General features: G+C 42.1%; 1 protein-coding gene across 1 annotated transcript; it reads left to right on the top strand.

The window, feature by feature from the left end:
- The first annotated feature begins 496 nt into the window (after window positions 1-496).
- On the top strand, window positions 497-44878 carry ST14 (ST14 transmembrane serine protease matriptase). The gene is made up of 19 exons (XM_072156728.1): window positions 497-826; window positions 30493-30652; window positions 30769-30896; window positions 31837-31907; window positions 32269-32417; window positions 33939-33974; window positions 34131-34371; window positions 34477-34616; window positions 34709-34806; window positions 34911-35020; window positions 35393-35523; window positions 38106-38210; window positions 38396-38506; window positions 38591-38704; window positions 39106-39234; window positions 39543-39729; window positions 39812-40089; window positions 40392-40528; window positions 41135-44878. The coding sequence occupies exons 1-19, from the start codon at window positions 773-775 to the stop codon at window positions 41294-41296; spliced, it is 2541 nt and encodes an 846-aa protein (XP_072012829.1). The 5' UTR covers window positions 497-772; the 3' UTR covers window positions 41297-44878.
- Window positions 44879-72089: the final 27211 nt, after the last annotated feature.

A 72089-nucleotide genomic window follows, 5' to 3' on the forward strand; every position in this document is an offset into this window, starting at 1 on the left:
AAACGGACCTCTTGATATTGGTAATTTATTGTACTTTAGTCCTAGGCTACAATTAACAGCTATAACAGTTATCACAGGTGTCTGTAATGAATCTTTAGTGTTAATCCTGATTCTTATGACAACCCAAAATTTTTAAAATCCAATTGTCACAGAGACCAAAAAAGTTCCGGTTGGGATTACAATGATAAAATATACAGTTCCGACTTACATACAAATTCAACTTAAGAACAAACCTACAGACCCTATCTTGTATGTAACCCGGGGACTGTCTGTACTGTACATGCAGTCACCTGTAAATGGGAGTTGTATATACTGTATATACAATCACCTGTAATGGGATCTATATATCTATAATCATTGGTAAAGACGGCTTATGATATGTATCGTCCTTATATACGGGTAATGAGAGGTGTATGTATACAGGTGATATTAATGAAGGAAGTATACTGGGGGGCACATATTTTTAGTGGAGGCGGGCAGGCTTCCGGGTGGGGAGGAGGGGTGAGGACATTCTCAGTTTCGCTCGCCCTCCCCCTCTTTAGTTTCTGTCCCGCTCCTGTAGCAGCAGGGATCACTCACCTGGATCAGGAGGCGGGGCAGTCCTCATCACGTGACTCAGCCCGGCCGGTGACACACCTGAGCAGATCACGTGATTCCTCCCGGGGCCGAGGAGGACACACCTGGAAACTCGTACCTGAGAGGAGCCGCAGCCTTATCTCATAGTACACCGCACACTGCAGAACCGGGCAGCCGCACCACAGCCGCCGCGAAGATGAAGGACCAGAACCTCAAGGAGCCGGACATCAAGTACAACAATCGCCCACAAGTAAGAGCCAGTCCCATCCGCCTACCTAGTCATGTACGGGGGAAGTATAAGGTGTCGCTATATGATCGCTGTGTGTGACCTACACCTTCCGCCATGCTGCCACCGTGCGGGTATAGAGTGAGGCGTAGTCCACCCCACTATGTCTGTACTAACATCTCCTATCTGCCGTGCTGATACTCGGGAGTTCTCTCTCCTGTTACTGGCCATCAGGATCGTCATTGTATGAGACTCATATGAGATGTGACGTCACATAAGTTACTCTATCCCAACTCTTACTCACAGGAGGAAGGAGGTTATTGTCAGGGTAAAACTCCTAGAACTGATAGATGTGGAAATGTGATGTCAGAAGGAGAATTCCACCTAGAGAACGACTTCATTTTGTTAACTTTTTATCAGGGGGTATAGGGGGCATCTTAACCCCTTGCTGCCAATGGACTATTTGCATTTTACGAATATTTTTTTTTTTTGGTCCTCCAAAAATCCATTTTTTTTATTTTTCGGTGTACAGTGCTGTACAAGAGCTTATATAATGTGTAACAAATTGTACTTCCCAGTGATGGTATTTTATATTCCTCGTTGTGTGCTGGTTAGTGGTAAAAAATTCCAAATGCTGTAAAAAGTAAAAGTATTTGTGTGATATTCTTTTGGGTTTCATTTTTTTCATCTCTCCACTGTGCGCTCCAAATCACATATCTAACTTATTCTCTGGTTCGGTATGATCACAGGGATACCAAATTTATATAGATTTTGTTATGTTTTGATTCCTAATTTCACCATATTCTGACGCTAATAACTTTTTCATACTACAGAGTTCGGAGCTGTGTAAGGTGTCATTTTTTGTGATGACGTTTTCAATGCTACCATTGCCTTTTGTCGCTTTGTATTAAAAGATTTAGGTGTTGCAAAAAGTGGCGATTCTGACATTTTGTGTGTGTGTGTTTTTTTTTTTTTTTTGTAACCTTGGGGATTAATTGTATTTATATTTTAATGGAGTTGGTGTTTTTTTTTCATCAACTGTGTTGTATTATATTTGGGACCTGCCTCTTTATCCATCCTTTCCCAACTATGGTACCATGGACCCCACTGTCTATAAAGGCTGCTGTGCTTTCATCATGGAGGCCAACATTTTAGCAAAAAAAATATAATAGTATTTTGATATTATTTGCATAATTTGCTCCCAAGACCGACCCTATGTTGATATTAAATATGAAGTGGGTACATTGTAACAAACTATCGTTACAGAAGAGAGGCTTGTTCTGCTGATGTGTTTGGTTCACAGAAGATTGCTTAAATTGTATATACTATGAAACTGTCTCAGCAGTGAATGTCTGATGGCAAGCAGAGGTCTATTAGGAGGTTAAAAAAGTTTTCATTGAATGATTAAACTTTCTGCACATATGATTGCATTGAAACTTCAATTTGCATTCATTTTCTGTGATTTAGTCTTTCTTGAGGTGTATGTGGTTGTTTTGTTATCAGCCATTGAAGGTTGCGTTCGCTTCTTGTTTTGTTACTTCCTATCTTAAGGGTCACACAAGGCTTTGGTATTGTGTTAACAAGCGCACTGCAAACGCCCAGGGACTGGGGTTTTTTTTGGGCTTTGGGCCATGACATATGTGTTTCCTTTGAAATGCATGCAATCTGTAACCAGCATCCAGTGTCTTGCATTGAAACAATGAAAAACACCGGCTGGTGGTAACAGACTGCAAGTGTGGTTGCATTCTAAGGGTGATGGCACACGGGGTGTTTTGAACGCATTTTTGGCCCGTTTTTAAGCAGTCCGTCAAAAAATGCATGCGTTTTTGACCAGTTTGAATTAAGATAATTGATCAAACCTGCCAAAAACGCATTCAAAACGCCACGTGTGCCATCACCCTTAGGCTATGTATACTCACCAGGCCATAGTACAGCACCGCACAGCCGATCTTTTCCAGTGTACGATGCGTTGCCACCACTGCGGGGCCACCAAAATACGTCGAACAGACGGTCGTGTGAATGCAGCATAAGGCTGGATGGCACACGGCGGCGCTGCTCACCCCGTCCCTCTCCATAGGAAAATAATGGCACACAACACCATATGTCATGAAAAGAGAGGACATGTCCTATCTCTGCACGCAGTAAGGTGCCACATGTGTGCGGCACCGTGCCGCTCCTGTAGGGCGCCGTGCAGCACATACCCTATGGCTACATTCAGATGCCCGTGGTTTTTTTTTTTTCTTTTTTGCCATCTAACCTGTCCTTATACGAACAGTTACATCACCGGAGTACTAACCAGGCATACAGTTAGTGGAGGCTGGGCACGGATCCCATAATCTATTAAAGGGGCTTTCCCATTATATTAAAAACTATGGAGGTGGGTTGGTGAGGGCTTATCTAGCAATTCGGTCTCCTGCGCTGCTGTTCATCGGAGCTGTGCTTCTGTTTGTTTGCAGGAGCACGGCACCACCACTCCAAACAACTTCTGGCCCCCTGGCATGCCTTCCCATCACCTTTCCCAGCACTGTAAGGTGCTGGGAAAGGGGACAGGTGGGCGTTTCATATAGAGGCAGACCGCGAGTTGTGTACAAGATTTGTTCTTAATTTGAATATGTTTGTAAGTCAAAGCTGGTATATTTTATAATTGTAGCTCCATATTGTCCATCCGAACAATTAACAGAAATAATTATGCTGGGGTGGGCACACTGAACGGGATGATCTAGGTCAGTGGTGGCGAACCTATGGCACTGGTGCCAGAGATGGCACTCGAAGGCATCTCTGTGGGCACACGGCCGTCTCCCAGGCACAGAGTTTGCCAGACATGGCACCTTCCTGCAGTCTCAGACAGTCTGAGTAATGCCCTAATATTTTAAAGTGACCCATCCTGTGCTGCTTGGTCCTGTCCGAAGAGTGAGAAGGTGTGGACAAGGTTGGATTGGAGCTCAAAGATTCTGATAGCAATAAATTTGTTGCTGCCTAAATTGCCGTGTTGGCACTTTGGGAAAAGCTTGTGCATTTTGGTTCTCATTTTGGGCACTCGATCTCTAAAAGGTTCGCCATCACTGATCTAGGTCCTTCTTATAGTAGTTTTGAATGGTAAAGAAAAGGCCTGACAAGTCGGGACGGTTTCTAGGTATTGAGTAACAGAACGCCTCAGACATAATGTTGTAACTGCATTTTATGGCAATCGTTACCTACAGGAAATTGACTGTAGATGAAGTAGCAGCAGAGGATGTGTACTGCATCTCCTCTGCTCACAGATGCATCTCTGAGGTCCATTGAGTTTGGAGATTTGTACCTGAGATTAGATGCATCCTAATAAATGCTGAGTTCAAACTCTCAAAGACAAAAAGAATGATGCCATAATTGACCAATTGTACAAAGGTAGATATAAAGTTAATTGGATACAAATATTAAATAACGGACACAAAATATAAAGACCCCAAAGTGTACAAAAAGGTTGCACACAGTTCACGTAGGGATGCACTAATGCCCAACACATTGGCTACCCCCTGAACCAAGTCTAATGGCAAGATGCAATACAGGAGTAACAATACACCATCAACAAAGTATACAAACTAGGGCACACTATACTGGCACACAGTCTCCTACAATACCAATTACATAAGTCTGCAGTCGGTAAGAGTGTGGCAAGGCAGGATGGAGAGGCAAACCTGTTCCGTCACTAGATTGTGACTTCCTCAGGGGTGTGTCTATAAGGGCTCATTCACACATCTGTTTTTTTTCATGCCAGTATGCTGTCCATGAATACCATAGATGACACACTGAGTCTTTAGTGTCTTTTGATACACATGTCCATCGTTTTCAGTGACCTGTGGTACACTGGAAGAAAAAAAACTGGAGCATGTACAATTTTTTTTTTTTTTTTCAATAGATCCACAAAACTGACCGTTATGTTTAAGTAAACATACCATCAGAATCAAGCATGCTTAACAAGGGACACTTACTCATATACCCACGGCCTCCTTCCTTCAAAAATCCACTTATAAAATTATGCTAATGTCCGAGAAGTGCTACAGGGTGTAGCCCCTACTGTTTCTTTTTATGACTCATTCAAAATGCCTAAAAAAGGGTGAAGATTTATCATAAGTGTCTAAGAACAGAACTGTTCTAGTTGCCCATGGAAACCAATCAGAGCACAGCTTTCATTTTAAAACCGCTTGTGGAAAATGAAAGCTGAGATCTGTTTGGTTGCCATGGGCAACTAAAACAGTTCTGGTCTTAAACGCTTCTGATAAATCTCCCTCATGGTATTTTCCTTGCATTTTAAATGAAACAACATATGTAATGTAAATGTTTGGCGGGCGGGGCTAAGCCTGATTGCTTCTGCATTTCAGCAGGAAAAAAAATTGATTAGGACAAGCTATTATTGAACATCTGCTTTAACGCCTTATGGGATATAAAATTGTTCCGAACTCTCCTAGACATGAGAATGGGGAGTCTAACCCATGAATATATTGCACTGCTGGAGATAATTCCCTGTACTTCTAGTTGGATTTATTATGCTGAAAAATATGGTAGCTGAAAAATATGGTAGACAATCTGTGCGCAGTAGATTTCACAATGGTATTTATTAGCTTACGTAGAAATCATTACCTAAAAGTGACAACTCAGGTTTGTGGTTCACTAAAGGAAAACGCTTCCGGTGGTTTGAGAAATTGTGAACCTTCTGTCCATGACTCATTTATAAGAAGGATCTATTATTGGCAACAGCTCATGGCGAGGCTTCCTGGCACAGGTTCCGTGTCTCGGACCATGCTGTCGCTCTGACTGATGACGTCCAGATGTGCTGTTTACAGAACACTAATGATAGACACATGTACCACTACTTCTTCTTTTTTTTTTTTTTTTTTTTTTTTCAAGATGTTGTAATATTGAAATTTCCTTAGTGTATCTCAGCTGTGTGACTAATGATTCTATAACATTGATGGTTTCTGGACATTGTTAAAAATATTGCCTCTGATACGTGAGCGATACTAAAAGTATGTGTCTACTGGGTTCCCTTTATAAGGCCGCGTTCACACATGTATGTTTTAAAACACATTTGAAGCATATCAGGAGTAACTCCCCCACTAGGGCATAAGCTTTTAGCTTGCTTTTACAAAGGCAAAACATGTGTTGCTACTCTCCTGAACTCCCTGAACAGAAGTGTTTAGGTCTAAACAGATATACTTCAAGTGCTTGAATTGCTTTTTAAAACTATATTCAAGCACATGTGAATGCTGCTTAAAGGGCATCTATCACCGGGATGAAGGACTATATACAAAGGAGTCTGAGGGGCGCAATAGATTTCACAATGGAGGGACTCCCTCCGTCTCATTTGCATACAGTCTTTCATCCTGGTGGTTGTTGTCCTTTAAAGTTTTTTAATTCAAATTTAAAGAGGAGGGGGATTTATTGGGAAAGTTTTCAACAAGATTTGTAACAGTTTAACTAATCTTTTCATTCGATTTTTATAATTCATTTGTACCTTTTGCCTCTCACTTGCATTTTTTTGGTCACTTTTTGTGGTAAAAGTGAGTGCGGTTAGCTTGGGAAGTATGTGCGCTAAATTGAGGAGCTGTGGCTTTTAAAGAAAACCAACCATTAGAGTGTTTAGAGGCAAGCACGCTTGCATTTCATCACTATGATTCGGAAAATCATTTAATCTGGAGAAAATAGCTTAATACAAATGTGTTAATGAGGCTTGTGCCTAAACGCTCTGCCTCTGTGAGTTTACAGTGAGGATGGAAACCCCTTTAAAAAAAAAAAAAAACCATAAATGTAGATATTTTATAATATATAAAACAATAACTGAAATTTCACATGGTCATAAGTATTGAGACCCTTTGCTGTGACACTCATATTTAACTAGTAAAATATGGAATCCAGTCCCATTAATTGTTTTTGAAGTGAGTATTAGTTTATTTAGCAAAGAAAACAATGATGTCCTCCGCCATTTCCCTAAGCGCCACACGCCTGCACAGCAGCTATGTATGCCCTGCCATATTGCAAAATGTGTCTGATGAAGGTCAGAGATTGACCAAAACATCACACCATTGTTTTGTTTGTTTTTGAAGTGAGTATTAGTTTATTTAGCAAACAAAACAATGGTGTGATGTTTTGGTCAATCTCTGACCTTCATCAGACACATTTTGCAATATGGCAGGGCCAGGGCCGGATTAAGGTTGGTGGGGGCCCCTGGGCGCAAAATCTGGTGGAGGCCCCCACTGAGTGCAGCATGCATACACGTCCTCCTGCTCACTATCCACTATCCCCGCAGTAACACCGCTACATACAGCCGCCTCGTCCGCAGTAACACCGCTACATACAGCCGCCTGGCCCCCAGTAACACAGCTACATACAGCCGCCTCACCCCCAGTAACACAGCTACATACAGCCGCCTCATCCCCAGTAAAACAGCTACATACAGCTGCCTCATCCCCAGTAACACAGCTACATACAGCCACCTAACCCCCAGTAACACAGCTACATACAGCCGCCTCACCCCCAGTAACACAGCTACTTACATCCGCCTCACCCCCAGTTACACAGCTACGTACAGCCGCCTTATCCCCAGTAACACAGCTACATACAGCCGCCTCATCCCCAGTAACACAGCTACATACAGCCGCCTCACCCCCAGTAACACAGCTACATACAGCCGCCTCACCCCCAGTAACACAGCTACATACAGCCGCCTCATCCCCAGTAACACAGCTACATACAGCCGCCTCATCCCCAGTAACACAGCTACATACAGCCGCCTCATCCCCAGTAACACAGCTACATACAGCCGCCTCATCCCCAGTAACACAGCTACATACAGCCGCCTAATCCCCAGTAACACAGCTACTTACAGCCTCCTCATCCCCAGTAACACAGCTACATACAGCCACCTCACCCCCAGTAACACAGCTACATACAGCCACCTCACCCCCAGTAACACAGCTACATACAGCCGCCTCATCCCCCAGTAACACAGCTACATACAGCCGCCTCATCCCCCAGTAACACAGCTACATACAGCCGCCTCGCTCCCAGTAACACAGCTACATACAGCCGCCTCGCTCCCAGTAACACAGCTACATACAGCCACCTCGCTCCCAGTAACACATCTATAGACAGCCGCCTCACCCCCAGTAACACATCGTATCTACCTTCACCCCTACCAGATATGCAGTCCCATTTAACATACACCTGAGCCCATACCAGACATGGAGCCCGCAGTTTATACAATTACACACATTTATACACTGATATATTCACACCTTTATATACACACATAGGGGCACATTTACTTACCTGGTCCAGTCGCGATCCAGTGGCGGGTTCTCCGACGCTGATTCGGGTTCTGCCGTGATTCACTAAGGTCCGTGCGCCGATATTCACCAGGTGTCGCTGCTGCGCCGAGGTCCGCTGGAGTTCACCTGCTTTTTTCTGGTGTATGTGAGTGCTTGATCTTGCGACACAAATGGCTTTTTAAATTCTGCGGTTTTTCCGAATCCTTCGGGTTGTCCGGTGGCCACGCCCCCCGATTTCTGTCGCGCGAAAGTCGGAATATACAGCGCAAAGAGGAAATATTCGGGAAAAACCCGACACATTTATGTATCCATATACATTTATACAATAATACAGAGTATACACAAACTCATAAAGTATATACACACATACAGTATATATACACATCACACACACATATATATATACGCATACAGTATACACTGACCATATACACATATACATGCAGTATAAAAACACCATATACACACATGCTGCATATACATACAGCAAATACAGACACATTCAGTATATACAGCACTTTCACACACATATGGGAAATACACACACACATTCAGTATACAGAACATATACATACATACCATATACACAGCATATAAACATACATCATATATACATATATATATATGCATATATTTAAATGTGCACATATATATGCTTATACAAATATAGGCGTGTATAAATACAGTATATTCATCTATACACAGTATTTACATATATACACAGTAGAGGCATATATACACATATATACACTAGCTGCATATATACATAGTATATACACATATACACAGTATATACATATATACACAGTATATACATATATACACAGTATATACACATATACACAGTATATACACATATACACAGTATATACACATATACACAGTATATACATATATACACAGTATATACACATATAGATAGTAGATGCATATATACACAATATATACACAGTATATACAAATATACACTATATATACACAGTATATACATATATACACTTTATATACACAGTAGATGCATATATACACAATATATACACAGTATATACAAATATACACTATATATACACAGTATATACATATATACACTTTATATACACAGTAGATGCATATATACACAGTATATACACAGATACAAAGTATATACATATATACACATATACACCATATATATACATATATACACAGATACACAGTATATACATATATACACAGATACACAGTATATACATATATACACAGATACACAGTATATACATATATACACAGATACACAGTATATACATATATACACAGATACACAGTATATACATATATACACAGATACACAGTATATACATATATACACAGTATATACATATATACACAGTATATACATATATACACAGATACACAGTATATGCATATATACACTTTAGATACACAGTATATGCATATATACACTTTAGATACACAGTATATGCATATATACACTTTAGATACACAGTAGATGCATATATACACTTTAGATACACAGTAGATGCATATATACACTTTAGATACACAGTAGATGCATATATACACTTTAGATACACAGTATATGCATATATACACTTTAGATACACAGTAGATGCATATATACACTTTAGATACACAGTAGATGCATATATACACTTTAGATACACAGTAGATGCATATATACACTTTAGATACACAGTAGATGCATATATACACTTTAGATACACAGTAGATGCATATATACACTTTAGATACACAGTAGATGCATATATACACTTTAGATACACAGTAGATGCATATATACACTTTAGATACACAGTAGATGCATATATACACTTTAGATACACAGTAGATGCATATATACACTTTATATACACAGTAGATGCATATATACACAGTATATACACAGATACAAAGTATATACATATATACACATATACACCATATATATACATATATACACAGATACACAGTATATACATATATACACAGATACACAGTATATACATATATACACAGATACACAGTATATACATATATACACAGATACACAGTATATACATATATACACAGATACACAGTATATACATATATACACAGATACACAGTATATACATATATACACAGTATATACATATATACACAGTATATACATATATACACAGATACACAGTATATGCATATATACACTTTAGATACACAGTAGATGCATATATACACTTTAGATACACAGTAGATGCATATATACACTTTAGATACACAGTAGATGCATATATACACTTTAGATACACAGTAGATGCATATATACACTTTAGATACACAGTAGATGCATATATACACTTTAGATACACAGTAGATGCATATATACACTTTAGATACACAGTAGATGCATATATACACTTTAGATACACAGTAGATGCATATATACACTTTAGATACACAGTAGATGCATATATACACTTTAGATACACAGTAGATGCATATATACACTTTAGATACACAGTAGATGCATATATACACTTTAGATACACAGTAGATGCACATATACACTTTAGATACACAGTAGATGCACATATACACTTTAGATACACAGTAGATGCACATATACACTTTAGATACACAGTAGATGCACATATACACTTTAGATACACAGTAGATGCACATATACACTTTAGATACACAGTAGATGCACATATACACTTTAGATACACAGTAGATGCACATATACACTTTAGATACACAGTAGATGCACATATACACTTTAGATACACAGTAGATGCACATATACACTTTAGATACACAGTAGATGCACATATACACTTTAGATACACAGTAGATGCACATATACACTTTAGATACACAGTAGATGCACATATACACTTTAGATACACAGTAGATGCACATATACACTTTAGATACACAGTAGATGCACACATACACTTTAGATACACAGTAGATGCACATATACACTTTAGATACACAGTAGATGCACATATACACTTTAGATACACAGTAGATGCACACATACACTTTAGATACACAGTAGATGCACACATACACTTTAGATACACAGTAGATGCACACATACACTTTAGATACACAGTAGATGCACACATACACTTTAGATACACAGTAGATGCACACATACACTTTAGATACACAGTAGATGCACACATACACTTTAGATACACAGTAGATGCACACATACACTTTAGATACACAGTAGATGCACACATACACTTTAGATACACAGTAGATGCACACATACACTTTAGATACACAGTAGATGCACACATACACTTTAGATACACAGTAGATGCACACATACACTTTAGATACACAGTAGATGCACACATACACTTTAGATACACAGTAGATGCACACATACACTTTAGATACACAGTAGATGCACACATACACTTTAGATACACAGTAGATGCACACATACACTTTAGATACACAGTAGATGCACACATACACTTTAGATACACAGTAGATGCACACATACACTTTAGATACACAGTAGATGCACACATACACTTTAGATACACAGTAGATGCACACATACACTTTAGATACACAGTAGATGCACACATACACTTTAGATACACAGTAGATGCACACATACACTTTAGATACACAGTAGATGCACACATACACTTTAGATACACAGTAGATGCACACATACACTTTAGATACACAGTAGATGCACACATACACTTTAGATACACAGTAGATGCACACATACACTTTAGATACACAGTAGATGCACACATACACTTTAGATACACAGTAGATGCACACATACACTTTAGATACACAGTAGATGCACACATACACTTTAGATACACAGTAGATGCACACATACACTTTAGATACACAGTAGATGCACACATACACTTTAGATACACAGTAGATGCACACATACACTTTAGATACACAGTAGATGCACACATACACTTTAGATACACAGTAGATGCACACATACACTTTAGATACACAGTAGATGCACACATACACTTTAGATACACAGTAGATGCACACATACACTTTAGATACACAGTAGATGCACACATACACTTTAGATACACAGTAGATGCACACATACACTTTAGATACACAGTAGATGCACACATACACTTTAGATACACAGTAGATGCACACATACACTTTAGATACACAGTAGATGCACACATACACTTTAGATACACAGTAGATGCACACATACACTTTAGATACACAGTAGATGCACACATACACTTTAGATACACAGTAGATGCACACATACACTTTAGATACACAGTAGATGCACACATACACTTTAGATACACAGTAGATGCACACATACACTTTAGATACACAGTAGATGCACACATACACTTTAGATACACAGTAGATGCACACATACACTTTAGATACACAGTAGATGCACACATACACTTTAGATACACAGTAGATGCACACATACACTTTAGATACACAGTAGATGCACACATACACTTTAGATACACAGTAGATGCACACATACACTTTAGATACACAGTAGATGCACACATACACTTTAGATACACAGTAGATGCACACATACACTTTAGATACACAGTAGATGCACACATACACTTTAGATACACAGTAGATGCACACATACACTTTAGATACACAGTAGATGCACACATACACTTTAGATACACAGTAGATGCACACATACACTTTAGATACACAGTAGATGCACACATACACTTTAGATACACAGTAGATGCACACATACACTTTAGATACACAGTAGATGCACACATACACTTTAGATACACAGTAGATGCACACATACACTTTAGATACACAGTAGATGCACACATACACTTTAGATACACAGTAGATGCACACATACACTTTAGATACACAGTAGATGCACACATACACTTTAGATACACAGTAGATGCACACATACACTTTAGATACACAGTAGATGCACACATACACTTTAGATACACAGTAGATGCACACATACACTTTAGATACACAGTAGATGCACACATACACTTTAGATACACAGTAGATGCACACATACACTTTAGATACACAGTAGATGCACACATACACTTTAGATACACAGTAGATGCACACATACACTTTAGATACACAGTAGATGCACACATACACTTTAGATACACAGTAGATGCACACATACACTTTAGATACACAGTAGATGCACACATACACTTTAGATACACAGTAGATGCACACATACACTTTAGATACACAGTAGATGCACACATACACTTTAGATACACAGTAGATGCACACATACACTTTAGATACACAGTAGATGCACACATACACTTTAGATACACAGTAGATGCACACATACACTTTAGATACACAGTAGATGCACACATACACTTTAGATACACAGTAGATGCACACATACACTTTAGATACACAGTAGATGCACACATACACTTTAGATACACAGTAGATGCACACATACACTTTAGATACACAGTAGATGCACACATACACTTTAGATACACAGTAGATGCACACATACACTTTAGATACACAGTAGATGCACACATACACTTTAGATACACAGTAGATGCACACATACACTTTAGATACACAGTAGATGCACACATACACTTTAGATACACAGTAGATGCACACATACACTTTAGATACACAGTAGATGCACACATACACTTTAGATACACAGTAGATGCACACATACACTTTAGATACACAGTAGATGCACACATACACTTTAGATACACAGTAGATGCACACATACACTTTAGATACACAGTAGATGCACACATACACTTTAGATACACAGTAGATGCACACATACACATAGAGTAGATGCACAGTAGATGCACACATACACATAGAGTAGATGCACAGTAGATGCACACATACACATAGAGTAGATGCACAGTAGATGCACACATACACTTTAGATACACAGTAGATGCACACATACACATAGAGTAGATGCACACATACACATAGAGTAGATGCACACATACACATATACAGAGTAGATGCACACATACACATAGAGTAGATGCACACATACACATATACACAGTAGATGCACACATACACATAGAGTAGATGCACACATACACATATACACAGTAGATGCACACATACACATATACACAGTAGATGCACACATACACATATACACAGTAGATGCACACATACACATAGAGTAGATGCACACATACACATACACATAGAGTAGATGCACACATACACATACACATAGAGTAGATGCACACATACACATACACATAGAGTAGATGCACACATACACATATACACAGTAGATGCACACATACACATATACACAGTAGATGCACACATACACATATACACAGTAGATGCACACATACACATAGAGTAGATGCACACATACACATATACACAGTAGATGCACACATACACATATACACAGTAGATGCACACATACACATATACACAGTAGATGCACACATACACATATACACAGTAGATGCACACATACACATATACACAGTAGATGCACACATACACATATACACAGTAGATGCACACATACACATATACACAGTAGATGCACACATACACATATACACAGTAGATGCACACATACACATATACACAGTAGATGCACACATACACATATACACAGTAGATGCACACATACACATATACACAGTAGATGCACACATACACATATACACAGTAGATGCACACATACACATATACACAGTAGATGCACACATACACATATACACAGTAGATGCACACATACACATATACACAGTAGATGCACACATACACATATACACAGTAGATGCACACATACACATATACACAGTAGATGCACACATACACATATACACAGTAGATGCACACATACACATATACACAGTAGATGCACACATACACATATACACAGTAGATGCACACATACACATATACACAGTAGATGCACACATACACATATACACAGTAGATGCACACATACACACAGATAAATAAATATGTAATGTATACTTACCCTTTTAGGGTGTTCGGCTGTCCCATCAGGAGGGTGTTCGGGCGGGGAGAGCTGAGGACAGCTGCTTGTTCCAGCTGGCATCGGGGGCCTTGCGCAGGATGACTGCCTCTGCCTGTTCGGGGAAGGGGGGAAGGGCAGCGGAGAACGTCTTCTTGCCCCGGCGGCGGCGGGGGGGGGCGGCGCGGCGGGGGTTGTCTTCAGGGCCCTGGACCGTTGTCTGCTGCATGTTCCACGGGAGAATGTTCCGGCGGGGGGGGGGTTGGGGGCTGGGGTGGGCGCGGAGAGCGGAGAACGTCTGAATGCTCCGGCGGGGGGGGGGGGGGGTGGTTGGTACTGGAGGACTGCTGAATGTCCCGGCGGGAGGGCGGAGGGGGCGGCGAGCGGAGAACGCCTGAATGTTGCAGGGGGGGGGGCACGGTGAGCGGAGGACGGCTGAATGTTCCGGCGGGGGGTAGGGAGCGGAGGACGGCTGAATGTTCTGGCGGGGGGGGGGGGGGGGGGAGCGGAGGACGCCCAAATGTTGGAGGCGGGGGGGCACGGTGAGCGGAGGACGGCTGAATGTTCCGGCGGGGGGTGGGGAGCGGAGGACGGCTGAATGTTCCGGCGGGGGGGCACGGTGAGCGGAGGACGGCTGAATGTTCCGGCGGGAGGGGGGGGGGCGCGGGGAGCAGAGGACGGCTGAATGTTCCGGCGGGGAGGAATGGGAGATGCGGAGGATGACTGCCTGTTCGGGCAGGTGGGGGGTGGCGGCGGGGGGATGCAGGGTAAGGCTGCGGGATTGGCGGGCAGGGGGTGGACGGCTGGGCCATGCAGCTGAAGGCCGGGGAGGCGGTAACTTGTGCCGGGGGGCGGACAGGTGGGCGGGCAAGCCATGAAGGGGATATCCGTGGAGGTGGTGACGTGTGCCGAGGGCGGACGACTAAGGGAGGCAGTGGCTGAGGAGTCCGGGACCGGGGGACGCGACCTGGTGGGGGCCCCTTGGGGGGGCAAGATGGTGGGGGCCCCGGGGCTCGAGCCCCGGGAGCCCCGCCTATAATCCGGCCCTGGGCAGGGCATACATAGCTGCTGTGCAGGCGTGTGGCGCTTAGGGAAATGGCGGAGGACATCATTGTTTTCTTTGCTAAATAAACTAATACTCACTTCAAAAACAATTAATCAGTGTGACTGGATTCCATATTTTACTTGCTATATGGATTGGAACCCTATCCAGAGCACCTGAAAAGCCAATTCATGTGTGTGCGATACGACTCCTAGACATAAACTCATATTTAACTCACATGCTGTTGGAGTCCAGCTGTGTTTAATTAAACTGATTGTACTTGATTAGAAAAGGCACACGCCTCACAGTTCTTGTCAGTGCAGATGAGAATCATGACATCTAAAGAACTGCCCAAGGAGCTCAGACAGAATTGTAATAGTTATTGTAATTGTATCTGGACAAGGTTACAAAAGAATTTCTGTAACGCTCAAGGTTTCCAAGTGCACAGTGACGTTGAAGTTTTGGAAGACCACAACTCTTTCTTGACCTGGCCAAACTAAGCAATTGTGGCAGAAGAGCCTTGGTGACAGAGGTAAAGAAGAACCCCAAGATCACTGTGGCTGAGCTCCAGAAATGTAATGGGGAGATGGGAGAAAGTTCCACAAAGTCAGATTGGGTCTTATGACAGATTGTGCCGATGGAAGTCTCTCCCCAGTGCAAGACATATGAAGGCTGCATATAGTTTGCAAAAAAAATAAATAAAATCGCATGAAGACCTCCCAGACTGAGAAATAATTCTCTGGTCTGGTGAGATCATTATTGTGGTATGTGTGGAGAAACCAGGCACTGCTCATCACTTGACAAATACAGTCCCAACAGTGTTGAATGGTGGTGGCAGCATGATGTTATGGGGTTGTTTTTCAGCTGCAGGGACAGGATGATTTGTTGCAATTGAAGGAAATATGAATGCGACCAAGTACAATGAGATCCTTGATGAAAACCTCACCCACAGTGCTTGGGACCTCAGACTGTTCTGAAGGTTCCCTTTCCAACAAGGCAATGACCCTAAGCACACATGTAAAATAACAAAGCAGTGGGTTCAGAACAACTCTGTGACCATTCTTGACTGGCCCAGCCTACTTCCTCACCTAATTAAGCAACACCAATTGAGCAACTCTGGAGAGACTTGAACATGGCTGTTCACCATCCAACCTGAGGGAACTGGAGAGGATCTGCAAATCCAGGTGTGAAAAACTTGTCTTCCCAAGAAGACTCGCAGCTGTCCTAGTTCAAAAGATGCTTCTACTCCATACTGAGCAAAGGGAATGAATACTTATGACCATGTGATATTTCAGTTTTTCTTGTTTAATAACTTTTTGACTTTTTACCAATTGGCTTCAATGAAACAAACTTAAAGGGGTCTGAAAACTTTCTATATCCCACTATATAGAATTCACATCTCACTTCAAAGGTGATATTCTGGATGATGGCACTATGCTGGGCCATGAAAGAAACGTTATCTAGAAGGTGTTTAACTCCTGCACAACATTCTGGTAATTGTTTTAAAGATTATTTATGGTGTAAGTGTCTTTGACTTCAGTCACACTGATATCATTGCTTTCAATAAACCTATCCTGAAGTATGCCCCCTCTAAGCACCAAGGAGGATCAGAAGATACTGGATAGACAATTGGGGCTCCATTCACCACATAGTGGTTGCAGTGCTGTTTCAAGTATTTATTAGTTTTGTGATCCAGCTACGTAGTAGTAGTAGAAGTATGCCCGCTGCACTTGCCAAGGATCATAATACTTATCAAAAGATTCATCTGCTTTCAGCAATAAAAGGAATTGGTGACACAAGTGTATCTCTCATGTGTATTTTTTTTCAAAGCCTGTGATCTGTATGTAAAAAGAAAATGTGTACGTCACTTGTCAGGAATGTGGAGATCCTGGTTTCTGTTCGTGTTCTGGCTATGAGGCATTGGAAGCGACAATATGAAGGTGACACTGGGATAACACTTAATATCCTGCTGGCTATACTTGTTACATCTGTGGTGTCAGCACTGTTGTTAGCAGCTGTAGGACTATTGTGTTTTCTGTTATAAAACTGCCCTTGTGGCATTTGTATATAGCAATACTTTATTTCAGTGAAATTTTTGCAGTTTTGTCCTTACAAAAATTGACTTGAGAATGTGGATTTTTGATTCTGCTGCATATCCAGTTTCTGCTTTAGTTCCACAGAAGGTTTCTCCCCTTTTGGTTTGAATCGGCAGCCACAATAAAATGGACGGGACAAGGAATACATTAGCTCTTGGCTTCCCTCTAAGCATTCTTAACGAATTCTCTTATTCAATATTAACGAAAATACAGAATTTCACAGATCTAATTCCAACCTGTTTCTATCATTCCTGGTGTACACAATTTCGGTTGCCCTGGATCCGATCGTTAATCGTCTGACTTTAGGGTTGGGAAGACATATAGTTCTCCTCTCTGACACTGCACTGAGCTCAGCCGCTCTCAGCCCCCAGTCTTGCATTTCAGGATGAGCTTATGCAAACTTCCTGCCTAGGGAGTGATATGAGTTAAAACAGGAACAAAACTAAGTAAAATTGTAAAGTAGGAGGTTAAAAAGGATCTTTATTGTGTAAACCTCACTAGGGGATTGAAATTTCAGAATTTTCTTTCATGGACAAACACCTTTAACATCAAGCATGACTTTCAAGAAGCCTAAGGACGTGATACGGGATTAAAGCCAAACCAGTATATTCCAGAGGGAACAGATTCCCAACTGTAGGCAGCGCTCTTTCATTGTGATCTCTTCAGTACAGTGTAGGGAACTGGTTTATCTAAGTGAAAGGCTTTTGTTTAGGGTCAGTAAGAGTTTCCCTTACAGAGACCTTGCCAATAAAGGCTGCCTCACAGACATTAAGGGGGCTGCCCTCAAGGTAACTGAGACAATGTTTTCTTGTCCCATCCTAAAATAAGTTTTTTTTTATTTATTTTTTTTTAATTTTCTGTGGTAAGTAAATCTTGAGCAGAGTATCCAATTGTGACTGTGGTTTCTGGTTCTGTGTGTGTGTTATCTGTGTCGCCCATGGGTGCAGGGGCCGGGGTTGAAGACTGGTCCTGTAGCTGCAGACTATTCAGGCTGGTGTAGAGGGGTTGCTATTACTATGGCAGGGGACTGACTTTGTGCTCTGTTCAGGGCTGGGGTGAGAAGGTGTGTACGTGTGTGTCTCTTGGCACAGCTATTGCTACACTATGACTAAGGGCTTTTAGGAACTGCATTTGGCCCAGTCTGAGCAAAGGCAATACATTATCCACCAAAGAGCAGGGAGTCAGCAAATGTCCCCATCCACAAAAAGAAATGAAGCTGGGACCTACCATCACATATTCTAATAATTCTGTGATCCTCTTGAGGCTGTGACTGCAGGGCCCCTACTATCATGGAGTCCTTAAAACACTAGATAGGTATACAATGAAAATCCTGGCAGCTTTATAATATCTGTATTATTTCTGCCTATGAGATCTCTGCTTGCTGTTGGCAACATTTATTACTTGCATCCTGAAGCTTCCTCAATATTTCGTAGTCTAGTACTTGTCACAGTTGAATGTTTTATTACAAGTGCAATGTATAAATTATACATGTTCTAATGCACAGAATTAAAATGTAATAGTACACTGTTCAAAACTAGTCCTTTCACTGAATTAGCAAAAACGGTGTGCTGTTCTAAAGTGATTGTAGTTGTCCAGAAGGTTGCCTAGATGAATTTGGTTAGTGATAGGAAGTGGGCTTTATACTACTACCTCCACATACACACGATGACTGGTCCTTGTAACACCAACAATTTGTTGGAAAAGTGAGAAGAGCTTCACGTAAACCGCTTTATGCTTGTCTGCTGTAGCATCGAGTCGCTTGATTTACTAAATGTTAAAGGGACTCCATAACATACTGGTAGGTTGATTTATATTGTGAGCCCCATTGGGGACAGGGGCCGGTTTGGCAAACTCTGTGCAGCGCTGTGTAATCTGTGAGTGCTATATAAAGAATTACCGTATTGTATATAAATATACAGTGTTTAAAATTTGTCTGTCTGACCGGAGCTCACAGTTAATCCCTCGACCTTCTGTTTCCGATATACAAGACTTCTTTTGGCTGATAAAGACCTCCTTGGGAATAAGACACCATTCAGACACGAAACTGCTGCAATTTCTTTCTCCTCAAATCTCCTCCGTAGCTCAGCTTGCTAAACAGAAAAGATATGTACGTATATGGCGTAGAGTAGACGGTTTCAACTGATATAAACCTTTTATAAAAATGCGCAAGTAATCAATCCACAAGGACGCCCGACCCAGGGTTTTGCCTCTCAGCTTCTGCCCCGGATGCCACATGAGGTTAGTTCAGGAGGTGTTTGGTTGTTTAACCTCGCCTAGAATATGGATATGTTTATGAACTATTTCATCTTTGGTGACACCATGTTTGCTATATTTGGTGTGTGTGTATATAGTTATTAAGGTTGTGGGGATTACATAATGAGTGCTGATTTATCAACTCTGAGGAACGTATACCGTAAAGTCATCAGAGGTGAGCAGCAGCACATGCAATCATGAAGAATCCTCTAAATGAATCATAGTAACTTGCGTATTCCTCGTATGTATGGACCGTGCACAGGGAATGATGATGGTGATGGATCTTTTATCTACAGCTCGCCATCATGACTAGGAATGCATTTGTGTAGATTATAGAACAAGCCTGATGCAGTTTAAAAGAGAAAAATCTCTATCTTAGCAGCATACAAGTGGATGAAGAAAATTCGTAGAATCCAGCACTTTCTATAATGATGATCAAATAAAGAAGAAGCTTCATTTTAAAGTGCTACAAATTTTCTTCATTGCATGTATAACCCGCAACCAGAGGGTGTATCCGGTGCACTAGACGCTTACTATTTGGAATACACTGCATACAAATGGGTGCTTTTTACTGGCTGCAAATAGTCCTGTGGGCCATTGTTTGCTGTCCATATGTCATCGTTGGGTGTGCTCTGCTCACATGTCAGTGACTGTAAAAAAAAAAAATAAGACTGTCCAAGCAGCAAAGATGTGCAGGTATAGTAGCTGCTCCACAATCTGCAACCTGGGCAGTTGACTAACACACAAGGTCCTGGGTGTAAGCCCATAGAAAATATAGGGATGTGTGGTAGCTGTATTTAGCACGGCGGACGCTTGGCTAGGGCGCTATCCGGTAAGACACAGGGCACAAGTTCTGGCCTTCTTACAAGTCCCAGGAACACAGAGCAGCAATGCTCTGCCCTGCTGGGGCTCTTCTATGCTGGGTCTGACCTAGTGTAGACCAGCCGCCTTTCCCAGCCCAACAAATGAATTGGGTGTAGAAGTTGCAATACCCAGCACTGTGCCAGGAATTGAGACCAAATTCCAGCTTGTATACCAATTGTACAAGCCGTGATAAATGTGGCCCACGTTCACCATTGTGCTCACTGCACCATGAGCGGGCGACCTAGACCTTGAAGGGGTTCAGAGGATGCAACTGGGCCCACAAGTTTTCATTTTCCCATATTAGAAGACTCCTACTATAAATTGTACATAATAGTCAGAGGGATCCTGGCACAGACTGTGTGCAGGGGCCTATCGGCTTCAAGTAACCCCACTTGGGGGCCATGGTCCAGCGGGAAATTGTGCAGCCATATAACTGGCCCCCAAGACCTTTTTGCATGTCTTTGGAGGTGATTTATTTATAGGTAAATCGGTGAAATTTTACATTAAGGGAATTCTAGAAAGGGTTGTGAGTTAAGTGGGGTGAAACTAGGTGACCTGTTCCTTTAATCTGCCACAGTACCAAAATTCTGAATGGGTTACCCTATTTATTGATGTCCTTGATACATTTAGTATTTTTAAAAGCATAAGGCATGTCATTCAGCATTCTGTACAAATGTACTGTAAACTCAACAGTCATTACATTCCTAAGATTTGTCAGTGGCTGAAGCTACACATAGAGCTGGTTTAGTCTAAGCTTACTTGTTTAGTTTACAAATGCATTCTGGCATAGTTCTGGCCCACATTGTCCATAACTCTGGGAACTGCTACATCTTGGGTTCTATAGCATCTACAATACGCGTTTTGGTATCAGAATAAAAATTATTATACCTTGGCAGACTCCCCACCACTGTGTTCATAAAATGCTATAAGGCCATGTGTTACCAACTGAAACAGGCTAGAACACAGCAAAAAACGGTTGTGTACATGAGGGTGATAGAAGAGAATCTCCTATTTCAAATAGTAATAGGCCCGTGGCTCTATATACAAAAGTACCTGTGATATAGGCAGTTAGACGTAGTATGGAATTGGATCGGCATCTAGGATTGTCCTACCCTATATCTCCAGTTCTGTTGTGCACAGAGCCATAATCCTGATGTGGTTTGATAGATAAAATTGTCTTTTGTAGGTCAGCTGCACATAAATGTACCCTGAAACGGGTTTATTTGCCCCATCCCACAGACTGCATACTTTGTACAGGACAGTATTTCTTGCATCATTCAGCATGATGCAAGGACTCTGTCCTGTGTGGTCCATGGGATGAATGCATCTAAATTAATGTTTCCCCCCCCCCCCCCTCTAGCCTCTGAGATGGACATATCTTGGGCAAACAGTTATGCTTTTTGCTAATTTTCACTTTACTTTGGAGATTTTCTTTCTTAGATAACAGAGGGAAACCTAGAAATCTGTCACATTTATCTTAGTAAATGTACCCTTTTTGTGTGCGCACACATATGCATGTGAGGGAGATTAAATTGTGTGCTCCTGGGATACTAGGAAACATTGTCAGCCACGAAATACTGCAGCACTCTGTGTGAGGGGAGTGTAAGGCATTATGTTAGTTGGGATCTATGCAACTGATCAAATGCTTTGTGTAAAGGTTTACCCGACCAATGTGACCAAGGAATAAAGCAGTTGCACATCGGTGGATTTGATGCTTGAAACTCGTAGCTTGTGCTGGCTGGAACGTCTTGCCAGAAGGCTGAGCAACTGTAGGACTGTACTTAGCATGTCAGCCTATGTTATATAATACAAGTTATGAAATGGAAGCCCGATTGTGAGAACTAGTGATTCAGCATATCAATCCTGTAACATTCTGCTTCGGGTAAACTACCCCACGAGACCTTTATGCATCAGTCTTTACATCCTGAGGGTGCGTCCACATTTTCAGTTTTTTTCAGATTCAGTTTTTGAAGCCAAAATCAGGTGTGCGTTATATTGGGTTGTGACAAAATAATTGAAAGGTGCTGCTCCTCCATTCCAGATTTGGGCATCAAAAACTGCATCCGAAAAACTCAACATGTGGATGCACCCTTAGAGTGACCAGCAGCTCTGTCCAACATGAGCCACCTGCTTTATAAAATGAAGGCTGGCAGGTACAGAGCAAGGAATGGATGTTGACCTGAGATCCAGCAGGCTGCTGTAAACTGCTGGAGGCCATGACACCAAATACGTATGAAAAATGTTTAGGTTCAGGTGTTTTTGCCGTTGTGGGCGCAGTTGCTGTGTAGGAGGGAGCTCAAACCAGAAGCAACCAGAGTCAGTGCTGCAAAACAAGTATGCAGTGACTATTAACACATTTCCGCATTCCTAAAGCCATCTTTTCTTTTACTTTTTACTGGACAAGTTTTGTTTTCAAAGGTGCCATTTTATGGCAGTATTAATATTTTACTATTGACTATGACAGTGATGGCGAACCTTTTAGAGACCGAGTGCCCAAACTTCAACAAAGACCCGCTTATTTATCGCAAAGTGCCAACACAGAAATTTAATTTGTGATTTATACTCCCTTCTGTGTCACAGTTTTCATTGATACCAGCACCTGAGGACACCAATAAAGCAGAAAATAGTCCCAGGTAGAGTTGTCACTTTAAAATAACTCTTTGCACAGCAAGTCCTGGGCTGTCTGGGACTGCAGGAGGATACCTGGAGTCATCTCTGGTGATGGCCTGAGTGCCCACAGAAAGGGCTCTGAGTGCCACCTCTGGCACCAGTGCCATAGGTTCGCCACCACTGGACTATGAAAACCCTTTTTTTGCTGTTGACTACAGTACCTAAGAGATTATCTGTCAGGGTAATACAATACACACCTATAACTAATGGCATGTGTGTGTGGTTTTTCTGTGCATGCTCCATAGATATGGTGGTGCCCAGTAATGACCCTGGCACCAGATTATTAACCTTGGCACAAGGGTACAGGGCACTGTTCTGTAATGTGTCCCCAGCCTATGGATGTCAACATAATTGTTTCCATTCACTGACTGCAATCTTATAAATTTAAAAGATTGAAAAATCAATGGGGAAGTTAACTGGGTTTCGGATAACCTAATGTTTTTATAAATTAATGTTATTGTGATGTTAAAAGGGGAAATGTGATACTCTACATGGGGGACCATAACTAAATATCATAGGGCAGTGGCACTCGGAGCATTTGTTTAACCTGGTCCTATTAACATAACGGAGGTTTCCTTAAGAATATGAGATCCTATTATTACAGCTGATCAGTTTCCAGCCCCACTGATCTGGGTTTGTGAGATGTTCCTCCCCTGTACATGCATTCCAGGTAGAGAGGGCTGGGCTGTGCCCTCTATGTGAAGCTGCTCTTCCAGTTCCCGTAGGCGAATATAACATTGTTGTGTAAATGCTGAGCAAGACAAAGAGCAGGAACTTAAACCTTACTATGCCAAACACTGATGGAAAGTCCCCCAGCAGCCACCTTGTGGTGCCACAGAATGAGCAGTCTCTATGGATTTGTACTATGCTCACAGCTTGCTACAATCCAAGGCTGTTATCTGCACTGATACTCCCTTCTCTTGATGGATTGTTAGGCCCCTTCTACACTTGAGTTTTTCACGCGCATGCTTTTGACGTGCAGGACTTGCATTGCACTCTGATCCATTCAATGGGTCTTTTCAGACTTGCATTTTTTTTTTTTTTTTTTAACGCGCATTTAAATCTCAGCATGCTCTACTTTTGCAAGTCTATGGAGATGCATCAAAAATGCATTGCACTGTGAGAAAAATGCAAGTGCAATGCGTTTTTCACGCATCAATTGCCATTGAAAAGATATAGTTCAGTCCTGAGTCCTTTTCACGCGCATTATCTGCACGTGAAAAACGCTTTGAAATTGCATTGAAAATGCACTTGAAAAACAGACACTGATTGAACTCTGATGCAAAATGTCAGTTTTTCACTGACCAAACCCTGATCAAACTCTGACGTGATCTGCAACGCAACTGTGGAAGGGGCCTTATAGTGTATGACAGAGGTTACATCCAAATTTTCAGCCAGTTGTCTAAAATGAAATATTCTCCTTTTTAAGGTCTCTGCTCACTTTGCATATACAATTGCATAGCATTACATAACAATATGTCTCCTTTATAGTTACAGATTACAATTAAACCTTGCTCCATCCTATTGATATACCTGGCACCATTTATTATTCCTAGGTTAGGAAGAAACTATAACTGATGGTCAGCATGTTTGCAGTTTTTAGACACATATTCCACATAGGCTCCATTATACATTAAACTTGATAACAGACTGTGCAGTGAGCTCCCCCTGTTGCTGACTGTAGGTGGTAGAATAGTATCAAGTCTATGCAGGGAATTGTGAGATGTGCATGATAACTATAACCCTACCTGCTCATAAATATGTGCTTTTTTTGGGCCACAAACAAAGTATCAGTGATCCATTGTTTATCGGCCTTGCGTCAGCAGCATGTCTGCTCACACCCAGATGACAACTAAAGGAGACTGTAGCAAACAGCCAGGAATAGGACCTGCTCCGATTCTTGTGGCCTAGGCTTTCGGCTCACACACGGGGTTGTGGAAACCACGCTCCTGTGTGCATGAGCCCTTAGAAATGAATGTGCCCCTGTGTAATCTGCTAGATCAGTGGACAAAACATTTCAATTATGAAATGCTGAATGTTTGATCTTTAAAAAGTTTTGGTGGTAAAATGTGAAACTATACAAAAGTATGTTCAGACGTGGCATGTAAGGTTTTTATTTTACAGAGAAAAAAAATCTGAGGAAAAACATTTTTGGAATTATTATGTGAATTCTCATATCTCCTTAAATAGGATGTCCAGTTTCTGTGCAACATTACACAATTCTCCCTTATACTTTCTGTATCAGTTTCTTCAAGTTTTCTTGTTTCTGTCATTCTATAAGAGGTTTCATTGCTTATTTCTGATGGCAAATAATAAATCCATGGTCATGCACTCGACCATTCATACAAACTTCCCCATAGCATTCTATTACACAGGTTCACAGTCACGTAGGTAATTGTTTGTCAAGCACATGTACACAGCCACTTGCAAGGAGCCTCGCAGAGTATTAGGAGCCATGCGCCTGTGTGACATCATATGACCATGGTAAGAAAGTGAACAATGAAGCTTGTTATAGTAGAAAAACAAGAAGACATCTAATCGACTGTAAGGAATTGAGACCAAATTACTTTTGATGTCACAAATAACAATAACATTTTATTTGTTTAAACTGGGCAAACCCTTTAACTTCTCAGAATAAAAAGAACAGAGATTCTAGTTAATAAAATTTGGAGCAGTAAATCTGCTGTGTTTAGATTTTATTGAATTTTCTTGGTCACAAGTTTTCTTTAAAGGAAATCTGCCATCAAAATCAAACATGGCTAAACCAGGGAAACTTATTCATAGTTCCAGGCACTGTGACTGACATGCACAAGCTCTGCACCGTGAACTTGTGTAATAGAATGCTACTGGGCAGCTCCTGTGCATGATGCCTGATACTCGTGAGACGTGCACCTGTGTGACAGCACATGACCATGGACTTATTATTATTAGCTATCGGAAATAAACACTGAAACCTCTGACAGCAAGAAGAGAACTAGAAGGGATTGGTACATAAAGTATAGGAGAATTGTATAATGTTTCAAAGAAACTAGACCTCCCCTTTAAGGAGATAATGGTCTTATCTGTTAGTCTCACCTCTGACTGTGTATACACAGAAAACTGCCCAATATTGTTAGTAATTTGGAGAATTAATTGTATAAAAAATGATATTCTATCTCTTTTCCCACAAGAAGTGTGCTCCAGCCTTATTACATGCTTTCTGCAATCTGCACTGCGTTTTCATTTCCATTTAATGTTGATTACCTAAATAGGTTGTGAGGCTGCAGTACTATTCATGTCCACTACATTACACAGAACTTTGGGCTTGCTTCTGGGGAACTGTGTGCCCTTTAAACAGCTGTTCAGTGGAGGTGTAGGGAGTCAGACCCTCAATTATAAAATTATTTGACTCCTCTGATTTCTGGGATGATGGTTTCCTGTAGTTATCTTGTAACCTGTAAGAAACCATCAGCTCTGATGTATTGGGCCTGAATACAAAAAATCTTGAAAATGGTGTTAAAGAGTACCTGTCACCCTGGAAAACCCACCACCAAATGTGCCCCCCATAATCCTCCCCAGCCCCTTTCTCCCTAGCCATTTTTATTTGAAATTTATGTGCAGTAAATTTTATTTCTTCAATTTTCTCTATAAGGAGTAATGTCTATAAATCTGCGTTGTGGTAGTATTATATCAGTCACTGAGCTGTCTGTAGTATCTTTTAGATACCAGTTCTGCCTCCTTCTTTTGCTTTTATCCCGCAGTCTCTGTAGAAACAATAACTTGTAAGTTTCCACATTTGTGAGTCTTGTCCTGAGGTTATTTCATCCTCTGACTTTCCTTAGTGACGCCTCTGCATGTATCAGGAGATGTTTATAACTTGCATTTTTGGTATTTCAAAGGGGATCTCATACAATAGTCACTTCGGTTAAAGAAAAAAAGTTAAAAAAAAAAAAATGGAAAACTCTGCTGCTGTTCTGATTTGCTATGAGCTGTGCCGTGCAGTTATTATCTCCTTGTATTTGGAGGTCTTCTACCAAGCGAGGCCCCTGTCTTATGGAACTTATTGTTACCTTATGTTGGTGGCTTATCACATTTAAGAAGAGAAAATTAATAATGTTGAAATTCGGAATACCGATCAGTGAAGAAAATGCCTGTATCATGGATTGAAGATCAGAAATTCAGTTATTACTGTTAAGATTGACTCCATTTTGGCTAAAAGTAGTTTAGTATGATGATGATGTCCTTTTTGTTTCCTGACATCTGCCACCATGGTTAAGTCGGGTAACCCCATTAACCGTTAGAGGGTCAGTATTTTCAGGGGTTTTACTCTCTTTGATTTCTTTTGTGTTTGTGTAAAATGGACAACGGCACCATCAATTTCTGCTAAGTAGACCGTTGTTCTCAGCCTCCAAACTCATATAGTTGGGTACATTTAACTTTAAATTGCTTTGGTTTTTGTAAGTTTCTATTAAATAAAAAAGTCTCATAAATCCACTCCAGCTCCCCTAGATTGTGTGAAGCAAATGCATTTTTTCCACAATGATGACTGCCAGCAGAGCAGAGACAATGGTCACAAGGAAACCTACCTAATGTTTAATGTGTATATACTCATGCTTGTATGGGTTCATATGGACATTGTTGCAGAGCCTCATGTCCTGTTATTTTTGTGTTTTCTGGTGAGACGTCTATAAACCTGCTTGTTGATGAAGTGCTGATGAATAGCAGGTAAGGGCGTGACTGAATGTAAGCCTGTCCTCCCCCCAGAAACTGCTTCTTCTGTGTCACTTCCAGGTGAAATGTTCAGTTTCTACGAGAGTCTGACTCGTGCTGTGTCACTGCTCCCTGTGGAAAATCTTAGGGCAGCTCAGTGAAGGGCTGTGAAGTTCCTTCAAAAAATCTGTTAAATCATTTCGGAGAAGAGAATAACAACTTGCTATTCATACTCTTTCTTGAGTTTATTGTTTATACAGAATAGTCTTTGTTATCCGGCTCTGTTGAATCTCTGTATATGTATGTGTGTGCACAGTTGGTCCACCAGGATATTCAGGAGAGCTGCTCTAGTTACATACACAATGCCACCTACCAGGTGGACTTGCTTTTCTTCATATACTTCCCTGGGAGTCATAAAAATGTCTATTTTACTTGCTTAACTGGTTAATAGTGAAAGGGGAATACTGGGCACAAGCATGGTCAGATGGCATTGGATGAACCTCCATTAGAGATGGAAGGTCCCAAAGGTGGAACCCACATCTGTCAAAAATTCATGTAATGTTTGTGCATTTTTGTGGGGGACAAAAATGATCAAAAATGACAAATTAAAAAAATGCTGGTGCAAAGTTAAATGGACTGTCTTGGGGCTCTTTCACATTGTTGTAAGCACTTCTGTTGCGCATCGGTGAAAAAACTGACAGTTCATCAGTTTCTTCTGCGGACTGATAGATTTCTATGGGCTTCTATGATACGTATTTGTGGAAAAAAAGGACATGTTTCATAATTTCATGATCAGTGAAAATACAAGCCAATGTGAAAACACCCTTTGAAATAAATTGCTTTGAGGTATCCATGGAAATCGCTGAACCACGGACGTGAATAACAAAGCCAATTTGAAAAAGCCCTCATACTGTGCCTGATTTATTAATGTGGCTAATGCAGAATGATAAGTCTGGTGTAGTATGACTGTCTAGTCACACTTTGCACCTCCTATTACTTGGCTTGGCTAAAGCCAGAAAAATGTACCAAAAGTCTGTACACCAACATTTTTGAGGCTGCAACCCTCTTATTGAGTGTCTAAAAACCTGTTAGAAAGTAAGAGTTCTTCTTACGAAGACTTTGCCAATTAAGGCTGTCTTGAAGGCATGTGCAGACTTTCAATCCTGCATCATCTCATTAGGCTTCCTGAAAGTCCTGCTTGATGTTAAGGGAGTTGCCTTACAAGGTATCTAAAAGATAAGTGGTTTTCCTTATCCCATGCTGGAAAAATTATTTGTTAGTGTATTTTGTCTTGCACTCCAGAAGATGGGCATCTTGGAATAGGTCCTATTCCTTAACATTTATGTAATAAATCCAAGAACTTATTTTGTCACAGTGAAGTTTGAAGTTCATGGATTCATTATGTATTGGAAAACGTATTTGCATATTTTTCTTAAAAACCTGTTGTGCGGTTTCTTGCTGCAAATTATGCCAGAATTCATAAACGGACTGACAAATCTGCTTGACCGGAGTATACTGCAGCATGTAATTATAGATCATTCCTGGATAAGTAATGTAAGGGCAAGGTGACTATTTCTGGGGGAGTTTTTTTCTGTATAACAATAAGTGGTGAAGGTAACCTCTTGGGCTGAGCCTTGGAAGCCTCATTACAGATGAATCAATCCATTTTATGCAGATATTTATTTGTAGATTCTCTCTATGAATTAATCCTTAATATTTTTTTCCTCCAGAGCTTCAATGGAATGGAGGAAATGGTGGAGTTTCTTCCTGCCTCCGACTCAAAAAAGATGGATAAAATGACGCTAAAGAAAAAACTTTTGATAGCCGCTCTACTTGTCACTGCAGCTCTTGTTTCAGTGGCTGTTGGCCTTTTAGTTTGGCACTTTGCATGTAAGTGAACCCATTTGCTATTTTATGGTTTCTACTATGTGTTGGTTTGCAATGGGCAAGAGGGCCAATTGGTGTAGGAAGCAGTTCCTTAATTTATTGTAATTATTTCTTTCCAGACCGGAATGCACCAGTACACAAAATCTATACAGGTTATTTGACACTTACAAATATCCCTTTTATGGACGCATATGAAAACCCATCTTCTCCAGAGTTTGCGGATATGTCTTCAAAAGTGACTGAAGTGGTGAGTGAGTTTATTGCAACATTGTGTTTCTACAGAATAAAGGAATACAATTATACAACAGTACATAGCACAAGCATACAGAATTACAAACAAGAAACAAATTAATATAAAACCTGTATACAATAGGCTCCAGGTCAGGCTTTCCCTATGGATTGAGCTTCTGGAAACAACCTGACCATAGGGAAAAAGGCATACAGGCAAACGCAATTCTAATCTTTAAACTACCATATATACTCGAGTATAAGCCAAGTTTTTCAGTACAAAAATTGTGTTGAAAAACCGTAACTCGGCTTATACTTGAGTCAATGAGAAAACCTCTGTACTCCCCTTTCTGACAACCCTCACAGGTCCTCTTCTGTCTTCAGCTCTGTCTTTGGCTCCCCATGTGGTCCCATCACACACACATGACGACATCTTAGTGCCATCTGCACACACTATGATGTCAGCAAGTGGCTGTCGTCATGATGTATGCAACAGGGCCGCGTGAGGAGACCGGATACGGAGCTGGGGATGAAGACAGAAGAGGACCTGCAGGGGCATCGGAAAGGTGAGTATATAGTTTTTTTGGATTTTTTTAGGCAGGGCATGGGGCTGCTGGCTAAAAAAAAAAAGAAAAAGGATCTTTAAAACGTTCCTCCCGTGTTTTAGAACTGCCTCGTCACAGATGTCTAGCCCACAGGTCCCAGCATTTTAATGGCATCTTTTTAAAGTGGGCGGTAGCCCCCTTTTATATAGGGGGCTACCTGCTGTCTTTATACTGGGTGTAGGCTGTGACCAATGCATTTCCCACCCTCGGCTTACTCGGGTCAATAGGTTTTCCCAGTTTTTTGTGTTTAAAATTAGGTGCCTCGGCTTCTACTCAAGCATATACGGTAATTTATTTCTATAAAAGTGTGAGGCTGATTTCCATCTAATATACAGTCTTTTGTCTCCTGTGTAGCTGCTGAATGCTTATAAAAGTGATCCTGCCATAGGACCTTTTGTTGTCAACTGTAACGTCACCGCATTCAGGTATGTGCTAGCAAACTAATAACTAAAAGAAGTTTAGAAAAAAATCCACAGCACCATGTTTATAGGAATGTCACACATGATCAGAACTGCAATAATGTGTCACTACTAGATGTGTATCACTCAGTATCTGAAAAAATGTAGACCTATTTTACACCATAATCCAAAAGGTAAAGTGTGATGTGAATTATAACACTTACTATGTTCAGAGTTCTAACCATGTTCCAGGCTCCTCAGTTATTGATCATTTCTGACTGAGAATGATGCCTTTTAATTTAACATAAGGCCTTTTGTTACCGGTGATTGGGACTTGTTATTTGTAAACACCAGTAATATCCTAAAACTTCATCTTCTCATCTCATAGTGAGGGCAGCGTCATCGCCTATTACACATCGGAGTTCAAAGTACCAAAATATCTGGAGGCCAAACTGGATAAAGGCATGTCTGACCTGAAGATAAAAACTGCAAATGTGCGCAGAATGACTCTGGCAGTGGATACTTTTGTGGCTTATCGTAAGTTGTTACCTCAAGTTTCTCTGGTAATATTTAGTATTAGTTATCATAAGTTACTTGAAAACCATTTTATCCAAATGAGAATGACTTCCACAAGTTAATAAAAGTCTTTTTTTATTGATTTTTTTTTTTTTTTATTTTTATTTTATTTTATAGTGCAGACAACAAACTTCAGTATAGCATACCTATGACCACGGTGTTTACATACAACTGCATACAGACATAATCTGTACATAAATGTGTATATAAATCCTTTTACCATATCATATTGCCTAAGGGTGAAAACTAAAATGCTGCCCCCCCCCCCTCCAAAAAAAGAAATACTAGCCCTGATCTCCTCCAATATTCAGCCCACTGAATTTACAAACACAACTTTAAAAAGCATCTAAAACCTGCTTAAAGTATGCTTACTGCACCATCAGTAAGAGAACTTCATTACGATTTCTCCCGTCCATGACAATCACTGTTGAATTCACCGCCAGATGTCTTCACCTCCATGCAGAATCTCTACACTGCACCCATAAAAATACAACAATCACTTACAATATGTCACCTGGATAACAACACTCTTTTCCGAAGTACTATATCCCAAACAACCCAATTTAATATACAGCCCCTAATAATTTAATAACTAATCACCCTAACTAATATATAAAACACCACCCAATATACAGAACCCTCCCCCTGTAATTAAAATCTGCACCCCTATAGTTGGAACCTCCCACTTTAATTATATAAAGTATCCTACAAGGCCATTGACACAAGTGGAGTTTTTGTTGCATTCCTGCTGTGATTTTAAATGCATTGAAAATGCATGCTTTTTTACACACACGTTTTACAAATGTTTACTTGCGTTTTTAAAAACGCAATGTTTGATGTCGGTTAATTGCATGCAGCTGTGTCTTTTGGAATTTGTAAAAATGCTGTGATCATTTCCCTTCTGTTTGTGCATGTAATCACGTGCGTATCAAAATACAGACCACAAACGGATCTGCTTTGAAAAATGCAATGAAAACACACCTCAAAAAACGCAGACAAAACAAATGCAGGGAAAAGCCACGAAGTTAAGACAGTTTAAACTAGAAGCCATTGAAAAATCCAAGGAAGCAAAAACGCAACAAAAAAGCCATGTGTCAGCGACCTAACAGCCCTCCCCATAAATGCACCCCTTTTATTTTAGATCTGACCCCCATATACAATCCACCCCAGTAAAGCTATAGACAGCAACCCATCAGCCCACCCCCTAGTTACATTTATATTCCTCCCCTCCACCCCCAGTTTAATTATATATGGTACTCATTTAAATACTTGGTACCCCAATTTTATCCCTAGTGAGTGATCCACTGTTTCGCGCCTCTTTCAGGGCTCCACAATTGCCGTATGAGGAGGAATTTTCATGCCGCCTTATGGCAGATGCGGCACTGACTACACTTGTATTTATCTAAATGATCTACAAACATGAAACTTTATGGGCATATTTCTTATAAATGCAGCTCATCTTTAGTTTTTCTCTTCTTCCAGCAACCGACCCACTGACGGCAAGAACACTTCGTGATGGTAAGTTATGCATTTTTGTTTTTTATAACTGTAATGTATCAATTTCATTTAATATATTTCATTTAAGAAGAGTTGTGACCGTTTAAAAAAATATTTGTTCAGTTTTACACTGCAAATTGTATTGTGACAATTTATTTTGTGTCCTATCCCCCGCAGACCGCTGCATGTCTTTTCTTCACGCCAGCCCGGGTGTTACCACTCAGTTCTTCACTCCTGGATTTCCCAATTTTCCCTATCCCCGTAATGCCAGGTGTCAATGGGCACTGCGGGCAGATGCTGGCCACATGATATTGCTTCATTTTAAAACTTTCAAGTTGGAGACCTGCAAGGCAAACCAAGGGGATTATGTGACAGTGTATGACACTTTGACTGCCATGGAGCCACGTGTTATGGTTAAGTGAGTATATGGGGAGAAGGGTGCCTGAGAGGATTGTCTATTATGCAGATTGTAGGGCTCACTGTTTGGGTGTTGTGATTTATGATTTTTTTTTTTTTTTTGCAGGTTATGTGGCAGTTACCCCCCATCCTACAACTTGACCTTTGTCTCGTCACAGAATGTCATGCTGGTCACTATGGTTTCAGACAATGTAGGAAGGCACCCTGGCTTCTTGGCGGAATTTACTCAGATACCAAAGACCACATGTAATTTATTCTGTCATAATTTTGTCATCAAGTGCAATCTGTATATTACATCTTGAAGGAGATAATTTATTAGTTTTTTGCTGTCATTCCAGTGTGTGGAGGAAACTTAAGAGATTCCAGTGGTTCGTTCAGTACACCTTTCTACCCAGCTCATTACCCACCCAACAGGCTGTGTATATGGGACATCCAGGTATATGCCAGATAATGCATTATAAACTCTCCCCCTATTCAGATTCCATTCACATAATTGGTGTCATGTTTTGTGGTGTTTTTATTGGTTTTTTTTTATTATAGGTTCCTGAAAATAAGCATGTGAAGGTTCGATTTCATATGTTCTACCTCTTGGAACCCTCAGTCCCCATCACAACCTGTCCCAATGACTATGTGGAAATTAATAAACAAAGGTAGGTTCTGTATTCTGAGACTTTGTACATTACATGGACCCAGCGCATGAAGCTTTGCAGAGGTGTCTGCAGTATGTTTCTCCTTATAGCAAATGCTCATTGTAAAGATAACTTTAGTTTAGTAAACTCCCAGTAGCTGCACTGAAATTTATATTCTAGTAAAGAGAAACATATTAAAATATTGTATAATATTGTTTCATATTATAACATCAGATACTGGGGTAAGGTGGGGGCAGGTTATCTATGTTGGCAAGATGTTGTGGCACACATATGTAGGTGTCGATTTATATGTAGGTTTTCCTGTGACCTGTACAGATTTGTTAAGTCAGTAATTCAATTAATTACCATTTTCCTGCATTCCACTTCCCACAGATACTGCGGGGAACGAGCTCCGTTTGTGGTGTCCAACAACAGCAGCAGAATGGTTGTGAAGTTCCGTTCTGACCCATCATACACAGACACTGGCTTCATGGCAGAATACTTATCCTATGAACCACAGAATCGTAAGTGCATGTATTTCTCTGGATTGTATCTTCTGGTAGGTAGATGTAGACTTTGTATGTGGTGTACAGTGGACATACATGGTATGTTTTTCATGATTGTCATTGCCTCCACTACTGTAACCCACACATATAAATTGTTTTTAGTCTTCCTTTGAATGTGTGCATTCATTGTCAAAAAATATATAGGAATGTCTGATTAACCCCTTGACGCTAACTCCACGTTAATTAACATGCTTTAGAGCTTGTCCTTGTGCCTGTAGCACGTCAATTAACGTAGAGGTCTTCCTGCACTAACAGCGCTTCCTTGCACTGATTCAGCCCTCCGTAGCAGAAGTTCTGAGAGAAGTCATCAGATGCGCTCTGAATAATGTGAATACCTTGATTAAGATTAAGCGGCTTTGCTTGACAGAGTGGTTTCAGGGCTTATGTATATGCTCTTGAAGGAGTTCCCAGCGATGCTTGGCACTTGTTGGGACTTTTGCCTTCACTCTGCAGTCCAGCTCACCCCAAACCATCTCAATTGGGTTCAGGTCTGGTGTCTGTTGAGGTCAGGTCATCTGGCGTAGCACCCCATCACTCTCCTTCTTGGTCAAATAGCCCTTGCACAGCCTGGAGGTGTATTTGGGGGTCATTGTCCTGTTGAAAAATAAATGATGGTCCAACTAGATGCAAACCGGATGGAATAGCATGCCGCTGCTAAATGCTCTGGTAACCATGCTGATTCAGTATACCTTTAATTTAGAATAAATCCCCAACAGTGTCACAAGCAAAGCACTCACACACCATTATACCTCATCTTCCATGCTTAACGGGGGGAACCAGGCATGTAGAGTCCATTCATTCACCTAAGCGTTGCACATGGACACGGGGGTTGGAACCAAAGATCTTAAATTTGACCAAAGCACAGATTTCCACTGTTCTTATGTCTATGTCTGCTTGTTGCCAGTCCTTAGCAGTGGTTTCCTAACAGCTATTTTACCATGAAGGCTGCTGCACACAGTCTCCTCTTAACAGTTGCTGTAGAGATGTGTCTGCTGCTAGAACTCTGTGTGGCATTGACCTGGTCTCTAATCTGAGCTGCTGTTAACCTGAGATTTCTGAGGCTGGTGACTCGGATGAACTTATCTTCCTCAGCAGAGGTGACTCTTGGTCTTCCTTTCTTGGGGCGGTCCTCATGTGAGCTAGTTTCTTTGAAGCGCTTGATGGTTTTTGCAACTGCACTTGGGGACACTTTCAAAGTTTTCTCAATTTTTTTGGACTGCTTGACCTTCATTTCTTAAAGTATTGATATGCAAGGGGTAGGAAGAAAAAAGGAAAACAGAGGACGGCGCCTCAGGTGATATCGTCAGATAACCGGCAGATGTAGTGAATTGATCAGGGGTGCTCACCTTGGCCGTTCTTGGTACCAAAGCATATAGGTAGAGAGTAGGTCCACATCCAAAGTGCGATGGTCCCAAAGTCCAGACTAGTAGTGTCTTTCAGAGGTAGGTATAGTGGTAGGGTAAGCAACTGGGCTGAGCAGCTCTCACAACTCCAAAAACCAGACTCCCAGGGGGCTGATAGTATCAAAGTATACAATGGCACAAGAAAAACCGGAGTGCACGTGGAGCGCTTACAGTGCCAATGCTCAAAAATCTATCCAAAATCCAAATTAATCTATAATCCTTTAGCAACAACGTTTTAATTTAAAACTTAAAAATACAAACTTGATTAAAAATTATGTATATAGACTATATACATAAATAGGTTTATATACATAATTTTTAATCATGTTTGTACTTTTAAGCTTTAAATTAAAACGTTGTTGCTAAAGGATTATAGCTTCATTGGTATTTTGGATCGATTTTTGGGTATTGGAACTGTAAGCGCTCCACGTGCACTCCGGTTTTTATTGTGCTATTGTATACTTTTAAAGCAATGATGGCCACTCATTTTTCTTAGCTGTTTTTTTTTTTCTAGCCATAATACAAATTCTAACAGTCTATTCAGTAGGAATATCACCTTTGTATCTATCTGACTTCTGTACCACACCACATGGTACCAACCCCATTTATAAGGCAAGAAATCCCACTTATTAAACCTGACAGGGCACCTGTGATGTGAAAACCTTTTTTGATGACTACCTCTTGAAGCTCATCAAGAGAATGCCAAGAGTGTACAAAGCAGTAATCAAAGCAATAAGTGGCTACTTTGAAGAACCTAGAATATCAGACTTATTTTCAGTAATTTCACACTTTTTAAGTATATAATTCCACATGTGTTAGTTCATAGTTTTGATGCCTTCAGTAAGAATCTACAATTTTTATAGTCATGAAAATACAGAAACTCTTTGAATGAGGTGTGTCCAAACTTTTGATTTGTACTGTATACATACATAAATGGAGTATTACGATAAATAAATATTGCAATAAGATATAGATACTCAAAATTAAGTATATGAAAAATGGATCTCATCCTTCATTTTTTTTCAATGTCTGTATGTAATGTTTTTCACATGGAAATCCTGAGTTACAGATGACTGGGGTGAGGTTTTGTCTTTCCTATTATACTCCATGTTTGACAGAATTTTCGTTGTTCTGCAGCTTGTCCTGACCAGTTCACCTGCAAGAGCGGCCGCTGCATAGACCTGACCCGAAAGTGCGATGGGTGGAATGACTGTGGTGATTCTAGTGATGAAGCATTGTGCAGTGAGTAATAGAAACCTATACTACTATTCAGTTGTAGCCAAACTTCATGTACAGTTGGGGTTGGGTAGTAGTGGTCTTTGCCTGTAGATAACCCGGGAAGCAGTATGCTATTTAGTTCAGTATCAGGGGCCTATCTAGCCGTATTTTGACACAATGTCCATTAATGTCTTCCTTGTCCTCTGCAGCATGCTCAGATCAGCAATTTCGTTGCAAGACCAGCCAGGTGTGCAAACCCAGGTTTTTCCTGTGTGACGGCGTGAATGACTGCGGAGATGGCACCGATGAACTGGACTGCAGTAAGTTTCCACACTTCTATAGTGGCGACATTTGCTGCTTATACGTGATCATCTGGATTCTAACACCTTTTTTATGTCTTTTAGAATGTCCAGACAAGTATCTTAAATGTAGAAATGGGAAATGTATACCACAAGAGCAGAAATGTGACAGAACTGATAACTGCGGTGATGGTACAGATGAGTCAGAATGTAATGATGGTAGGTGATCCCCCCAAACAATTTGTAAGTCTGAAACTCCAGGGAGAACTTTTTCAGGACATGGGGTAAAGAAGGCTCACTGGAAAAACGTATTGATGAATCTATCTAGTAGACTGGATGGAGAGGTGGTTTAACCGTGCACTGTACACTTTGTTTTCTGTTATTTTGGAGCCATGGCTAGTAGCTAGGGGCATCAACTTGCCAAACTGATTGTTCTAACGGCAATATATCCGGTCGCGCAGCCGAACTCGAACATAAGAGCCGGGACTGCTCATCTCTGTGCCTAATCAGTGTCTTCAGCTATCACTACACAGAAATGTCATTTCTTAGACCACCGATTGACTGCTGCACATCTGTGATTTATATGTTGTGTGCCACTATATGTTGATTTTTCTTTGCAGCTTTGGCAACGGCCTGCACAGAGAATACATTCAAATGTGATAGTGGGATATGCATCACCAAGCTGAACCCTGAGTGTGATGGTGTGAAGGACTGTGCTGATGGCTCAGATGAGAAAGAAATATCCTGCAGTAAGTCTACTCGCTCCCATGAATTAGAATTTTTAATGGGCTTGTCCTGGGTTCCATTACTATTTTTTGATGGCCTTGAGCGCTTTAAATCCAGTAAGGAATCAGTTGTTTTTTCTTGAAGCTGGTGGCATGTGACTTCTGTAGACACAATGTAAAATGCCTTTTGAAACCATTGTGCCATTTGAGTTACAATTGTTGCCACCTAGCTGCTGACTTTCAACACACAGACCTGTGCTTAGTGTCACATATCTGGGACTGCACTTGATGCAGTATAAAATAGCCTCACCCTCATTCATTCTCTCCCTCAGGTTGTGGGAAGCGTCCTTACAGCAGGAAAACCCGTATTGTGGGTGGTGTGAATGCCGACATTGGCGAGTTCCCCTGGCAGGTCAGTCTTCACACAAAGAAGGATGGGCATACCTGCGGAGCATCTCTGGTCTCTCCCACCATGCTGATCTCTGCTGCGCACTGCTTTCAGGATGCCCCTGGAATGAGGTACAGGACCCCTTTCTTTAGATTTGTAACATTCGTAGGAGATTTTTAACACCATCTCATCTGTGATAACCTGGTCTTCTAGGTATTCTGATGCCAGCCTATGGACAGCATATCTTGGACTGCATGACCAAGTAACACGTACCTCCAGCAAAGATGTTGTAGAACGCAAAATAAAGAAACTTGTGGCCCACCGAGGTTTTAACGGTTACACGTACGACAACGACATTGCCTACCTGGAACTAGAGAGTCCTGTCACTTTCACTGACTTTATCCAGCCCATATGTATCCCTGACAGCAGCCGTGTCTTTTCAGTCGGCAAATCTATATGGGTGACTGGCTGGGGGGCTCTAAGTGAAGGAGGTGAGAATTAATGGAATATGTAGTTTTGGTGGAGGTGTAGATCTATACATGTGTGGAAGTAATGCTAGCTTATACATATGACCCTACTTAATTAGTGGTATAGCCAGATGCATTTATATCCTGTCCATGCCCAGGTGTTTGCTGAAACACAATCCTTTTGCTTGGGAATAATTGATGGCACAGTAAAATGACAAATAATGTTGTCACAATAGTAAATGGGCAGCTATACGCCTCCCCCACCGATCCTATACATCTGAAGACTTTGAGGGTTAAAGTATTTATCTGCTGTATTTATCCTGCAGGTTCTGCAGCTCAAGTCCTGCAAAAGGCAGAAATCCGAATAATCAATCAAACTGAATGCAACAAGCTCCTTGATGACCAGCTCACTGCCCGCATGCTTTGTGCTGGATATGTTAGTGGTGGCATTGATGCCTGTCAGGTGAGCACAGATTCTGTTGAAAGTGTTTACTTAATGTTGTGGTTTTCTTTAATAGTCTGTCAGCCTGTCCCAGTTCTGATTGCTTGGGATATTGTATTTGTAATCTGTCGTTGGAGTCTAGTCCACCCATTCCCTTGGTTGCTCTCCTCTGCACCTGTTCCAGTTCTACTACGCTCAATACAGGGATCTCATCAAAGATCATTTTATACCCAGGCCTGTGACCAGGACAAGGTGCATCCTCTACGCCTAGAGGAGAGGCGATTCTCCCATCAACATAGACATAGGTTCTTCACTGTAAGAGCAGAGAGACTATGGAACTCTCTGCCGCAGGAGGTTGTTTAATTCATTGTTTAATTTTTATAGGTTGAACTTAATGGACCTGCGTCTTTTTCTAAACTTATATAATAAACGAAGGCCATAAATAGTTATTGCTGGCAAACCCATTTAACTGAACAATGTGGACAGGAAAGAGTAGCTTTATCTTGAGACTATTACTAAGCTTCAGATACTGGCTGAAAAGGCTGTACCATTATCTTGAATTCCATGAAATGGTGTGTGACTCCTATAGACACTGTCTGTTAAACGGGTATCTTCTCTTTCTTCTAGGGTGATTCTGGGGGTCCTCTGTCCAGTGTAGAGACTAATGGAAAGGTCTACCTGGCTGGTGTGGTCAGCTGGGGAGAAGGATGTGCTCGAAGGAACAAGCCAGGAGTCTATACAAAAGTGACGGCCATGAGAGACTGGATCAAACAGAACACAGGATTGTAAAGGCAACACTGGACCACAAACTTTTTTTTTTAAAGATATTAAATATATTTTTGGATTATTCTTAAATGGTTTTGAAGAGAATTTGACTTTGGATGCCTTTTGTAACTATGAACAATTCTCTAAAGGGGGGAAGGGGCTAGAAGCCCAGAGCCATTTGTTACTCTGCTCCCTTTTCTGCAACACCGGGCCGAGGTCAGACTCTTGTGTCGAACATTAATAATAAAGAATCTTGACAAGTCGGTGTCGCCCTGCTGGTGATGAGGGGGATATCGTGCCGCAAACACTCCAAAATGGCAGGTTATCCTGTTGGTTATGAAACATGCTGGATATTGGAGATGAGTTGTCTGTCCTGGAGCCTATGGACTGCGATGGGTGAAACATCCATCTATATATAAATATGGGTTTATATTTTGGAGAATGAATTCCTTTTTATTGGAGATTACAACATAAATCCTCAGCTCTGTGATGATGATTAAACTTCCAGGAAAACTTGTACCTCTCTTCCGTTAGAGCTTAATCCTGGCAGACCTGGTGGCCAGTGTGCATCAGCCACTGGCCTGTGAGCACAGACTTATTCTATTAACCTCTTCACCTCTGGGTTTTTAGCTGTTTTATTTTGTATGTGTTTTATTAACAATTTTAACTCCTTGATGTTTTTGCACTTGTCTAGTACTGTCTGTCTGATGGTTTTATATATTTTGTATGATTTACTTCTACCTTAAGCTGGGGACACGTGGTTTGTGTTTGACACCAAATTTCTGTAGCATTTTGAAACTGAATCAGTTGCAGCAACTTTTTTTAACTTTTTAAATTTTACTCTACTGTGATTTCTTTGCGGCTGGTTCTTCTTTCCACTTTTGCATTGCAAGAATATGCAGTAGTAATGGACATGCTGTACAATTTTTTTTTTTTTTTTTTTTCAATGCAATTTAAATTCCATCCACTATGCTTTTACGTTAAATCGCCTTGGATTAGCCACTGTCAGTTTAACCACAGAGATTTCAATCCGTGCAGTACCAGCCTTTCTATGTATTTTCATCTCCAGATCCTCAATCCAGAACAGATGTGGTTTATCTGGTGTACTCCTGTTGACCGTTACATTTCTGTTCTTGGAATCGTGAAGGTTTTTTTTTTTTTTTTGTTTAATAAATAAAAGTTGTTCCTAAAAAGTTGTGTTCATGTTACTCGTTCATAAGGAGTACAATAAACCCGAGTTGGAGATAGTTGGCTGTGACCAGTTAAGGGGTTAAACACTACACATGCCCTTATGGGAGGTGCTTTTTAAATAAAAAAAATTAATTACACATGCAGGATATCTGCCATGGAGTATGAATAGATTGTATGGAGTGGGCTCCTATCAGTGGTGTATGCAGAATCGTTTTATGTATATTTCCTATAGAGAGATGTTAAAGGGGTTGTACCATGCCTGCTGAAAAAATGAATGTAAAATAAAATGTTAAACAGCAAGGTTTTTTTTAATTCAATTAAAAGGCGCTGTAACTGCAAAGCTTATTTTGTTTCCTTATTCAGATAAATTTCTCATGGACAGTGAGGCCTTCCTTCCACATGTGCCGAAGGAACAGGGGAGGGGAAAAAGACTGTAAAGACTGATCACAAAGGGGCTAGGGTAGCTCAAAAAACTTTTCTGACGGTCTAGCCAATTTCCAAGAATTTTATTGGATCATATTTTCATAAATCCACAGTGCGATCCCAGCAATAACCAGCGCATTTCAAACTGATAAACCGTTCTTAATCCTAGTTTACTATGATGCACTCTTTTATGCAATATATACACCTGAGCTTAAACGCTCCTCTTACACAGCAGGGACGTAATTGTAGGTGCAATAAAACTGCATATGTGAATCAAGGCTTAAAACAGTAATTCTCAGACATCCTAAGTAAACACATACATAGAAAACATTTTGTGTTTAAATTTATACATTTGAGAATGAAACCTTCAATGTTCCTGGTAGCCAGGGCAACATCTGCGCCATATTCTCAGGTAACATGACCTAGTCATGTGACAGAATTGTTGGAAGTGATAGTAACTAAGGATGCTGCACCTGTAAGAGCAGCTGATGGATAAAAACTGTTTTCTGCAGAGAATCATCGTGACAGAAAACGAAAACAATAGCAAGATCATTGGATGGGAATCGTTGTATGAAAAAGCGCTTCAGTTACTATAAGGTTCCGGGACACCACTGGATCATAGAGGCAAGTATCTGAATAGACATATGTGAGACAAAATCAGAAAAGGATAATTATTAAAAGCATATGTGGATGTATGTGGAAAAACAAGAATATAATTTGCCAATATGGAGTATACTTCAGATACTGTTGGCTTACAATAGTTTGCAAAACGTATGTCAATAAGAGTATAAACATAGGAGGGAATAATAAGGAAAGGAAAACTTTAATGTGAATATTGATGACGACATGAACCAAACGTGAATATTATAAATCGATCGTAAAAGTGACTAATATTATGTGGTCACACACATTGTATTCTGTGTCAATCTTACTAATGGTACATGAATTCATTTTTAAAACTTAAACCCTTCGGATATCTGGTCTTAAGATTGAAGATCCAATGTGCTTCACGGTTTAATCATTTGGATCACATATCCCTCCCCTCATTGATTTGTCTACTTGGCAAAGGTTCATTGTTCGCAAAGATTCATTGTTCCTCTGATGGATATCCACAAATGTTTGGATGCTCCAGATATTCCCCAAGTATCTATTTTACTGATGTCATTAATATGTTACTTTAAATTTGCGACCTGTTTGGCCTATGTACATTAAATCAGTGTGTGCATACAATAACATAAATAACATTAGATGTATTGCAATTAATGTAGTTTTTTATTATAGAATATGTTTTGGTATGAGAACTATTCTGAAATGTATTAGTTTTGGCACATGCTAATAAGATCTTTTCTAAAATAGGGTCTGCTTTGAGTAAAGGGAGATGTTTGTATTTTATGTTAGACATCTCCTTATATTGTGTACCATACAAGACAAGTAATGTTGGTTTCTTCGGGTTGTCTACTGATTTAAGATCTTGAGTGATGATGTAGAACCATCTTTCTGTTCTACTATTTTCTTTGGTAGGTTAACAATGGGAAGAAAAATGGATGTATTCATTCATTTTGCCACTGAGAACACGATCCAAAAACCATATTTCAAATGGATGGCTATTCGATGTAAAACCCAAGTTAGTCATTATTGTTAAGATATTCTATAAAGAGGGGTATGGGTGGTCTCTCCCTTCTAGACAATCAAAATATTGTCTATGTACCTGCCTTACCACTCCAAATATCCAAAAAAAGAATTTGGATCTACAGAAATCACTTCCCATCATGACATGGTTACGTTCGCCAGTGAGGGAGAGCACTTCGCTGCTCTACTGACGCCTCTAATTTGTAGACCCTTTTTGTCAAACGTGAAGAAGTTATGTGTGGTTAAGTATCTAAATCTTCGTAGAATGTAAGCTCTTGCAAGCAGGGCCCTCGCTCCTATTGTTCCAATCTGTAATATTATATTTGCATATGTCCCCTATGCTTTGTAAAGCGCTACAGAATTTGATGGCTCTATATAAATAAAGATTATTATTATTTATTATTACAAACGTCTATGATAAATTCTTTCAGCTCTGATGTATAATAACTGAATTTGTCATGATTAAAATAAAGTGCCTTTATGGCTATGTCATGAGGTATCGATGTATAATGATATCACATCACAACTTAACCATGTGAATTCCTCATTCCATATGACATTTTGTGAAGAAGCCAGAACATTGTTTGTATCTTGTAGATAACCAGGTACCCAATGCACAAGGGGTTGAAGTAGGGAATCTAACCATCCACATAAAGTCTTCTTTAGAGACCCTATGCTAGATATAATGGGTCACATTGGTGGAGGTATCAACCCCTTGTGAACCTTGGGTAAAGCATGCTTGATGGGAGTTACTGGATCCTCAACTTTAATTTGATCCACTTGTGCTTTAGTTGGTACACTCATTGTAAAGCCCTCTTATAACAGTTTAGTCAGTGTCTCTTTAAAGCAACTAGTAGGGTTATTCGCTAAGTTGCTATAAGTTGAGGTGTCATTTACTAGTATTTGATCACAGTACATATTTCTATCCATCACAACTATTGACCCTCCCTTGTCTGCCATTTTTATGGTGACAACATCCCAACTTGACAGTTCATCATTTCTATCTCCACCACAGGCTGTAAGAGTATAGAAGTAACTGTTAGTGGGTCACATGTATTATACTGTATGTATGTTTGTGTGTTCAGTATCAGTGTGTCATATGTATTGTACTGTGTTTGTGTTCAGTATCAGTGTGTCATATGTATTGCATGTGTTTATGTGTGTGCAGTATATGTATTGCATGTGTTTATGTGTGTGCAGTATATGTATTGCATGTGTTTGTGTGCGCAGTATTAGGCCACATACACATGAACACTGGTACATTTTGCAGGCTATAAACAACAGACTCTGTCCCATTGTTTGCGGCCCATCTGATAACAGTGGGGTGTGTGGTACTCGCCAATGTCCATAGTAAGTGACTGTGCCTGATGTAGATCTTACTCCTTCCGTCTTTGCATGTATGAGGAGGTTCTACAGCAGCTGAGTCTTGTGTGTAACATTGTAAGCAGTATGTGATGTAAACCAAATAGCCTAGAAACATCCCTGATTGGTGTCATGGGCAGAAATGTAAAACTATTTAATAAAGTTCAATTGTTTATTACCCTGGGTGTGCCAGCTTGTACCACCTTAAGTAGGTGTGCTTTAGTTTCCTATGGGACTGAGCACCCTCTTTTTTTGGTCTTAAATAAAATGAACAACACTTTTTAAGGGCCCCTGACAGAATAATTCCTCTAGCACTCAGTACAGCAAGGAGTGTTCCTCCCTGCTGTATTAAGCCACCACTGGACCCAAACAATGGTAATTCCCTGTAAAATAAAAACTAGAAAATTTACATTGGAGCTTTCAATGCATGACAGCACTCTTGCTTCTTCTTTCTTTTGCGCATACCTGAAAGGCGGCATCTCTCCTCATCAGGTGGGAAGAAGCCAGATCCAGTCATGCACATTAAAAAGAAGCCGGAGTGCTGGAGGAGATGTCATGCATCGCAAGCTCGAATGTAACACTCCTTGATGTACTAATGACTGCTATAGCGCTTGTTCTGTCAGTGGCCCTTTAAACATATTGGGGCTCATTTACTAAGGGTCCGTCGGACGCACTTTCGTCGGTAGAGATAAAAGCAATTAAAATTCCCAATACTATGGAAGAACAATTGATCCCCCAGTAGCCAGCCCCAATATGAGATACAACAATAGTGGGACTAAGGATAATACACAGGTATGAAGCGTAAATATAAAGTGCTTGACAAAAAGTGCTAAATAAAGGTAAATGAAGTCACAAAGATAGAGTGCCGGGCTGGAGAAACCGGGGAGGTCACAGGTGCCCCACGCGTATCGCCCGTCAAGCGGGCTTCCTCAGGGGATAATAGGTGAGAGTGACTCACCTCCTTAAATACAGAGCCGCTCTGTTTTTTTGGCGAGTTCACATCTTGGTTATCTTACAATGTTTTTTTTCAGATGTGGGGCCAATCGTTGCTTTATATGCAGTTATATGCTCAAAACTGATACATTTCAGAAAAGGTCTTGTACCAAAACATATTCTATAAAAAAATTACAATAATTGCAATACGTCTAATGTAAGTTATGCTATTGTATGCCCACACTGATTTAATGTACATAGGCCAAACAGGTTGTAAATTTAAGGTAAGATTCCTCAAACATATTAATGACATCCAAACATTTTGTGGCTATCCATCAGAGGAGCATTGAATGTTTGCATACCTTTGCCATTGAAAGAGTAGATAAATCAATAAGGGGACAGATATGAGATATAAATTATTAAACTGTTCAATTCAATCTTGAGACTAGATATCCGAAGGGTTTAAGTTTTAAAAAGGGTGGCGATTTGAGTCACTGTTGCCTTTCTATCAGCTCAAACCAGTCTGCCCATTCTCCTCTGACCTCTGGCATCAACAAGGCATGACCATGTCTACATGCCTAAATGCACTGAGTTGCCACCATGTGATTGGCTGATTAGAAATTAAGTGTTAACGAGCAGTTGGACAGGTGTACCTAATAAAGTGGCCGGTGAGTGTAGTACCTTATAGATATTCCAGGTCCTTCAATCCATGATGTATCACAGGTGAATTCACGGCCAGATATCTTCAGCTCCGTGCAACACATCTCCACCCGGCGTCTCTTAAAATACCACAGTCACTTACAGCATAAAGTCACCTGGATAACAACACTGTGCTCCTAAATAATATATACCCCTCACAACACAACTGGCCACACTATCATGTGCAAAGTAATGCTATTGTATCCTATAACTAATATATCCCAACCTGTTATTATGTTACAGCACCCGCTAATGTGTATATATATATCATTTATTTCTTTTTATAAAACCCTGCTCTCATATATATTAAAGGCCTTCTAACCCCCCCCCCCCAATTAAATTAAATACTGCTCCCATATACATATCCCCCAGTAATATACTGTATCCCATAAACAGCGCCCCCAGCTTAGCAATATACTGTATCTCATATACAGCCCCTCCCCCCAGTATAAGAAGAATCTGGCCCAAATATAAATATACACAGCCCCCCCATTATAAAACTAATCTGGCCCCATATAAATATATACAGCCCCCCTCCCACCCCCAGTATAAGAATAATGTGGCCGCATATAAATATATACAGCCCCCTCCACCCCCAGTATAAGAATAATGTGGCCCCATATAAATATATACAGCCCCCCTCCCACCCCCAGTATAAGAATAATGTGGCCCCATATAAATATATACAGCCCCCCCACCCCCAGTATAAGAATAACATGACCCCATATAAATATGTACAGCCCACCCCAAGTATAAGAATAATATGGCCCCATATAAATATATACAGCCCCCCCTCCACCCCCAGTATAAAAATAATGTGGCCCCATATAAATATATACAGTCCCCTCCACCCCCAGTATAAGAATAATGTGGCCGCATATAAATATATACCGCACCCCCCCCTGCCCATAATATAAGAATAATGGGCCCCATATAAATAAATGCAGCCCCCCCCACCCTCACTATAAGAATAATGTGGCGCCTAATAAATATATACAGCCCCCCACCCCAGTATAAGAATAATGTGGCCGCATATAAATATATACAGCCCCCTCCACCCCCAGTATAAGAATAATGTGGCCCCATGTAAATATATACCGCCCCCCTCCTGCCCCCAATATAAGAATAATGTGGCCCCATATAAATATATGCAGGCCCCGACCCCCAGTATAAGAATAATGTGACCCCATATAAATTTATGCAGCCCCCGACCCCCAGTATAAGAATAATGTGGCCCCATATAAATATACTCAGCCCCCCACCCCCAGTATAAGAATAATGTGGCCGCATATAAATATATACAGCCCCCTCCACCCCCAGTATAAGAATAATGTGGCCCCATGTAAATATATACCGCCCCCCCTCCTGCCCCCAATATAAGAATAATGTGGCCCCATATAAATATATGCAGCCCCGACCCCCAGTATGAGAATAATGTGGCCCTCTATAAATATATTCAGCCCCCCACCCCCAGTATAAGAATAATGTGGCCCCATATAAATATATACAGCCCCCCACCCCCAGTATAGGAATAATGTGACCCTATATAAATATATACAGGCCCCCCCCACCTCCTATCCCATTATATTGGTATTCAGCCCTTATATATATTTAATTAAAAAGTGTATATGAAAAATAATAAAACTTATACTTACCTCGAGGCAGGGTGCTCCCACGGCGGGCGGTTCCTGTCTCCTGCTCTGCATGTAAATCGCACCTGTGTCTTAAAGAGACAGATGCGATTTAACTGGTGGCCGATTCGGGCGCCAACGGGCGCCCGAATCGTCAACATTAGAGCGGCAAAATGCCGCTCTTAAAGGGCTCCACATTCTGCCGCCTGAGAAGAGATTTTCATCTTGCCTCATGGCAGATGCGGCCCTGACTGAGCACCTGGTAAAACTTGTCAGAACAACTATGGAGCTAGAGGATGAGAAGGAGGAATGCTCTGTTCAATAATACTGAATAATAATAATTCCTTTATTTATATAGCGCACACAGATTACGCTGAGCTGCACATAGCTTGCCAAATCGGTCCCTGTCCCCAATGGGGCTCACAATCTAATCAACCTACCAGTATGGATAAAAAAATTAATCCAAGCACTCCTTTTGATTTTCAGATGCCAGAAAGTGATATTTATTTACAAGAACGTGATCAGTTGGTGACATTTCGGCCTATCACAGGCCTTTGTCAAACACTATAAGATATAAAGGTTTAAATACATAAACATGTAGGGCTAGAACAATGTAAAGACCATAATGATACTTAGTACATGGAGAAGTTGTATACTAGACAAATTGTGAATATAGAAGACTAGGGAATATCTATGTCGTAATACAGGAAAAAAAGGGACATGAGATGCAAAGTCATATAATCACACAGTAAAACCACAATGTATGAAGTTTGGCTGCATATTCAGAACTTCAATGCCTTGGTTAAAGACTAACAGCAGGTGGCGCATTAACATGCCTGTAATGTAAAAGGAAAATAAGTTACGGATCACAATGAAGATGCAGGAGAGGGCTGGCTGGTATGGCAGGCGGCTGGTATGGACACTGTGTGTCTGTAGGAGAGCGTGCTGCTGGTTGTGGCGGTGTCGGCGTTTAAAAGCCCTGTGAGCCACCTCCTGCCCCTCCCACAGCGTGACGAGTACGTCACGTGGGATGCCGATCATGTGACGTAATGCGCTGGGCGGGCACCTATGGCCATGGCGCGTCATAAGGTAGGTGTGTAGCAGTATCTGGGAGAGGGAATGATTGGACGGCCATGGAGGAGCCCCGCCCTGTGGGCAGTCTGGAAGTGAGATGCTGGGAATGGTCGATCTGCGCTGTCGTGTGTATAGAGGCATTGTCATGGTGCCGCTACTCAGTTGACTGCAGTCTGCGCTGCCATGTGTATAGAGGCGTTGTCATGGTGACGCTACTCAGTTGACTACATGGCGATCAGTGTGTGGTCACCAGTATAAACTGTATGGGGTAGAGTGTCATGTCGGAAATGACAACAGTGTGTGGCTGTGGTCTGTGTTCGGGGAGGGATCAAAGTGGTGTATATGCGATGTGTGGGTGACTATTGTTGAGAATGTAATGTGTATGTACGGGACCTGGATGGTGGATACGGGATGAATTGTAAAAGGGTAGTATATGGTTATGGGGAAGGGGAGAGGGGGGGAGAAAGGGGGGGGGAAGGGGGAAAGGGGTACCGCAGGGAGTATGAGGTAGGAGGAATCTTGTGTGGGTGATCTTACCACAGAAGAGATATGTAGTTTCTAGGATCTCTGGGGAGAGAAGTAGAATAAGACACATGTTAAAAATCGTAAAGCAATAAGGCAATAAGGCATGTTAACAATCAAATAAAACTGCAAATTTCGTAATCTTGATTCATTCCTCGTGGTTCTAAGCTCTGTAAAGTGTGAATCCAGTAGGCTTCACGTTTTTTTTAAAAGTTGAATTCGATTTCCTCCTCTCCTTGGCCTTGGTACGTGTTCTAGTACCTGAAACCGTAATTGGGACACATTATGACGTCTGGAATGGAAATGAGCTGGTACCGGCAGTAGTAGGTTGTTGGTCCTGATGGTGGACTTATGTTGGTCTATGCAGTCGCCAACTCTCTGGGTGGTTTCACCCACGTAGATTAGGCTGCACGGGCACTTCAGCGGGTATACGACAAATTTTGTGTCGCAAGTGAAGTAGCCCTTGATGGGGTATGATTGTCCGCTATGAGGATGGAAAATTGTGTTCCCCTTGAGTACATTAGTACACTGTGAGCATGAGAGACATGGAAACGTACCTTTCTTAGGTGTGCGGAGAAATTGTTGTCGTGGGGTACGTAAGTTAGAGCCAATGTCGGCTCTAATCAGGGAGTCTCTGAGATTTTTAGGGTGTTTGGGCATGGTAAGGGAGGTTGTTGGAACTCTGGGATTTCTGGAAGGGCTCTGGTTAGGATTGACCAATGTCGTCTGAGAACATGGAGTATCTTGTTCGATGCCGGATGGTACGTGTGTACAAATGGTACCCTGGGGTGAGAAGAGGTGGGATTGTATCTGGGGTTATGAGCTGTCATGCTGTCTTTAATAACATGTTCAGGGTATCCTCGTTCCCTGAATCTGTTTGCCATTTCATCAATGCGGACTATTTGTGTATTAGTATCACTGACCAAACGCCTGACACGGGTAAACTGGGACCGTGGTATTGCATGGATAGTGGCAGGAGAGTGGCAGCTGGTAAAATGTAGGAGGCTATTGCGGTCAGTGTCCTTCCGATAGATGCCTGTGGAGAGGAGTCCTGAGTTGTCGATGGTGACCGTGGTGTCTAAAAAGCTAATGGTTTTAGAGTCATGATGTAGGGTGAATTGTAACTCCGGATGTATGGAGTTCATGTATTGATGGAACTCGAGTAGTGTCTCGGGCGGGCCGTCCCATATACAGAAGATATCATCAATGTATCTTCTGTATGTAATGGCATGTTGTGTAAACAGGGGGTGGTCATAGAGATAGTGTGTCTCGAAGTTGTCCATAAAACAATTGGCATACGGTGGTGCTACATTCGAGCCCATGGCCGTCCCTTGAAGTTGTAGATAGAATTGGTCTTGGAACATAAAATAGTTTTGCTCCAGGACCAATGTGAGTAGGTCAGTGTAGAAGGAAATTTTAGTAGCTTCAAATGAATTTTCAGTAAGTAATTCTCTAATGGCCTGTATACCCTTGGTATGTTGGATTGATGTGTAGAGGCCATGTGACCAGTCTGGCTGTGGAAGGGATATTGTGGAGTGTGGGAGGAAACCCGCACAAACTCGGAGAGAACATACAAACTCTTTCAAGACGCCACGTATCAGTGACTAGGGGAGAAAAGGAAGAAGGTGTTCCCTATTCATGAAAATCTCACATCCCTTAATTATACAGAATAGAGAAAGCCTGAGAGGAAGGCATTTGTCCCTAATGTGGTTAAAAGGAAGCATCCTTTTTCAGAAAAAGAGACTGGTTGTTTGGGTAGAGTTCCCAGGATGGATGTTGCTATTGCAAAAGTGTCAAAAAAATATGTCCTGCTGATAGAGGACTCAGGGGCCCTGAAGGATAGGAAAGCAGAGAGCTTTCTTCGCTGTTCATAGGAATCCTCCTCAGCGGGTGTGCCTGGTCCCTGATTATGTGGTTATTTAGAAAAAGGTGACAAGTTTAAATAATAAACCAGAACCTAAATTGACCTTTTTCTAATGCCTCCAAGTGTAGACTGTGTTGAGGGGGTCTTTTGTGGTCCTCAACAACAAGTGGACATTTTGGCCCCTTATTTTCAGGCTACCTTAACCATTCTGCGGACGAGAACTCCCTATTGGGACTCCACGCACGATACGAGGTAGACACTCCCCCTCACAAGTTAAATGGATACTTACCCGTCGCGACCAGGGTCATGACCAGGGCGGGGAAAGCGGGTTCAATACTCAACAACCTCCGATCCTGGACTCCGCCCACAACCATGACGCATCGTCCCACGATCATGTACCGTGGGCGTGGTGTGGGCTCTGGCGCGTGCGCAACAAATTTTGGCGCATTGTGGGCAGGCCTATCTCAGCCTATTTTTGGCACGTGCGCAGTGACTTTGGCGCCGACGCCGTCCCTGACTTAGCGTGTGGGTCAATGCTTGTGTAGGGAAGATGAGCCACTTCCCACCTTCCAAAACTCTGATAGACCGATGTCCTTTATAGACTCAAGCTTTTTATTTTCAACCAGATTCTGCACATTGTTCCCCTGAGGAGTGTACCCTTACTGGTACACGAAACGCGTAGGGAAGTGTTTTTTTATCCTTTAGTTTGAGGGTACAATAGTCGCACTTAGGGGCAGACAAGGGTGTAAGGGCTGGGAGCTATTCCATGGGGTTAGGGTTAAGTTATAGTAGGGTGAACTAGGAATACACCGCAACAGATTTCCCTACTCCCTACCCCTGGATGAAGACAGGTAAGAGCATAATTAATTCATTGCTGTACCTTCCTCCCTGGGATGAAGATTGGTGAGACCAAACCTTTCTATTTACTAAACATTCTTTGTTTTTCCCCGTATCTGCCGAGCTAATTGCCTGTAGTAGTTCTATGCCCTCAAACACTGTGCATATATCCAGGACAAACTGTCCTGGTCCATGTTGATTGTCCCTCACTAGGTTTGACATACAAAACAGTTGTGTTTGTTTGTTCATTTTTTGTAAATGCTGAGACCACTTTTTTATCTTGATTTATTAAATGTTAAGTTTTATTTATTTTTGGGCATTTGCTTTGTAGCCTGCTCCCAGTAGCCAAGGAAAATTTTTGTCCCTTCAGAAAGTTAAATTCCAGTCCGAAAGAAGAGAAGGAGGTTGGAAGAGCTCTAAGAAATTAGTAGGTTTCTTATTAACCAGCCATCCAACTCAAGGAGGTAGTCCAAGCAGCGAGCGAACAGTGTGCGAAAAAAAAAAATCAGGATTCTGAACCGCACTTCTCAGTACTAAAGATCATTTATTTGAAAGACAGTAAAGGATGGACAATGCGTTTCAGGGCGAACCGCTCCTTTCGTCAGGTTCGTAACATGGGAACTCTGTTCTACCACAAAAATTGAATAAATAAATACATATATTCAGCCAGAACACATAGTAAAAAGTTGCACAAGTTTATAAATATGCTATAAACTCTAAAAAATAGGAGTGTCCCTATGTCCTATAACATATTTGGACAGTCATAGTGTAAATAAAATATGCAGATATAAAATAGATTTCATGGAATGCACTGTAAGATAAAATATACAAAAATAAAAAAATTTAGGAAATACAAGTTAACGTGTCAAAAATTTCAAGTGAATGTACCAGTATATACAAGATTTAAAGTACAAAATGATAAATTTACTGACCCGATAAATCTGGCTCTCTTGGGGCAATTGTGGGGTATGACTCTCACTTAGTTGTCACAAAGGAATTTCTTTAAACCTGAATAGGTGAAGAGACCATAACTTGGTGTATAATGATTCTTTTTAGGGGTAAGGTAAGGTGACACTGTGTATAGGGCTACCTTACCTCTGTATGTGAAGGGTTAAATTGAAATCTATTATGCAGAGGTAAGCACCACAATTGTTGAGTCTGTATGGAGAAGTTCAAAGTGTGTATGAAAGTTATAAACTCAAGGGAAGGTAATCTACTTACTCTGAGTAGCCTTGACAGTCTGGAGCGCTGTGCATGCGCTTCTCCCGCTGCCGGCTACATTAAATAGACGCCCACGCATGCGTAGAAAAAAATACTTTCGGCACGTGCACGGTGGAGTCTGCGATGTGCTGTGGATCGCAGGGAGAAGCGATCTGGTAGGTATGTAAACTAGAGGAGTGGCAAGGGATACAAAATATCCAGCGGACTGATGATTGAGCAGGCTAGTGGCACGACTTGGAAAACGTGGGCATCTCATGTTAGTCTGGTTCATGGTTAAAGTGGTGCAAGGTACTTGTACTTATCACCTTTTTTTTAATATGCTTTTTTTCAGGAGTGTAAATCTCACGGAGCAATTGGGCCCTGATTTTAATTTAGGAGGGTCTAAAATTGATCTTCATGGCTCCTCCCACCATGGCGCTTCAAGGTCACAAGAGTCTCTGGTGCTGCCGCACAGTAGGCTATGGAAGTGGAAATAAAGACCCTTTTGCAGAAAAATATCCTGAGGCCGATTCCGTCACAAGAGGAAGGAACAGGTTTCTACTCCACACTTTTCCACATAAAAGAATACACGAGTCATTATGCACCCTCATAAACTTGAAGCCTCTGAACAAGTTCCTAGGGCTGGAAAAGTTCAAGATAGAATCCCTAATGTCAACCATAAATCTGTTATACGAAGAGTGTTTCATGGCATTGGTAGACCTGGCCGATGTCTACTACCATGTTCCCATTCACTGGGACTCTTAGGCGTAGCGGTGATGTTGGAAAGATTGTACATCAGCATTACCAAGTTCTCCCATTTGGCATAGCAGTAGCACAGGGAGTCTTCACAAAGCTGATTTCAGAGATGGTCTCCTTCATCAGGAAAAAACAGGGAACGTTTGTCCCCTATCTGGACATTTTTTTTGTTTATAGGAAGGACAGAAGTGGTGGTGAAGATACAATTATACCAGTTGCAAAAAACCCTAAGTCAAATGGGTTGGGTGGTAAATCTGTAAAAGTCATTTTGATCCTCTCCGAGTCAAAGATGTTCTGAGAGATACTCCTAGACTCTTCTTGCCAAAAATCTTTCCTTCCAGTAGAGAAAATTGAGAAGATCCAATCAGTGGTCCAGTCCCTTTTTAAAAACCTGTTTCCCTCTATAATGAAGGTTATGTCTACCCTGGGCCTATTCACAGCAGCAATTCCTCCAGTCCCGTGGGCTCAGTTCCATTCACGACCCCTGCAGTTACACATGTTGAAAGTTTGGGAAGGCTCAGTCTCCAGCCTTGACCAGAAAATTTGACTTCCTCAGGAGTCCTGGGGCTCCTTGTCTGGTGGCTAGCAGATAGAAATCTTCAGAAAGGAATGTCCTGGAGGCAAAAAGGCCCTTGACTTTAGTGACAGACGTAAGTCCATTGGGATGGGGACTGCAGGAACCATCAGGACCGAAGTTCTGCTCCTTGAATCTGAGGGAACAGCTGTGGGATCTGGATGCTCTAGCAGTAAGGTGGGATCACAGTTTGGCATATGCCTCCCCCTTTATGCTTCTGCCGAGGATCCTAAAAAAAAATCAGACAGGATCGGGCCAGGGTGATAGTTATAGCCTCCTTTTGGACCAGGAGGGCATGGTTCTTGGTCCTAAGAGAACTGTCAGTTCTCAGTCTGTTTTTTTGCCCCTGTGACAATTGGAGTTTCAAAATTTTTCACTGTATTGGGACCAAGGATTATCAATAAAGCTTCATTACAAAGACTTTACAGCTGATCATTGCAGTCTGGGACTATAATAAAGCATTCAAAGAGCTTCACCAAGTCAGACATCCTTATGTAGAGGATCACCTGTACATGGAAAGGGCAGCTGATTGGAGGAAGTCTGATGTCATTTTTGTTTTGTTTGGAGGAAAGGAGAAGGGAAAGATAGGCAGATCTCTTAGTTCCAGTATGGTTAAGGGCCCACTCTACTAGGGCATTCTCCTCGACCGAGCCGAGTTTAGAGAGGTCTCTGACACTCATATCTGTCAGGCTGCCACATGGTCATCCCCGCACACCTTTTTCAACTACTGGTTGGATGTGGTGGGTGCTCATGAACTATCGTTTGGTCGAAGGGTCCTTTCCTCTGTTGTCCCACCCTGAGATTTTTTCTATTATATTCTCTCTGGTGGGTGCTGTCTTGGTGAAGGGGGAAAACAGTAATTACTTAACCGGTTACTTTGTTTCCTGAAACCACTACAGCACCATGTATTACTCTTCCTTGTAATTTAAGAAATTTTTTTGGTTCACTTCCCCTCACGTGGTGCAGCACTATAAGTTTTGGTTATACATTTTTTTCTTGGTGATGGTTCTCTCATACTCATTCTACATGAGTCCACAAAATCAAACGAGTCTCATGCAGTCTCTGAAAACACTGAGGAACAGAGGCAGCTCTTTAAACATTTGGGTTTTCTGTCCTGGGGGCGGGCCCTGCTCTCTCTCTGGTGGGTGCTGTTGTAGTTCCAGGAAACAACATTACCGGTAAGTAATTCCCTTTTTTTCGTCATTCTGCAACATAAAAATATTAAATAAAAAGTGATGAAAAGTTCGTACTGTCCCCAAAACGTCAGCTCTTCCCGCCAAAAATGGCATGTCACACAGCTCCATATACTAAAGTATGAAACGAAGAAATGTTTTTTTTGTAGAGAATTTTTTAATATTTTAAAATGCATTAAAACATAATAATGCCTATTATAACTTCAGTATCGACGTGCTCATACTGACCCAAAAAATAAAGTCGACAAGTCCTTTTCGGGATGCGCAGTGATAGCCGTAAAAACTAAGACCACAAGAAAATGGAACAATTGCATTTTTTCACCAATTTCACTTCATTTGGATTTTTTTCCGCTTCCCAGTACATGGTATGCAATATTAAATACTGTCACTATGAAGTGGAATTTGTTATGCACAAAACAAGCTCTTTACATGGAAAAATAAAAAAGTTATAGATTTTTGAATGCGGGACTTGAAAATAAAAAAGGGCCTTGGGGTTAAGGAGTACAAACTGTGTAAATTTTCCTCTTATTTCCCATTGCTTTATGGCAAGTTGGGAAGGGGAAAGAAAGCGACTCTTGGACATAGATGATGATTTTATGTTCCAGTTATGATCACGTTTTTGCCTCCTCTACATATAGAGGAAACTCAAAGAGCTGGGATCAATTTCTATTTGATTGACTGGTGTCATGGTGGTTATTCCGGGCTCCTTCCTCTACTGCACAACCTAAATCTCTGTAAACACTGAGACCATAAGGTTACAGCTTATATCCCGGAGGTCATAACCTTTGGCGCCTGGAAGGGAATTCTATCAGCTGCTGATAGAAAAGGCATAACAGCCTACACTCATCATCTCTCTATATTTAGTGCTGCCTGTGGGTCTTTTCATTTAAAACATAACCATCAGGGGGCGCCAGAAACCAGGATAACATAATCTCTGATCTGCAGATCCCTTTACATTTTCTATCATACTACTTGCCACAAAACCTTTATTTGTAAAAAAAGTATTTGATGTAAATTTGGCTTACAAGTTGAAAAAGGAAAAGTTCTTATACACTGTGCTATTCTGTATTATAACGATTTTGTTTAGTAAGACACTTACATATAACAACAATTGGCTTAGATCCTGCACTGACACACTCCTGCTCAAAATTGATTTTGCTACATTGTAACAGTGTGTGTAAGGAGGTATACTGGAGCTTGGAAGTTCTTATCTTTTCAAACACATCTTCATAATTTGAAATTTCGAATAAATAATTCTAATCCAGAAGTTAAGGAGAAGGTAACACAGATATTTAATTGCTTCCTCCACCAATCCCTTCCCTTACTTGGTTGAACTTGATGGACATGCGTCTTTTTTCAACCGTATAAACTATGATGATATAAGTAAGGCAGAGGAGCACATGGCAGTGCAACAGTCACATGGTTTTGGAGGTGGTATTGTTCCCCGCCCCTTCCAGCATTTCGTCTGTTTCCCATATTCGGATGTCTTTTACAGAACATTTTTCAGATGTTTGTCCAGGTTTGGAGGAGGAGTGAAAGGAAGGGGAGAGTTGTTGTGATGTCCAATACAGCAAGTCTCATATCTCATGAGATAAAGCATAAAGTATAAGGCTACAAAGTCTGGAATGTTCGGAATATTCGTGGAATCTTCTGCATTTACAGAAGATTCCTGTCTTCTTGCCCTTGTGATGATATTAAGTGGGATGAGCATGAATCAACATACTATGATGCAATGTCTCACACCAAAGCTACCATTACAAACTTAGGGGTCCCATATATGAATATTTAAAGGACATCTGCCACCAGGATGATGGATTGTAAACCAAGCACACTAAAATACTTGTTGTGTGCCCCCTCTGGCAGCATCTGCTCCTCTTGTAGCTTCGTATGACCTTGTTTTTAAAAAATGCAGGTTTTAAAAAATATGCAAACGAGCTGGAGGGGCCCCAGGCTCCATTGACATCTATGCAGCCCCAAGCTCCTCAGGTTCATTTGCATAATTGTTAACATTTTTTTCCTAAAAAAAGTGGCAGATTTCCTTTAATGGGCCACAACTTGGTGCCCATTACACTTTACTATTGTTACATATTACATATATGTCAATACCTCACACACTAGACGTTTTGTGAATCAGTGTAGCTACTTTTTGAAACTTATTTGTCCGATTTAGAAGCTTTGACACTTATCAGACTGCCTGCCAAGAAAAAAGACACAGTGGGATAAAATTCTCCCCCGGGACTACATTACTGACCAGACATCTGTAGAAGCATCACTATTCTGTTCCTTCAGGTACAAAGCTTCAACTTCTCCCAGCATTGACTTGCATTATAATATGCATACTGTCACCCCACAATGTATCATAATACACATCTTGTGACTCAATTATGAATTGCAATATATATAGACATCTCCTAATGAATTAGAATATTATAGTGCATGTTCTAATCCCTCCTTACTGCGTTGTCCCCACATTAAATATAGGGTTCTCTTTGAACTGCACCTCAAAGACTCTGTTATAGCATCACAATCAATAAGATCAGATTTTTATTGAAATAGATGTCTTTTTGTCCATTTTTAATGGTAGGGGGGTGGGAAATGTTGCACATATTGGTAAAAGTGCACTCAAGGGGGGAACCTAGCCTCTTTGCTGCCTGAGGTGAACTATACTCCCCTCCCCCTGTTCAAATAGTGGTCAAAGTGGAAGTAGTTTATTCCTCAGGCAAATGCCTTTTAAAATTGAACAAACTTTTCTGAAAACGGTTTGCACTCCTAGGGTTAAAGAACTAAACGTGTGAATTGTGACTACAACTTTCATTTGAATTATGTAAAATTCATCACTCTCACCTATTTGATAGATAATGAAAGACAAATACAAGAGCCGGTGACACAAGAAAAATAGAGGAAGAAAAAGGCGCAATTAATAATCCTTTACATTTTTCTCAGCAACGCAAATTAGAAAATAAAATCATCTTGAATGCTTTAAGGTGGCAGCCAAATCCTAAAGTACAACGAAGAGACATGCCAAATTCTTGGTATACTGGAATGATGAATAGTCAAAATGGCAGAAACTCAGCCAATGATCACTTCCAGAAAGATCAAAAAAGATTCAAGGTAATTGATTATTTCTACAATGTGAAGATGAGTAAGTGCACTCAACTCAAACCCACAGCCGGAAACTGGTCATTGTTCCCTCCTCTGATTGTGCCCTGAACAGATGACAAAAAACAAGTGACAGACACAAGCATAGTCAGGATAACTGGCTCGAAACCAAGGTGGTGGCGAGGTACAGAATCATTAGGCAAAGAATAGTCAAGAACGTTGCAAGGGTCAGTGAACACAGCAACAGCTGTGGAGGGAGGAGTGAGCATAAATAGAGTTTCTGAACAACACCCCAGCAGCTGACTTTGGCCATCAATCACTCCTCATACCCGCAACACACAGTTCACAAACAAGATGTAATCACTCAGCTCATTGAAAGGAACTAACTCTTCAGAGCATGCTGTCGATCACAACATCAAATAGAGTGTGGTTCACAAGTTCAGAACAGTGCACAAGAACCCATTCAGAGAAACTTTACAATTTGCAAAAAAAAAATTCGCCAATTTGCAAATTGACTAGGCCAATGAGAATAGGTGCAAACTTTTGTGGACTGATGAACGCAAAATGATTCTTTTTTGGGCTTCAGACACATTGTTGAAACAAACCCTGAGCTCTGAAATGCGCTTGGAATCAGTGTTTTAATACGACAAAGGCTCAAGACACACACGCAAGCATACAACATCTTGATTGGCAGCTGTACCTATAATACAAAAGGGGCCAGAGTTGCTTGGCCTGACACAGCAGGAAGTAGCTCAACAGGACATGATGAGTTGTGCATTGGCCTTGCAACCGGGGCCCACTTGCACTGCGGACCCCATAGCAACTACTATGCTTGCTACGGCAGTAATTCTGCCATGGCCTCAGCTCCAAAGAGTACTTGTAGTATGACTTAAAGGGAACCTACCACCACAAATCTACCTATAAAGGTAGATTGGGTGGTAGGTGGATCATTGGGACGTGAGGATAGCCCTTTTAAGGGCTAATCCTCACGTCCCTGCACTTTTTTGAGAACTTTAATTTGATATTTATTCAAATTTACTTATGTGGCTACCGGGGCGTGGAGTAGCCGCTTATGAGATTACACGAGGCGGCTACTCCACGCCCCGGTAGCCACATTACCCCTCCTACTCACCCATCTTCGGCGCGCAGCTCCGCGTAGCTGCGCGCCCTCGTCCGGCGAGCCTGCCGTCTGCGCATGCGCAGAAGAGCAGGCCCGCGCCTGTTTCGGAGTTGTGACCGCGCAGGCGCGGGCCTGCTCTTCTGCGCATGCGCAGACGGCAGGCTCGCCGGACGAGGGCGCGCAGCTACGCGGAGCTGCGCGCCGAAGATGGGTGAGTAGGAGGGGTAAAGTGGCTACCGGGGCGTGGAGTAGCCGCCTCGTGTAATCTCATAAGCGGCTACTCCACGCCCCGGTAGCCACATAAGTAAATTTGAATAAATATCAAATTAAAGTTCTCAAAAAAGTGCAGGGACGTGAGGATTAGCCCTTAAAAGGGCTATCCTCACATCCCAATGATCCACCTACCACCCAATCTACCTTTATAGGTAGATTTGTGGTGGTAGGTGCCCTTTAAAAATCCTGTTTAGGAGTCAAAACACAAAAAGAAATTTGGAAAGGACAGACAAAGACAGTGGGCCCTGGGACTAAACCCCCTCCTTTCTTAATTGCCTTACATACCCAAGGTGGTAAGTAACAACTGGTTGAAGGTTTCCTTCTGCTTCAGAGTGCGAACATAGAAAGACAAGGCAATGGAAACAGAGATAGCTACCGAATACAGGTCAGAACCAAGAGTACATTGCAGTACAAAGTGACTAGGCAAATGGTCAAAGAATCAGTCAAAATGGTCAAAGATACAAGAATACAGAAGATAGAAATTTCTATTGGAATCATTGGCCCTAATCTCTCAAGTTTAGCACTTTCCTTTAATGACCTCTTTAATGACCGGGTAGCTGATTGTAGTACATTTGCATCGCAAATCAGTGGGCCCCTTTGAAATGAACTCACGTAGCAGCATTAAAAAATGTATTTTATATAAATCCCCCCTTGACCCATATGGGTTCATTAGATACAGCCCCCCGCACCACATGAATTCCTTATGTACAGCCTTATGTGGGCCCCCCAAGGAGCCCTGGACCCCGACAATTGCCCAGGCATGCCCAGTGCTGGCGCTGGCCCTGCCTATAATACTGCCCTCTATGAACAAGAATATACCGTATATTCCGGCGTATAAGACGACCTGGTGTATAAGACGACCCTTCTACTTTCCTGTTTAAAATATAGAGTTTAAGATATATTCGCCGTATAAGACTACCCCTTTTCCAACGCATACAAAACACCGGTAAAAATTAAAAAAAAACAGATTTGAATTTAACATGGTCCTTTTTTTAATTTAAATTCTTATGACATGCAGGTATACAGCACGAAAACTGTCGCTCATAAACATAAGGCATACAACTAGAGATGAGCGAACATACTCGTCCGAGCTTGATGCTCGTTCGAGCATTAGCGTACTCGAAACTGCTCGTTGCTCGGACGAATACTTCGCCCGCTCGAGAAAATGGCAGCTCCCACCGTTTTGCTTTTTGGCGGCCAGAAACAGAGCCAATCACAAGCCAGGAGACTCTGCACTCCACCCAGCATGACGTGGTACCCTTACACGTCGATAGCAGTGGTTGGCTGGCCAGATCAGGTGACCCTGGGATAGACTAGCCGCTGCCCGCGCTGCTCGGATCATTCTGTGTCTGGATGCCGCTAGGGAGAGAGCTGCTGCTGGTCAGGGAAAGCGTTAGGGTGTTCTATTAGAATAGTGTTAGGCAGGAGTGATTCAACAAGAACCCAACAGCCCTTCTTAGGGCTACAATAACGTTATACTCTTTTTTTTTTGTTTGCTTGTGGCTGGGCTTGCTGGCACTAGTAGTGCAGCTAGTACCATATTGTGAGGAATTTGCAGGGGGACTTGCTACCGTTGTGTTTAGCTCTTAGTGACACACATATCCACCTCAAACACCAAAGTGGGAAAATTTATTAGGGGTTTGATTTCAATTAGGCACAGTCTGCCATTTACTTTTTATTTTACGTTTATTTTTTCATAACTCAGCGTCATCTCATCTGGCATAGCAGTGTGGTTTCATACTTGGCTAGAAAATAGCCAAAGGAGAATCCAAACGGCTTATTTACTCCTACAATAGCGTTATATATATTTTATTTCTGGTTGATCTGCTGGTGGCTGTCCTTGCTGCAGTGCATCTACTTGCCAATTGTGAGGAATTTGGAGTGAGACTTGCGACCGCTGTGTTTAGCGCTTAGTGACGCACATATCCATCGCAAAGACCGAAGTGGGAAAATTTATTAGGGGTTGGATTTCAATTAGGCACAGTCTGGCAGTTTCTTTTTATTTTACGTTTATTTTTTCATAACTCAGCATCATCTCATCAGTGTGCTTTCATACTTGGCTAGAAAATAGCCAAAGGAGAATCCAAACGGCTTACTTACGCCTACAATAGCGTTATATATATTTTATTTCTGGTTGATCTGCTGGTGGCTGTCCTTGCTGCAGTGCATCTACTTGCCAATTGTGAGGAATTTGTAGTGAGACTTGCGACCGCTGTGTTTAGCGCTTAGTGACGCACATATCCATCGCAAAGACCGAAGTGGGAAAATTTATTAGGGGTTGGATTTCAATTAGGCACAGTCTGGCAGTTTCTTTTTATTTTACGTTTATTTTTTCATAACTCAGCGTCATCTCATCAGTGTGCTTTCATACTTGGCTAGAAAATAGCCAAAGGAGAATCCAAACGGCTTACTTACGCCTACAATAGCGTTATATATATTTTATTTCTGGTTGATCTGCTGGTGGCTGTCCTTGCTGCAGTGCATCTACTTGCCAATTGTGAGGAATTTGGAGTGAGACTTGCGACCGCTGTGTTTAGCGCTTAGTGACGCACATATCCATCGCAAAGACCGAAGTGGGAAAATTTATTAGGGGTTGGATTTCAATTAGGCACAGTCTGGCAGTTTCTTTTTATTTTACGTTTATTTTTTCATAACTCAGCGTCATCTCATCTGGCATAGCAGTGTGCTTTCATACTTGGCTAGAAAATAGCCATAGCAATAGGATAGCATCGTTTGGTTTTAAAAACTAAAAAACGCAAAAAAAAAAAAAAAAACACACAAAAAAACACAAAAAAAAGTAAAAAAAAAATTAAAGTTATAACTTTAATTTTCAAAATGTTTAACCCGAGGGCTAGGGGTAGAGGACGAGGGCGGGACGTGGGCGTCCAACTACTGCAGGGGTCAGAGGCCGTGGTCCTGGGCGGGGTGAGACACCACCTGCTGATGAGGGAGCAGGGGAACGCCGCAGAGCTACACTCCCTAGGTTCATGTCTGAAGTTACTGGGACTCGTAATAGAGCACTGTTGAGGCCAGAACAGTGCAAACAGGTGATGTCGTGGATTGCCGACAATGCTTCGAGCAATTTGTCCACCAGTCAGTCTTCCACGCAGTCCACCCATGTCACCGAAATCGGCACTCCTCCAGCTCCTGCACCTCAGCCTCCTCCCCCCCAGTCTGCCCCCTCCCAGGAAAATTTGGCATTTGAACTGGCATACTCTGAGGAACTGTTTTCTGGACCCTTCCCACAGTCACAAACCACTTGTCCGGTTGCTGCTGAGCAATTTTCCGATGCCCAGGTTTTCCACCAGTCGCAGTCTGTGGGTGATGATGACCTTCTTGACGTAGTGGAAGAAGTGTGTAAAGAGGTGTCCGACGATGAGGAGACACGGTTGTCAGACAGTGGTGAAGTTGTTGTCAGGGCAGGAAGTCCGAGGGGGGAGCAGACTGGATGATGAGGATGATGAGGTGACAGACCCAAGCTGGGTTGAGAGGCCGGGTGAAAACAGTGCTTCTGAGACGGAGGAGAGTCCTCGACCAGAACAGGTTGGAAGAGGCAGTGGTGGGGCCAGACGGAGAGGCAGGGCCAGAACAGGTGCATCAGCGCCAAATGTGTCACGTAGTGAAGCTCCCGTGGCGAGGGCTCCCGCGGCGAGGGCTAGATTTTCAGAAGTCTGGAGGTTCTTTAAGGAAACACCGGATGACCGACGGACTGTGGTGTGCAACCTTTGCCAAACCAGGATCAGCAGGGGTTCCACCACTACTAGCTTAACTACCACCAGTATGCGCAGGCATATGAATGCTAAACACCCCACTCAGTGGCACCAAGCCCATTCACCTCCGGCCGTGCACACCACTGCTCCTTCCCCTGTTTCAGCTGATAGTCAGCCCCCTGCCCAGGACCCTGCCACAAAAACCCCATCGTCGCCTCCACGATCCTCCACAGCATCCACCAGCGTTCAGCTCTCCATACCCCAGACGCTGGAGCGGAAACGGAAATATAGTGCAACCCACCCGCACGCCCAAGCCCTTAATGTCCACATCTCCAGATTGCTTAGCCTGGAGATGCTGCCCTATAGGCTAGTAGAGACCGAGGCCTTTCGCAACCTCATGGCGGCGGCCGCCCCTCGGTATTCGGTCCCCAGCCGCCACTACTTTTCCCGATGTGCCGTCCCAGCCCTGCACCAGCACGTGTCAGACAACATCATCCGTGCCCTGACCAACGCCGTTTCTGACAAGGTCCACCTGACCACGGACACGTGGACGAGTGCTGCCGGGCAGGGCCACTATATATCGCTGACGGCACATTGGGTTAACTTGGTGGAGGCTGGGACCGAGTCTGACCCTGGGGCTGGTCATATACTGCCGACGCCGAGGATTGCGGGGCCTACCTCGGTCCAGGTCTTTCAGGCCTACTATGCCTCCTCCTCCTCCGACCCCTCCTCCTCCGAACTACCATCCATGGGCATGCCGCCATCAGTCGCTAGCTCTAGGCACAGCAGCAGTGCCGTCGCTAAGCGACAGCAGGCGGTGCTCAAACTGCTGAGCCTAGGCAATAAAAGGCACACCGCCCAAGAGCTATTACAGGGCATCACGGCGCAGACTGATCTGTGGCTGGCACCGCTGAACCTGAAGCCAGGCATGGTTGTGTGTGACAACGGCCGAGACTGGGGACCTGGTGGCGGCTCTGCAACTCGGCAGACTGACACATGTGCCATGCCTGGCCCATGTGTTAAATCTGATAGTTCAGCGTTTCCTCAAGACATACCCCAATCTGTCTGATTTGCTCACAAAGGTGCGCCGCATCTGTGCGCATTTCAGAAGTCCAGCACAGATGCTGCCACTCTCAGGGCAGCGCAGCGCCGCCTCGAACTGCCCGCTCACCGACTGTTGTGCGACGTGCCCACGAGGTGGAATTCAACATTAACCATGTTATCCAGAGTTTACCAGCAGCGCAGAGCGATTGTAGACTGCCAGATGTCAACTTCCACCAGAACTGGTAGTCAGGTCAGTCAGCTTCCTCAAGTCTACAATGAGGAGTGGATGTCTGATATCTGTCAGGTGCTGAGTAACTTCGAGGAGTCAACACAGATGGTCAGTGGCGATGCCGCCATCATCAGCCTCACCATCCCGCTGCTTGGCCTGTTGAAAAACTCTCTGATCAGCATGAAGTCGGAAGCTTTGCGCTCGTCACAAGAGACGGGGGAAGAAGATTCCCTTGTTGATAGCCAAAGCACCCTTAGGTCTGTTTCTCAGCGCATATCGGAGGAGGTGGAGGTGGAGGAGGATGAGGAGGAAGAGGAGGAGAATGTTGGCGAGACACAAGAGGGGACCATTGTTGAGTCCTTCACTGTTCAGCGTGTATGGGCAGAAGAAGAGGAGTTGGAGGAGTTGGAGGAGGAGGAAATGGACAGTCAGGCCAGTGAGGGGAGTGAATTCTTACACGTTGGTACTCTGGCGCATATGGCAGATTTCATGCTAGGCTGCCTATCCCGTGACCCTCGCGTTCAAAGAATTTATTCCAGCACCGATTACTGGGTATTCACTCTCCTGGACCCACGGTACAAGCAAAATCTTTCCACTCTCATCCCTGGAGAGGAAAGGAGTGTGAGAATGCATGAATACCAGCAGGCCCTGGTGCACAAGCTGAAACACTATTTCCCTTCTGACAGCGCTAGCGGCAGAGTGCGTAGTTCTGCGGGACAAGTAGCGAGGGAGAGTAGGCGAGCAGGCAGCTTGTCCAGCACTGGCAAGGGTACGCTTTACAAGGCTTTTGCCAGCTTTATGTCACCCCAGCAAGACACTGTCACCTGTCCCCAGTCTCGGCAGAGTAGGGCTGATCTTTACAGAAAGATGGTGAGGGAGTACGTAGCTGACCATACCATCGTCCTAAATGATCACACAGCTCCCTACAACTACTGGGTTTCAAAGCTGGACATGTGGCACGAACTGGCGCTGTACGCCTTGGAGGTTCTTGCCTGCCCTGCCGCTAGCGTCTTGTCCGAGCTGGTTTTCAGTGCAGCTGGTGGCATCATCACCGATAAGCGTACACGCCTGTCGACTGACAGCGCTGACAGGCTGACGCTTATTAAGATGAATAAAGCCTGGATTTCTCATAATTTCCAATCTCCACCAGGTGAAGGAAGCTCAACCTGAATAATTTATCCACTCCTCCTCCTCCTCATTTTCCCCCTTCTCCTCCTCTTTGTACACTAAAGCAGAGGAAACTGGCTATTTTTTGACAGGGCCCACTGGCTCTAGCTATAGTACTTTCTGCATTTAATTTTTCTGGAGGGCCACCTACCCGGTCCTCTGTTTTAAACAATTTTTGGGAGTGCCACATACAGGCACTCAATCTATTCAATTTTTCTGGAGGGCCACCTACCTGCTCCTCTGGTTTGAAAACTTTTTTGGACTGCCACATACAGGCACTCAATCTATTTCATTTTTCTGGAGGGCCACCTACCTGCTCCTCTGGTTTGAAAACTTTTTTGGACTGCCACATACAGGCACTCAATCTATTTCATTTTTCTGGAGGGCCACCTACCTGCTCCTCTGGTTTGAAAACTTTTTTGGACTGCCACATACAGGCACTCAATCTATTTCATTTTTCTGGAGGGCCACCTACCTGCTCCTCTGGTTTGAAAACTTTTTTGGACTGCCACATACAGGCACTCAATCTATTTCATTTTTCTGGAGGGCCACCTACCTGCTCCTCTGCTTTGAAAACTTTTTTGGACTGCCACATACAGGCACTATCCAAATTAAATTGTCTCTATAGCAGCCTCCACACGTTGTCTCCATTGCTACCTCCAAAAGTCGTCCATATAGCTGCCTCCATACATCGTCCCCTTATCAAACGAGGTGTGTCAGGCAGAAATTTGGGTTGTTTTCATGGATTCCACATCAAAGTTGTTAACTTTGTCGCCACCCTGCTGTGTTATCCACAAAATATACTGGCAAACTTTTATCATTTACCAATATTATTTCAGCGCTTCTTGCACATCTGTTTACATTCCCCTCACCCGCCATATCCTAAACTTATAAGAACGCTACTACACTTGATCTTATACAAAAAATTCTTAGAAGTGCTGTTTGGGGAGTAGCCTAGAGACAGGGGCTTGGATTGGCGAAAGCTCGCCTGGCAGCGGAGCGCCAGCTCCATGCGCATCATGCGCTTCTTGCGCATCTGTTTACATTCCCCTCACCCGCCATATCCCAAACTTATAAGAACGCTACTACACTTAACTTGGTGCAGGCTGGGACCGAGTCTGACCCTGGGGCTGGTCATATACTGCCGACGCAGAGGATTGCGGGGCCTACCTCGGTCCAGGTCTCAAAGGCCTAGTATGCCACCTCCTCCTCCCACCCCTCCTCCACCTCCTCCTCCTCCGAATTACCATCCGTGGGCATGGCGCCATCAGTCAGTAGCTCTAGGCACAGCAGCAGTGCCGTCGCTAAGCGACAGCAGGCGGTGCTCAAACTGCTGAGCCTAGGCGATAAAAGGCACACCGCCCAAGAGCTATTACAGGGCATTCCACATCAAACTTGTTAACTTTGTCGCCACCCTGCTGTGTAATCCACAAAATATACTTTTATCATTTACCAATATTATTTCAGCGCTTCTTGCGCATCTGTTTACATTCCCCTCACCCGCCATATCCCAAACTTATAAGAACGCTACTACACTTGATCTTATACAAAAGGTTCTTAGAAGTGCTGTTTGGGGAGTAGCCTAGAGACAGGGGCTTGGATTGTCGAAAGCTCGCCTGGAAGCGGAGCGCCAGCTCCATCCCAAGATCCAACTAACATAGTTTTAACTGCAGCACCTTTAATCTACTACTAGTTCACTGCCTCCATAATAATAATAATCTTTATTTATATAGCGCCATCATATTCCGTAGCGCTTTACAAATCATAGGAAACAAATACAAATGTAATGTAACAGAGCACAACATTTGTATGGAACAACAGGAGTGAGGTCCCTGCTCGCCAGAGCTTACGGTTTATGAAGATGATGGGGTAACACGAGGTAAAAGAATATTTAATGGTCAAGCCATTCTTCTTAGGGAATAGAACAAAATATAATAAATGGAATTGCTGTCGCTTGAACCACTCAGCCGTCATCTTATATACCAGGTCCAGGGTGAATGGGACTGCAGAGAAGTCTGGTGCCTGTTGGTTGCTGGATAACAGATGGGAGGACGACACAGGACGGGTTAGTAGAAGAGTTAAAACTTCATGCAGTTAATGAGTGTTATAGGCTTGCCTAAAGAAATGGGTTTTAAGAGCACGTTTGAAACTTTGGAGGTTAGGTATTAGTCTGATAGTCCGGGGCAGAGCATTCCATAGAATTGGTGCAGCTCTAGAGAAGTCTTGGAGACGCGAGTGGGATGTCCGCACTAGGGTAGAGGTTAATCTAAGATCACTGGCGGATCTAAGAGCACGGGTTGGGCGATAGACTGAGATAAGAGAGGAGAGGTAGGGGGGTGCAGCATTATACAGAGCTTTATGGATGAGGGTTATTATTTTAAACTGTATTCGAAAGGAGACTGGCAGCCAGTGCAGCGACTGGCATGAACTGTAGGCATACATGGTCCCCTTATCAAACGAGCTGTGTCAGGCAGAATTTTGGGTTGTTTTCATGGCTTCCACAACAAACTTGTTAACTTTGTCGCCACCCTGCTGTGTAATGCCCAAAATATAACGGCAAACTTTTATCATTTACCAATATTATTTCAGCCCTTCTTGCGCATCTGTTTACATTCCCCTCACCCGCCATATCCTGAACTTATAAGAATGCTACTACACTTGATCTTATACAAAAGGTTCTTAGAAGTGCTGTTTGGGGAGTAGCCTAGAGACAGGGGCTTGGATTGGCGAAAGCTCGCCTGGCAGCGGAGCGCCAGCTCCATGCCAAGATCCAACTAACATAGTTTTAACTGCAGCACCTTTAATCTACTACTAGTTCACTGCCTCCATACATGGTCCCCTTATCAAACGAGCTGTGTCAGGCAGAATTTTGGGTTGTTTTCATGGCTTCCATGTTAACTTTGTCGCCACCCTGCTGTGTAATCCACAAAATATACTGGCAAACTTTTATCATGTACCGATATTATTTGAGCGCTTCTTGCTCACCTCCTTTGGTTCCTCTCTGCCACCCATTGGTTTGAAGCCTGAGTCCATTTAGGGTATGTCGCCATGCCACTCTCTAGCCTGCCGCTGCTGCCGCTGCCTCTGCATGCCGTCCCCTATAGTGTCAGGGTCAATTATTGGATGTTTTAGATGCTATCTTGCTTCATTCTGTCACTCTGTCATGGCCATGCTGTTGCCCATAATTTTGGCATAATGGTGCATTTAAGCAGCCTCAGAGGCATCCATGCATGCTGCCCCTGCTGTTTCCTGTCCATTTCCGTGGTGTTTCCATCCTTTTCTGAGGTTCCCAGGTGTTTGGCCAAGCTTCCCTGTGCAGAGCCTTGGTCCCCTTGAAAAATGCTCGAGTCTCCCATTGACTTCAATGGGGCTCGTTATTCGAGACGAGCACTCGAGCATCGGGAAAAGTTTGTCTCGAATAACGAGTACCCGAGCATTTTAGTGCTCACTCATCTCTACATACAACAACATTAACATCGTCCATTTTACTGTAAATGTTACCATACTGTACCTTAAATTTTTATTTTATTAAATATTCCATGCCATGTACTCAGAAGCGGAAAAAACACATTTGCGCCATTTTCTTGTGTGCTTGGAAATTACGTCTTTCACTGAGCGCCCCAAATGACAAGTCTACTTTATTCTTTGGGTTGGTACGATTAAGGGGATACCAAATTTGTATAGGTTTTATAATGTTTTCATACATTTACAAAAATGAAAACCTCCTGTACAAAAATTATTTTTTTGATTTTGCCATCTAATGGCGCTAATAACTTTTTTATACTTTGGTGTACGGGGAGCGGCGATCCCAGGTAAGATGGCGGCGCCCATGCGCCGCTATCTTTTTGAGCAGTGGCGTAACTAGAGTCCTCTGGGCCCCAGGGCAAAATTCCCGACAGCCCCCCCGGTATGCATAAAAACATTGAACCCCATCCACCAGTAGCTATGATCAATGTCCCCCCAGCAGTAGCCGTGATTAATGTCCCCCATAGGTAGTATCCCCCCCAAATAGCCATTTCCTAACTTTCACCTATTCCTCCCCCCCCCCAAATAGAAACAGGGCCCCATAGATTTAAGCAAAATGAAAAATAAAACTCTTACCTAGTTATTCCGCTCCTCTTCGCGCTCTCTCTCTCTTCTAAAGATCGGCACAGGCGACGGCTGATAACGCATCTGCCAGGACAGGTGCTGGGTCATAGACCTCAGCAGACCCGGCGCAGGCAGGCGCGTCATTGAGCCTGTGCCGGCGTCGATGGATGAGGTGGGTGGGAAGGTGGGCGGATCGGG

The sequence above is a fragment of the Engystomops pustulosus genome, chromosome 6, assembly GCF_040894005.1.
Source record: "Engystomops pustulosus chromosome 6, aEngPut4.maternal, whole genome shotgun sequence".
NCBI classification, from domain to species: Eukaryota; Metazoa; Chordata; class Amphibia; order Anura; family Leptodactylidae; genus Engystomops; species Engystomops pustulosus.

Bases quoted from the DNA above. Each gene is read 5' to 3' on its own strand.
- ST14 (XM_072156728.1), top strand. From the start codon at position 773: ATGAAGGACCAGAACCTCAAGGAGCCGGACATCAAGTACAACAATCGC. The intron at 827-30,492 runs GTAAGAGCCAGT...TTTTTCCTCCAG, and splicing joins AGTACAACAATCGCCCACAA to AGCTTCAATGGAATGGAGGA. The intron at 32,418-33,938 runs GTAAGTTGTTAC...CTCTTCTTCCAG, and splicing joins GGATACTTTTGTGGCTTATC to CAACCGACCCACTGACGGCA.